The sequence below is a fragment of the Aquarana catesbeiana genome, linkage group LG07 (genome assembly GCF_042186555.1).
Source record: "Aquarana catesbeiana isolate 2022-GZ linkage group LG07, ASM4218655v1, whole genome shotgun sequence".
Taxonomy (NCBI): Eukaryota; Metazoa; Chordata; class Amphibia; order Anura; family Ranidae; genus Aquarana; species Aquarana catesbeiana.
The window spans coordinates 36,249,557-36,321,645 of record NC_133330.1 but is presented as its reverse complement, the minus strand read 5'-3'; the positions used below and the strand labels follow the sequence as shown (position 1 = coordinate 36,321,645).

Here is a 72,089-nt window from a genome sequence, read left to right as displayed (position 1 = left end):
GTATGTTCCCACCTTTACTAAAATCTATTGGTAGCCTTATAATAAAAGCAATGATTTCTAACCTATGCCTAAAAGGCAGCCAGTACACAGGTAAAGCCTGTCTATACTTACTCATTGGCCATTGTATCAGATGTCTGAGATTTTCACAGGAAACTTGTGTAATGTAATTTGCAAGTATATCAGGCTTTATATCCATTCTTATATACTATCTACTCATTGGATTACATCACAGAGTGTGCAAAGTCTCTGCCACCGAGTAACTTCTCCAGCTCCACCCAAAGTGGCCCAGTACACAGAGAGGACAAGGTCTGCTCTGGTGAGGGTTCATAGGTGAACGATGACGGTTTATGAGTCACTTGTCAGATTACACCCTCATGTGATATAATTCTTAAAAATATCACATGCTGTAATGTTCTAGGAAGACTCCAGCCAAAGAGGAAAACTTGGTGGGTAATATGCTTCCAGAAGAACATGGACACCATACGGACATTGATTTGGGGTCTGTCTCTTCTGCTGCATATAAAAAGGAGTGCATCTTAGGCCGGTCATGCATGGTTCATTTTTTTTCGTCCAAATGTCGGGTTGAACGAAAAAAAAAAAAAAAGGGTAGAAGAGCCGATTCCACACATTCAAGCTGGATGAGGAAACCACTCCCACTGCGGTATTGTATTCCGACAGTAGGGAGCCTTCCCTGCTGTCAGTATACAAATAATCAGTGTTGCCAGTTATAGCCGGCGGCACTGATTGTTCAGGAAAGACCTGGCAGGCTGGTTGTACGCAATTCGATTGATAGATTGACTTGTGTACAACCAGCTACCCCATAAGTGGATCGAAAATTTGCACCAAAGTGGACACACTTAAACACTATAGCGCTATGGGGTTACTGAGAACCCAAACCACTGGGAGAGATACGCTGTCAGCTCCTATGTCCAGGACTGGTAAGCTGTGCTAATGCTGCCCTTTTTCTGACAGGGGGATCTTGAACCAACACAAACAAAAGGACGTAGAGGCCTAGTGCATTACCAACAACATTTTATTGAAAATTTAAAACCATACGAGTGCATACTCACAATAGCCGAAAATAAAACAGCTATATACATGAACTCAAAAGGTAAGGTGGGGTCCTTGAGTAAAGATGAAAATCACACGACCCTGACATCAGACTTACCAGCTGATGCATTTCAAGGGAAAGTCCCTCTTCTTTAGAGCAGAGCCTCTGCTCTCATTTGGATGTAACTTCTCAATAAAATGTTGTTGGTAATGCACTAGGGCTCTTGGCTCTTTTGTTTTATCTATATTATTTTATGGATCGAAATATGGCCGGTCCCTGCCAAACCGCCTGAATTTCGGTCCACGTATGACCAACTTTACTTGAATCCCTTGTTTTTATCAAGCTCCAGGAATGAGGAGGGTGGGAATGTTGTCTGTGGGCTTCAAAAATCACACTTGTATGGAACACTTGTAAAAATATGCAATACTAATACACAAAACTGTTCTAGTGTTAATTTATGTAGCTACAGTGTAACAAGACAGGAATCTAGAAGTTGCCAAAGGAGAGAGTCAAGTGGCGTCAGGGTTTTTTTTTATTGCGGTCTGTGTCTATGCAGGAGAGATTCACCCTCTTGATTTGTCCTAAAGACCCTTGTCACCTGGACAGAAAGTGAGAGAAAATCCAAAATTTTGAGAAAAGCTGACCATAGTAGAATTTTCGAAAATTTTTGTTTCAAGAATTCATTGAACTCTATAATCTTTAGCGGGATCAAATCAAAATTTGTTTTCAAACCTAGGAGATGAGAAAAATTAAAAAGGAGCAGCAGGATGGAAAATATTTCTTAAAAAAACAGGAAAGTCCATGCATTCAAAAATGGAATATTAAAAGCAAATTAAATTTTGAAGCATTTTTTTAAACACCATTCATCAAGTCTTGGAATGTCCTGAGAATTGTCTTATGAACGTTCATGTAAAACATCTACTAGTGTATAACCAGCTTTACTAGAACATGGGATGGGGAGAAATCTTCTAATGTGGACACTTGTTCCAGTGACAAAAGTTTAAGGGCCAATCCATAATTCACAACCTCTTGTAGTAGTCTCTTATGCCCTGTACACACGATCGGACTTTCCGACAACAAAACGTGGATTTTTGTTCGAAGGATGTTGGCTCCAACTTGTCTTGCATACACATGGTCACACAAATGTTGGCCAACAATTACGAACGTACTAACGTACAAGACGTACGTGATAACTCCATTACGAACGCTGGTTAGATCTCCGGCTCGTACTTGATTCCAAGCATGCGTGGACTTTTGTCCGACGGACTTGTGTACACACGATCGTAAAGTCCGACACCAAACATTTGTTGGCGGAAAATTTGAGAACCTGCTAGCCAACATTTGTTGGCGGAAAGTCCGCCAACAAATGTGCGATGGAGCATAGACACGGTCGGACTTTCCGCCAACAAGCTCACATCCAACATTTGTGGGTACAGGGCATAAGGATGTGGCACCATGACAATTATCAGACGACTTTATATCCAAAAGTCTAAGGCTGGCCATACACTAGTAGATATTCAAATGAACATTTGTATGGAAAATTCTACATTTAATGACATGACGAATGTCGCTTGAAAGTCCTTCAAAATTTTGTTTGCTTTTAACCATTTGATTTTGGAACGAATGGACTTTCCCGAGGGAAAACCACATATACTATTAAGAATGCGTTCATCCAAGAAAAAAATAAAATAAATAAATCATCTAGCTCACTCGAATCTTCTCATCACCATGGTTGAAAACAAACATCTATTTGGCCGCACCAAAGCTGCCATACACTAGTAGATTTTTTTTAACGTAAGCATGAACATTCGGAAGAAAATTCATTTGTACAAAAATTCTCCAAACAAACATTGGATGACTTGATGAATGTCAATTCAAAAGTACTTCAAAAATGTTGTTTGCCTTTAACATTCCATTTTGAAAAAAATGTTAATTTCCCGATTTCCCCTAAAACCACATTCGCTTTTAGAATTTTTTTTGTTCAAGAAAAAATTTCCCATCTCCGTTGAATGTTCTCATCGCTATGTTCACAAACGAATGTCGATTTGACCCCACAGAGGGTTTGAAAACCAAACAAACTTTCCTAAAACAAAAAAAATTCAAATAGAATTCTGGTGATTGGCCAGCTTATGGATCGAAATTTGCAGAGACTGGACAAATTTCGATCCATGCATGGCCACTATGATCTATCGATCGACTTCTGTACAACTGCCCTATGGGATTATAGCCTGCAGCGCTGATCAGTGTATTCTGATGAAAGGGAAGTCTCCCCACTATCAGAACACAATAGCTCCGCAGGGAGGATCCCTCCCCCCATTTACCTCAAATTTGTAGATGGTGGAATCAGTTTTTTTCGTTCAACCCACTGGTTGAACGGAAAAAACTGAAACTGACCAGTGGCGGCTGGTGTTCAATATTTTGTGGGGGGGGGGCGGCAAACAAACCTGCCCCCCTCACTCTCAACGCTGCCGCAGCGGGGATTGGCCAGCAGGAGAATCAGGAAGACAATAGCGTATAATTATACGCTATTGTCACACAACTGGGTAGGCTCAGGGTGCAGTGCTCTCACCCTTTTTTGAAGCCAATTAGAGCCTCAGGCTCTAATCATGTGCTTAAAACTCAAAACAAACAACAAAAAAACAAACAAACACCCATTGAAATCCATGCGTCCGGCGCTCTGCATGTAGATTAGGGGTTGGGTGCATGGATTAGGGGAGCGGCGCCCATTATGGACGGGCCACCACTGAAACTGACTAATGTATGGGCTGCCTAAGAGGGGTTTTCCCCTCACTTGGGGAGACCTCCTCTCACTTTCCATTGTGGAAGAGCCAGTTTACCCAAAGACAGAACCCCCCACCCTATAAAACAGAGCAGGGGGTTTGGCCCAACTCTACTCAATCCAAAGCAAAAAAGAAATTGCTTTAGAGAATTCTGAAAGCTTTTTAAAGTTTAACAATGGATCAAAAACTAATACATTCACACCCTGAGCAGCTTTAGGAATTTAAGTCTAAGTCACCAAATTAGCTTTGGATAATGTTATGGTGACCTCAGGATGAGAGTTATTTCAAGGTGTAGAAGAAACATAATTGCACGCTTTTTCTAAAGCCTTCATTGATGGATTAGATAAACTTGTTCTCAACCAACCTTTCCCAGAGGCAAGTATTACCTTTATGGTACAATGTAAGATGGCTCCTCTATACTCTTACTTGGGGTGTCCTGAATTCAGTGTCCAAACCTTTGGATTCCCAAAACCCCTTTTACTGCTTCAAAAAGGTGACCAACTTCTTCACTCTTTTTTTTTGGAGTCATTTCTCAGAACAAAAATATATATATGGCACGTCTTTTACAATTCTTAGGGCCTTTGTTGATCGGATGTGGACTTGTGTCAATTACATCAGTTTGAGACACTTCTGAGGTCATTCAAAAGTTGATAAGTGCAATTGGCCAAGAAAATGTGGGAGTAAAAACCCCTCCCTTCTTGGTCCTTCGGGACTTGGGAAATAACACCCTGTTGCATCAGTTCTTTCAGAAGAGATGTCATCGCCAGGGCTTTTTCCTGATCCCTTGGAAGGTTTGTAATGTAAAACAAGCTTGGGGGTGTCTGTGAGAATTCTAGTCGATATCCTTGACTGATTAGATTCAGAATGGGCTTTTTGTTGCTTTTTCCCAACCTGGCAGGAAAGCCTATAACCTCCCGCCTACTGGTAGATGGTCGTCATTGCTTTTTTGAGGTTTGCTCGGGGGGGTCTAAAGAGCACCCTTCCTCTGCCTCTCCCCTTTTGAGGATTCTATCAAGGACAGTTTATAATTCTGGTTCAAACATCAGAACCCCTGTAAAGGGAATTCCGCACAACTTTACCTTTGAAGCGGAGTCCCCTGACCAGGTCTTAAGCCAAAGAGCCCTCCTAGCTGAATTAACTAGGGCTGAAGACCTGGCCAACATTCTAATGGATTCTGCCGAGGCGTCTGCCATGTATTTGACCGCTCTTAAAAGGGTAGGGAAGGACTGTAGCAAATCTTTCCTAGGAGGTGCCAGCTACCATATGGCCTTTAAGTTGTTCCAGCCAGCATTCCATGTTTCTGGCTACTACTGTAGCGGCCATCACCAGCTTTAAATTAGATAAGGACGAGTCCCAGACTTTCTTTAAAAGTGCTTCTGCTTTTTTGTCCATGGCGTCTTTAAGTACGCCCATGTCCTCAAAAGCTAGATCAGCCCTTTTTTTTTTTTGGCCTTTTATTCCATACCAACGCTTCATCCTCCTCAAAAGGAAACCTTCTTTTGAGGGCTCTAGAAAAAAAAAAAAAAACTGTCCTTTTTCTGGATCCTTGCATTTCTTCTTAATCGTATCTATCAGGACTTTATGGACAGGAAAAAACTCTATGTTTTGTCTCCTCTAGCCCCTGGTACATTTTGTCATGTAAGCTGGGCTGTCTCTTCTTGAATTTCTAAAAGTAGTATAGACTGCTTTTACATGTTCCCAAAGGTGAACTTATCCTTTAACCACTTGAAGACGGGCCTATTTCTAACACTTGTTGTTTGCAAGTTAAAATCAGTATTTTTTTGCTAGAAAATTACTTAGAACCCCCCCCCAACATTATATTTAATTTTTTAGCAGAGACCCTAGAGAATAAAATGGTGGTCGTTGCAATATTTTATGTCAAACTGTATTTGCGCATCGATCTTTCAAACGCAATTTTTTGGGAAAAAATACACTTCAATGAATTAAGAAAAAAACTTAACAGTAAAGTTAGCCCAGTTTTTTTGCATAATGTGAAAGATGATGTTACGCCGAGTAAATAGATACCTAATATGGCACACTTTAAAATTGCACACACTTGTAGAATGGCGACAAACTATGGTACTTAAAAATCTCCATAGGCGACGCTTTAAAAAAAAAAAATTTAATAGTTACCTGTTTAGAGTTACAGAGGAGGCCTTGTGCTAGAATTATTGGTCTTGCTCTAACAATCGTGGCGATACCACACAGGCATGATTTGAACACTGTTTACATTTGCCGGCGCAACTTAGGTATACGTTTTCTTTGCAATGCGAGCATGGAGGGATTGGCCCTTTAAAAAAAAATATTTTCTTCTTATTTTATTTTTTTATCACTGTCCCTTAAAAAAAATAAAAAAAAAATTCTGCTCAGTTTAGCTTCTGTTTTCATTATTGTTCACTGATTGTATTTTTATAAGACATTGTCTTGTTGCTTTCATATTAAAAATATTGAAAGTTAAATCACTCCTGATCACTTTTATTGCTGTCAAAAGGAATATAAAATCCCTTGTGAACGGTAATAGCCAAGTGACAGGTACTCTTTTGCCCCGTACACACGGTCGGATTTTCCGATGGAAAATGTCCGATCGGAGCGTGTTGTCGGAAATTCCGACCGTGTGTGGGCTCCATCGGACATTTTCCATCGGATTTTCCGACACACAAAGTTGGAGAGCAGGAGATAAAATTTTCCGACAACAAAATCCGTTGTCGGAAATTCCGATCGTGTGTACACAAATCCGACGGACAAAGTGCCACGCATGCTCAGAATAAATAAAGAGATGAAAGCTATTGGCCACTGCCCCTTTTATAGTCCCGACGTACGTGTTTTACGTCACCGCGTTCAGAACGATCGGATTTTCCGACAACTTTGTGCGACCGTGTGTAGACAAAACAAGTTTGAGCCAACATCCGTCAGAAAAAATCCTAGGATTTTGTTGTCGGAATGTCCGAACAAAGTCCGACTGTGTGTACGGGGCATTTATGGAGGGATCTCCACTCCACTGCACTCCAGAGTATTCAAAACAGCAAAATTGGCTTTTTTCAATACTGTGTATTTTTTTAATCTTGCACTATTGGCTGCCGAGTGAACCGGAAGTGACGTCGCCTCCGGGTTACTACATAGAAGACCCGATCAAAGCTGAATCTGGCTTTGTTCCAGACTCCGGCCAGCCGGCAGATGTGCCGGCTGGTGGCTCGGGTCTCCCGGTGGGACGGAATATGGTGGTGGTGGTGGTGGTGGGACGTCTCCTCCCGCTCCTTGTAATAACAGCCGAGTGGCTGCTTAGCCGGATCAGTTGATATCACAAGAAAGCCAACCGTCGGCTCTAAAAAACGGTACCTGCAGGCATCACTCCAGTACAACCACTTTGACAAAATGATCTACAGGTACGGGATTTTGCGTGAAGTGGTTAAAACAGGCCATAGATGGTACAATTTTTCATTCCTTCTACCACGGGTGGAAGGAAAGAAAAATCGCTTGATTCCCCCATCAACACGGTCAGGGTTAATAGAGGAATCCCTCCTGTGGAGCTATTGTGTTCTTCCAGAAGGGGGCCTTCCCTGCTGGCAGAACACCATTACTGCTAGCAGCTATAGATGTCAATAACTGCTTGCAAAAAATCCTACCGGCTAGTTGTACTGAAGTTTATTGTACTGAAGTCGACCCATCAATCAACTTCAGGACAACCAGCCTGCCCATAGATGGAACAAATCCAACTTTAGGATGCTAAAAGAATGGGCATTCAGGCAGAAATCTTCTAAACACGGCAGAGGGCTCTGTAAAGTAGCAAGGTCACCAGAGGGGGAATTAGCTGCAAAGTATAAATAACTCTCACCGTCCAACTTCTCTTCCACCTGTTGAGGACCCCCGTCTGATCCACTTCCGGATCCCAGCAGCCCGCGATACGACTTCTGTCTGAAAAAAAACTGTGAAATCAAATAATGAAATCAATAAAACTGTTGGAGGGTATATATCATTATATTCGCCTGGTTGTTCTCGTTTGAAGGGCAGACCACTATCAGATACGAAGTGTCCGATCTCTAGACAACATTACTAATCCCTGGGTAATGGGTGACAGCAGATATGAATGGGATGTTCTCCGCCTTGTACACAAAAAACCAGAGTGTCAGATAACACAACCACTGTATAGGGAGGAGACAACCACAATTACTAGTAGCTCATGTTTCAGGTAAAGCCTAATTTCAAGGTAAGCCTCACAATCATCATATGTATTCTTCTTGACTCTTGATGTGCTTTGTGTATTTCTCCCAGATCTGTGCAGTAATCCAGTATGAGACTTCCTGTAATAAAGACCACTCACTGCTGCTCTCTCTCATGTGCAGAGTGACTGGTCTTGTCTCCGCCCCCTCCTGTAGTTTCTTACAAGCAGACTGTAGTGGGTGGAGCCTGCTGGACTCCTCCCACAATTCTGCTCTCTGCACAGGCTATGTACAGCACAGTGATGATCACCGCAAATATCGGAGTTTACACACAAAGTGGACTTATATCTTCTGTGGCTATTCAGAAATATAGCTTAACCCCTTTGGAGCGGTGTCTCCTGGCCCCTCAAGGAGTTTAGAATGCTGGGAGGCGGGGGAGGATTTAGGATCATGTCCCGCTGTGATTGGCTGTCACATAATAGGAAAGCTTCCGATCGCAGGGAGCGACCAGGGGCTTTCCGTTAGCCACCGGTAACTGTGCTGGGAGAGCGTGCGCTCTTGGCACAGGTGTGTATTTGCACTAATACACGCAAATATGTGGCGTCTTGGTGCCAAGGCCCACCCGCCGAGAGGCCGCATATTTGCCCAGGTTAATGAAAGTTTTTGTGTCCGGAGTCTTTAAAAGAATCATGTCATGAAGTAGGGTGTAAGTCTGGGCAAAAAAAAAAAAAAAAAAAAACCTCAATACAAGCACATTTTCTAAATTTTTTGTCTCTTTAAAAACTCTGCAAGCTGTACAAAAGATGTCTTGTTGAGTTCTTAAATGCTAGACCACAGAACATCTCCCCTTATGCGATGGACATGAGGAGAAGGTGTAAGTGTTCTGTAGTTCAGAGGAGTGAATTGGGTAGGGCTGACAACACTGTTTGAGATTTTAGTGCAGCAGAAGCAAGTTGTCAGCAAAAAAATAAATAATTATATATATATATATATATATATATATATATATATATATATATATATATATATATATATATATATATATAATTTATTTTTTATTTATTAGGAGCCCCCTGGATTTCACAGGATGAGCAGGGATTTTTCACTGTTTGCATCATTTTTTAAAAACACGGGGAAATGCGTATGTATTGCAGCAATGTACTGCATATTTATTATTATTATTATTTAAAACAGATACATGCTTTATTTTATTAGGTCATACAGAGTCTGCAGCCATATAAATTCTAAGGCAACCATAAATAATTTCTCAACACCCTCCTCCACAATTATTCTGCACAGCTGACAGCTTCATTCTACTGTGTCTAATTAGTAGATTTTTTTTTCACATATTGGGAAGTCTCTTTTCACTATAATGAATCCTTCTTAAGATATATAGGATCCTTACAGCCCAAAGGTCACAAGCTATGCTCAAAATCACATGGTTTGCTGATAAAGGACTACCTTGAGATTCATTTTGTTTCTTTTTTACATATTACCAGAATGATGGATGAATGAATGAGATAGAATAACATATTTTAGGATTATTTTATTTCACTTATAGGGTTTTTGGGTGATCGGTTTTTTTCATGTGCTTTTTAAAGAGCAGCAGACATCAGTGCACAGGATATCGATAAGTTGGTCTCTGCTTCATCTGATGGGGCCCCTTACATCACAGCCCCCCCTAGAGTTGCCACCTAGTCCCTTTAAACCCGAACACACATGCATTACACAGCTTCTGAGTCTAATTAAATGCAGATAAGGCACCAAGTGAGTTTAATTACCACCTTAATCAGCCACAGAACCTGTGTAATTAATATGTGTTCCGGTTTAAAGGGATGAGGTGGCAACCCTACCCCCCCCCATACAGCGTCCCCATCACAGCCCCCCCCCCCATACATTAGCGTCCCCATCACAGCCCCCCCCCCCCCCCATACATTAGCTGCTCTTTAAAAAGCACATGAAAACAACTGATCACCCAAAAACCCTACATGTGATCTAAAATAATCCTAAAATATGTTATTCTATCTCATTCATTCATCCATCATTCTGGTAATATGTAAAAAAGAAACAAAATGAATCTCAAGGTAGTCCTTTATCAGCAAACCATGTGATTTTGAGCATAGCTTGTGACCTTTGGGCTGTAACGATCCTATATATCTTAAGAAGGATTCATTATAGTGAAAAGAGACTTCCCAATATGTGAAAAAAAAATCCATCACAGCCACCCCCCCCCCCCCCCCATACATACATACATTAGCGTCCCCATCACAGCCCCCCCCCCATACATTAGCATCCCCATCACAGCCCCCCCCCATACATTAGCATCCCCATCACAGCCTCCCCCATACATTAGCATCCCCATCACAGCCCCCCCCATACATTAGCGTCCCCATCACAGCCCCCCCCCATACATTAGCGTCCCCATCACAGCCCCCCCCCATACATTAGCGTCCCCATCACAGCCCCCCCCATACATTAGCATCCCCATCACAGCCCCCCCCCCATACATTAGCATCCCCATCACAGCCCCCCCCCCCATACATTAGCATCCCCATCACGGCCCCCCCCCATACATTAGCATCCCCATCACGGCCCCCCCCCATACATTAGCATCCCCATCACAGCCCCCCCCATACATACATGTCCCCATCAGAAGACACAGAGACCAACTTATCTAAATCCCGTGCACAGAGTGAGGCTCTCCTAGCAGGCCATAGCTTGGAGACCCCAATCTACAAGATACCTGCTATTGTTTCAAGAGCAAGTGAAACCGGCTGATCACCCAAACACCCTACGAGTGAGATAAAACAATCCTAAAATATGTCATTGTAATTCATTCATCCATCTACCATTCCAGTAACGTAAACATATCGAATGTTTGTAGCATTTTCCATATAAATGTTCTGTATATGGGCGAACCTTAGAGGGTACTGCTAATAGACTGACACATTTAAAGGGGTACCAACATAACCCACATCAAGGGTACCTGTCATGCCTCTTATTATAAGCACTAATATAGGATTCTCTTTACAAAATAATAATAATAATAGAAATACTCACTGAGGATGGATTGGGGTCAGTCTGTCCTCCTCCAGCTGGCTGTCAGCTGCTCCCTATTACCTGGCTGGTGAGTTTTGTGTGTATGATGTGTCCCCTCCCCTTCCCCAGCCTGCTCAACTGTAATGAGTGAGCTCAGGTCATGACAATACAGTGCCCCCCCCCATCAGTGTGGAAATAAACAGGAGGAGAGGTCAGTAGTCATTAGCCCATCCCTGCATTGCATTCCTAGATTATTGCCACAGGCTCCTTTCTATCCCCCCACCCCCCATCTCAGCCTGCTGTCACTGGGTTGTTGCAATGGCTGTACTCATAGCTGAATCACAATTGCATCATCAATGCTGTACAAGTGGCACCGGTTGCATGGATGCGATCAGCTGCTGCTAGGCTTCTAGGGGAAAGGTCACCGGGATCTAACAACTGCCATGCCCTTTGGTTACACACACAGAAAGATTTGGATTGGTCCGGCTTCTTTTAACCACTTCCATACCGGGCCTGTTCTGGCACTCCTCTCCTACATGTAAATATCATCATTTTTTTGCTAGAAAATTACTCAAAAAAAACCCCCAAAATTATTTTTTTCTTTAGCAAACACACCAGGGAATAAAATGACGGTCACTGCAACTTTTTATCTCGCACTGTATTTGTGCAACAATTTTTCAAACACGTTTAAAAAAAAACAAACAAAAAAAAAAAACTGTTTCATAAATTAAAAAAATAACAAAACAGTAAAGTTAGCCCAATTTTTTTGTATACTGTGAAAGATGATGTTACGCCGAGTAAATAGATGCCCAACATGTCACGCTTTAAAATTGCGAAATGGAATGGCGCCACACTTCAGTACTTAAAGATCTCCATAGGCGACGCTTTAAATTTTTTTACAGGTTACCAGTTTGGAGTTACAGAGGAGGTCTAGTGCTAGAATTGTTGCTCTCGCTCTAACGCACGCGGCGATACCTCACATGTGTGGTTTGAACAGTGTTTACATATATGGGCGGGACTTACGTGTGCGTTCGCTTCTGAGCGCAATCATTTTAGCCGCTTATGCCCATTGGAATGAATGGGCAGCGATTCGGAAGCGCCGCAACACTGTCGCTTTCAACCCCTTCTTCGGCCGCTAGCGGGGGTTAAAAGCGCCCCACTAGCGGCCGAAAAGCGCAGCTAAAATTATGGTAAAGCACCGCTAAAATGAGCGTCGCTTTACCGCCAACGCAGCTGCGGCCGCAGTGTGAAAGTGCTCTTAATCAAAGCACCTCCCCTACAGTTAGAAAGCACCCCCTAGGGACCTAGGGACACACTTAACCCTTTGATCGCCTCTGGTGTTAACCTTTTCCCAGCCAGTGTCATTAGTACAGTAACAGTGCATATTTTTAGCACTAATCACTGTATTGGTGTCACTGGTCCCCAAAAAGTGTAATTTAGACCCCTTTCACACTGGAGGCATTTTTCAGGTGCTATAGTGCTAAAAATAGCGCCTGCATAGCGCCTGAAAAAAAGCCTCATCTGCAATCCCAGTGTGAAAGCCCCAGTGCTCTCACACTGGGGCGCTGCGCTGGCAGGGCGTCACAAAAAGTCCTGCCAGCAGCTTCTTTGCAACGGCGGAGGAGCGGCGAATACATCGCTCCTCCACCGCTCCTGCCCATTGAAATCAATGGGCAGCGCTGCCGAACCGCCGCCAAAGCGCCGCTGTAGCGGCGTTTTGCCGGCAGATTTAACCCTTTTTCGGCCGAATAGCGCCGCTAAAACGTCAGTAAAGCGGTGCTAAAAATAGCCCAAGCGCTTTCAGTGTGAAAGGGCTCTTGGTGTCTGCCGCTATGTCGCTGTCCCGCTAAAAATCACTGATCGCCTCCATTACTGGTAAAAACAATAATAAAAAAAAAAAAAAACAATCAATATACACTTATTGTTTTTTTTTTTTTTTACCAGAAATATGTAGCAGAATACATATTGACCTAAATTGATGAAGAAATTAGATTTTTTGCATTTTTTTTTATTGGGTATGTTTTATAGCAGAAAGTAAAAAATATTTTTTTTTTTTCAAAATTGTCAGTCTTTTTTTTTGTTTATAGCGCAAAAAATTAAATCCGCAGAGGTGATCAAATACCACCAAAGGAAATCCCTATTTGTGGGGGAAAAAAAAGACATCAACTTTGTGTACAGCGTCGCACGACCGCGCAATTGTCAGTTAAAGTAACGCAGTGCTGTGTCGCAAAATAAGCACAGTCATGAAGGTGGGGGGGGGGTAAAACCTTCCGGGGCTGAAGCGGTTAAAGGAGTGTTTTACCGCGATTGCTGCACTATTCTGTCGCATGACAACTGCAGCAAAATCGCATCGCGTTTGGGCTGATATTAAAATGAATGGCATCCGAATACGCGCTGCGCGATTGTGAATCACAGGCGGGATCATGCCTTGGGTCCCATTGACACTTAGGTGTATTGAGAAAATCTCGCCACGTTTGTGCGAGAGGGCGTATGTGTGTAGGGCGCCCCCCTTCATTTTAATGGATTGCCCTACACACGGCAAAGAAGCCAATGTAGCTTATTGTCACATTGCGCCTTGCGTGTTTTGCCGCGTTTGTTGTGCATTCTTCTGCATGAAAAATCACGCCTCTCTCTGCCGCGTTTGGGGTTCCATGAACAGTGAATGGCACTGCAAATGCGTCATGTGTTTTTTTCGCTGAGGTGTGAATGGAGCCTGATTGTTAAAATACAGCCAGATAGAGTTGCACACATGCCACCTTCATTGCATTTTTGACTCGGGTTGCAGAGTTTGACAGGTGGCACTGCCCGTCAAACTCGCCAATTGATTTCAATGGGGCTGCACTGCAACTGGCACACAGTTGTGGCGCAGTCACGCAATGTAAAATTGTCGTTCGGTTAAAAAAAAAAAAACAGCATCCAGGCATCAGGAGGTGCCAGTAGTGCCTCCTGAACACCATTCAGCCACTGCTATACCACCCTCTGAAAAGTAATGCATTGCGGATCGCTTCCCATAGAGCTCAGTCACACTAGCGATCTGGGAATGGTAAAACCCTGCCATTGAGCCACACTTTTACTGCCGCCCCCCCCCCCCCCCCTTTAGCTGCAGAGACAATAACCGAGGGTGTACACGTGCCACACCCACGATGCTTTGTGGCACACTAGTGCAGGGATCAAAGCAGGTGTTGAGGAGGCAAAACTGCACCTCCTCACAGGCTGTCGAACATGGATCACTCTTCCCGAGACCGCTGCTAGTGTAAATGAGGCTTTATTCTCGGGTTAGATGCGTGGCTGAGCCACCCTTTTAGCGCCCCCCCCTCAGACTGCAAGGGCAGGGAATGGGGATGTTCATATGGATGCTCTGCAGCCACAGCAAAAGGTACCCAACATATTGCGATTGCAATTTGTAAAGCTCGCCAAACGCAACCCATTCAAGTGAATGGGGAAGCACCACAAACACCCCTCAATCGTGTGCAATGCATGTGGTTGTGGCACATTGATTCAGCAAAAATGGGGTTAAAACTGGCAGTGAGGAGGCATCAGTCACCTCTGAAAAGCGATCAGAGGAGCGATAAGTTTAGATGTACGGCTAGTCCCAGCATTATGGAGGATTTTTGTTCTCCCCCAGACTTGGGCTTTAACCCTTTCCTACTCTATCCAAATATATATATATAATTATTATACACGATTTATATAGCACAAACAGTTTACGCAGCGCTTTACAATGTAGAGGGGGGACAACACAATTACAATACAGAAGGGACAGGTGGGCCCGGCTCTCAGAGCTTACATTCTAAAGGGAGGGGGTGGTGGTACAAAAGGTATTAGATGTGGGGAATGATTTGATGGGTATGGGTGTGGCTATATATATATATATATATATATATATATATATATATATATAACTCATGTTTTATCTGTGTTAACAACCAGTCAGCTACAAACAGTGCAGAGCAGGAAATGACAGGAGTCTGCCAGGTTGCTATGGGCAACCACACATCCTCTCCTCATTTCTCCTTGCATACAGAAGACCCAAAATACGGAGTTGAAGCTGCCTGGGGGAACACAGGTCTCAGCATGTCCTAATGAGACGCTACAGCCATCCAGTACTCCTAGAACACACCTCCCCCTCACATTCATTCACTGAACCCCCTCCTGCCACCCACTTCCTGCCCAGCTGCTGACTACCACTTCCGGGAGTAGCAAGATGGCGCCGCCCAGAAACCGGAAGTGGTCATGGTGCAGCGCTGAGTGAGCCATTATTCGGCTGTGAAATTGGGAGGTGAGTCTGTGGTGGAAACAGTCACCTTATTGAGAGTGTGGGGGGCGTCCAGCGCCGGGATAGGGGGTGATAATGGTGATGCAGTGACAGGGAGGTGGGCAGTAAATACCGCATGGGACAAGATGTCTATGGGGAGCCTGGCAGATCACAGTGTATGGGGTGCAGATTGTATGGGGGAGGGGGCAGGTTGCAGAGTATATGGGGCACAGGGGAGCTGGGCAGAGCAACCTGTCACTCTGCAAATCAAGCCCTCCCTCACCATATTGCGTTGCATGCATTGGTGGCATTCAGTATATCGGGCACCCAAACGCACCTCGCCAATTGATTACAGCGCAGTGATGCGTTAATGTGCGCTGCTGAAAATACTTTGTGATTGACTGACCCACCCTAACACAACTCGCGTTATTGGGTGACACAATACGCATTTAATGCAACATTTCTAGCTTCTCTTTTTTTTTCAAACACGGCATTTTTTGAGGGTTCATTCACACCGCAGTGCAGGCATTAACGTGAGTTTTTTTTGTAACGTGTTGTAATGCGTTCACGTGCGGTTTACATTCGTTGCATTTCTCTTTATTTTGCCTTCATTTCCTTGCAGAGCAATGCATTTACCCCCTTGACTCACACTTTCATGACCAGGCCACTTTTTTTTTTTTTTTTTTTTTTGCGATACGGCTCTACGTTACTTTGACAATTGCACGATTGTGTGACGCTCTACCCAAATAAAATGTTTGCCCTTTTTTTCCCACAATTAGAGCTTTCTTTTGGTTGTGTTTGATCACCTCTGCGGTTTTAATTTCTCATTCGTTCATTGACAGACGCAGCCTTCTTTATTCAGAACGGTACGATACGGTAGGGTTATATCATCTCCGCAGGAGTAGGACTAGGCAGAACAAAAAAAAAAACCCCGACTACGCCTCATGGGCTGTCCTCCGTCAGTATATAACCCCCTCCCTGCTCCAGGTATTCTGTTTTTTTTCTGCCTAGTCAGGACCTTGTTCCCTGCTGGGATCTCTAGTCCTGGGAATTTTTTTTGTTATTTTCTCTTTTTCCTGGATTTTTTTCGGTGAGATCTACAATCAACTGCCGGGCTGGGCGCTTGATCCAATGGTCACCCCAGTCTGGCCAGCGAGTGCTTGCAGACCACAGCTACGCGCTAGGTCGGCCGCGACATAGCCACACTGGACAGGGGCTGGCCCTGCGAGTTAAATGTCTCACGAGGTCGCATACGACCAGGTCTTGGCCTGTGTCGCAGCGTTCCTCATGGCCAACAGCCCCCCCCCGCTTCGGTGGCGAGGAGGATCTGTCTGGGAGCGTTACCCGCACTTTTTGCTGGAGAGGTAAGTAAGGGGTCCCCTCCTCTCCTTCCCCGGAGTGGTGTGGGGCACGGGTACTCCCTGGTGTGGTTGGTTCCTCCGGGCTTCTCCTCCACCCCCCCCCCCTATCCCGGGTGAGGCCCAGGCTCCCGGCCTAGGGGCTTTGGGACAAGGTTCCCCTTTTCCACTTATTTGCCCCCTGTGAGGGGCCCCCGGTCTGCGCCCCCTGTGAGGGGCCCCCAGTCTGCGCCCCCTGTGAGGCGCCCCTGGTCTGCGCCCCCTGTTTGGGGCTCTGTTTGGTGCCCCCTGTAAAGGGGCCTTGGTCTGTGCCTCTGTGAGGGGCCTCGGTTGACATTGCATATGTGGACCTAGGGCGGGAGGGGGGGGTTCCAGTTGGTGGCCCCCTCCCTCTATGTTTTTTGGGGTAGCTCTTAGGCATATAGCCTAGTATAAGGCACTGTCGCCCTCCTCTCCCCCCTCTGTCTGTCTCTGAGGACATGGCCCACCTTGTGGGGTGGTGGCCACACTCCCTATCTTGTCAGGGAGTGAGGATGACCGCAGTAGGGCACGAAAAAGCGCTGGTTATCGCACTTATTACATCTGTGTAGGAACGTTTCAAGTTGGGGGATGCAGCGGTGACTGCGGCGGAGAGACGATACCTCATAAGCCGTCTTGCGCGGCGAAAGCGTTCCATTTTTACCTCTTATCTTGACGATATTGTCCTTAAAGACTGGGAGGGTCTAGAGTGCATTTGTGTTTCAAAAAAAAAAACGCTTGCTGTGAGGTACCCATTTGGGAATTTCCCTACCTTTGCTGCATTGCTGGACCTATGGTCTAGGCACTGCAGTATGTCAGCTACACCTCTTGGCCGTAGTTCCCCTGGTGCTGAGCTTCTCAGTGGTGCTTAGACAGGTATTTTGGGGGCTCCCCTGGATGTCAATACTTCCAATGGGCGTCTACTGCCGGACCGTGTTAAGGACCTGTCCTGCCTTGTGTGGGTACAGGAGGTCAGGATGGATGGAGTCCGTTAGCACGGCGGTAGCACCTCTCATCATGGGGACCTTCTGGTTTCTATCAATATCACGAATGCTTGTTTACGCATTCCGTCATGTGCCCGACTCCAGCACTTCCTCTCTTTTGCTGTGGGTGCGGCGCATGATCAGCGCATAGTCTGGCCACCACTCCTCGGGTATTCGCGAGGTGTTGGCCCCGGATCAGGCGTGGTTGCATCTGTGGGGGTTTGCAGTCCTGGCTGCCTTGACGATCTTCTTCTGCCATTCCTCGGCTCCCCCGAGGGACAATGTAGTTTCTATACAGACCTTGACTGATTTCAGTAGACATCTATACTATCTGAAGTCTGCTTGGGTCCTTCCAGAACGTCGGATTATCTAAGCCCGAGCTTCAGCTCTGGCCAGCGTGTTTTCTTCTCTTGGGCAAACTCCAGAAATTGCATGCTGCATTTTTTATTTTTCTGTCCTCAGCAGACATGCATGTGGGCGTTGGATCTGAGAGTTTCTACCTTTTTGAAACCATTCCATTTGCGCAGTTCCATACAAGCTCCCTTCGGGGAGATCCTGGCATATGAGACAAATGCCCGAGGTCTCGGGACAGTCGGATTCGGCTGAGTTAGGAAACCAGGGTTCCCTGGTCTGGTGGCTCGCTCTCCGGTTCTTCGGCGGGATAAATCCTTTCTCCCCTTGTATTAAACAGGATGACCACTAATGCTAGTCGATCTGGGTAGGATGTCCTGGGACTGAGCTCTGCTCAGGGTCATTGTACACTGGTGGAATCCGGACTACCAGGTAATATCCTGGAACTTCGAGCGATCAGGCTAAGTCTGGATCATGGATGGGTCGACTTCGGGGGCTCCCGGTACGGTTCTAGTCGGACAAGGCAACCACAATGGCTTATGCCCTTCGCCAGGGCGGGTCAAATAGGCTGTGGCGGCCCTGGCTGTTGCCAGTATTCCCCGGTGGGCAGAAGTTTCATCCGGCCCTTTTCCAGTGTATGCATTCCAGACGTGGAATGAGGGTAGGACCACGGATGGGCCCTTCACCGGGCCGTGTTTCTTCGGGTCCTGCCGGGACACTCATGAGGTAGTTCTCATTGTGTCCTGGTTCAACTGGACGGTACCAAAGTTTCTGGTAAGGTCACAGGTTGCTCTGCTGGCCCATGGGACCAGTGACGTTTCCCCATGCCTTTCCTCCTCTCCAGCTACTGTTGTGGCTTCTACGCAGGATCACGGCTGCGGGGGTTCCGGTCATTCTATTATCCCCGGAAGGGCCAGTCGTTCTGGGTACGCCGACCGGGTGCGCTTGGTTGCCGGCATTCCTTGTCGACTGCCTCTCAGGAAGGTTCTATGGTCCCAGGGCCGTTCTTCCATCCTGCCTTAGAGTCACTGGTTTTAACGGCCTGGCTGTATTGAGCTGCAGCGGCAGTTCCGACACTGTTGATGGCTAGGGAGTTCATCTTTTAGGAGGTTTTAACCTCCAGGTGTGGAAAGCGCATATATCCTGGTGTGAATCACTGGGCATTCATCCTTGTTCTTTCTAGGTGGCTCCAATTCCGACCCCCATTTACGGGGGGTTTAGCAGGAATGCGCCATGAGTAACATCGAGGGCCAGGTGTCAGCCTGGGTGGTCCTCTTCAGCATCCCCTGGTCTCGCGCTCCCTGGTGCGTACCTTTTATTCAAAGGGTAAGACGTCTGTTTCCACCGGTGCGTTTTTTTTTTTTTTTTTCTGCCGCCGTGGGATCTGAACTTGGTGTTTTTTGGTTCTCCAAGAGCCTCTCTCTCCCTCTCTCTCAATATCGGGAGATTCCACTGCTTACTCTGTCTCGGAAGATGGCCCCTTGGTGGCTTTCACCTCTGCTCACAGGGTGTCGAAAAGGGTGGCGTTATCTTCTCGCTCACCTTACCCAGGTTTAGCCGGTGCTTCGCCCTTTTCTATAGTTCTGTCCCTGGGTTTCCATTTGAACAAGGACGTTTTGTTTCTTTTCTTGTGTCCCTGGCAACACATCCCAAGGAATTTGCCTTATCTGCCCGGGATGTGGTTTGGAGGATTCGGTTGTATTTGTCAGCCACTGAGTCTTTTGGAGGTCAGGCTCTCTGTACTCACGGACAGGCCAAGAAAGGGGCTGTCTGCTTCTTCTGCGACCTTCTTCTGAATGGATCAGACAGATGATGACTCTGGGCTATTCTGTCAGGAATCGAGTTCCTGCTTTCCCTGTTAAGGCGCATTCTTCTCGGGCGCCTAGTGCGTCTTGGGCCTTCTGTCTTCAGGCGTTTGCCTCGCATTTTTCACAAGTTCTACGAAGTGGATGGGTTGGCATCTGCGGGTGCCTTTTTTGGCCGCAAGCTTTTTGCAGGCTGCTGTTAAGAGGATCTAATCCCTCTTGAAGGGGTATCGTTCAGGTTGGGTTCCAGCTTGTCCTGTGTGAAGCTCCTGTTACCTGGTTGGCTTTTGTGTTAGCCTTGGGATTTTTCGCTGTCCCACCCCTCATGTTCAGCACGGCTTTGGGGCATCCCTACCGTTCTAAATAAAGTAGGGTGTGTCTGTCAATGAACGAATGAGAAAATAGTATTTTTTACTTACCGTAAAATCCATTTTTCTGAATTCATTGACAGACACAGCACCCATCCCTCTATGGAGTTTTTTTTGATACTTCTATTACTGCTTGCTACTAAACTGAATACCTGGAGCAGGGAGGGGGTTATATACTGACGGAGGACAGCCCATGGGCGTAGCCAGGGTTTTTTTTTTTTTTGTTCTGCCTAGTCCTACTCCTGCGGAGATGATATAACCCTACCGTATCGTACCGTTCTGAATAAAGAAGGCTGCGTCTGTCAATGAACTCAGAGAAACGGATTTTACGGTAAGTAAAAAATTCTATTTTTTTGCTCTATAAACAAAAAAAGGCCGACAATTTAAAAAACAAAAAAACAAAAACAATATTTTTTACGTCCAATAAAAAAATAAAATTTCTTCATTAATTTAGGCCAATATATATATTCTGCTACATATTTTTGGGTGAAAAAGAAACCCCAATAAGGCCTGATTCACACCTATGCAGGTTGCAGTTTGCATATTGCAGGTGCATTTTGCGTTTTTCAATACACGCTTTTCATCCATTGAAGTCTATGGAACCAGGAAAAAGTCCCTGGACCTTTCCATAAAATGCACAGATGTGAACCTGACCCATAGGAAACCATGTTATATGGACTGTGGTGTGTTTCTGCAAAACTATAAATGTGCTAAAAAATGCATAAGTGTGAACCAGGCCTAAGCGTATGTTGAATGCGCAAAAGTTATCACGTCTGCAAACTATGGTATTTTTGTTTTTTTTTACTAGTTATGGCAGGGATCAGCAACTTATAGCAGGACTGCGATATTGCAGTGGAAAAAAATTGGACATTAACTGATGCTTTTGACACTTTTTGGGAACCAGTGACATTAATACAGTGATCAGTGCTACAAATATGCACTGTCACTGTACTAATGACACTGGCTGGGAAGGGGTTAACAGGGGCAATCAAAGGGTTAACTGTGTGCCTAGCCAGTGTTTGTCTACTGTGTGAAGTGCTTTCACTGAGGGAAGAGATGACATTTATTCCCTGCTATGCAGAGACACAAACTCCACCCCCCCCCTCAGAATGTTGATCTACCTTGTTTACATAGGCAGATTACAGTTCTGTGTCCCTGCCTGACAATCTGCGGGTGCTGAAGGACATTGAGCAATGGACACTCGCTGATCAGCTTCCGCTGTGTGTAATCACAGTGGTAGCGAGGTGCCGGCAGCGTGCATATGCCCTCCCTACCCGGAAGTGTAGGATCACGTGTGTGCATATTCAGTATCTCACAAAAGTGAGATACTGTATATTTTATCATATCTTTTCATGTGACGACACTGAAGAAATGACGTTTTGCTACAATGTAAAGTAATGAGTGTACAGCTTGTATAACAGTGTAAATTTGCTGTCACCTCAAAATAACTCAACACACAGCCATTAATGTCTAAACCGCTGGCAACAAAAGTAAGTACACCCCTAAGTGAAAATGTCCAAATTGGGCCCAAAGTGTCCATATTTTGTGTGGCCACCATTATTTTCCAGCACTGCCTTAACCCTCTTGAGTATGGAGTTCACCAGAGCTTCACAGGTTGCCACTGGAGTCCTCTTCCACTCCTCCATGACGACATCACGGAGCTGGTGGATGTTAGAGACCTTTCGCTCCTCCACCTTCCGTTTGAGGATGCCCCACAAATACTCAATAGGGTTTAGGTCTGGAGACATGCTTGGCCAGTGCATCACCTTTACCCTCAGCTTCTTTAGCAAGGCAGTGGTCGTCTTGGAGGTGTGTTTGGGGTCGTTATCCTGTTGGAATACTGCCCGGTGGCCCAGTCTCTGAAGGGAGGGGATCATGCTCTGCTTCAGTATATCACAATACATGTTGGCATTCATGGTTCCCTCAATGAACTGTAACTCCCCAGTGCCGGCAGCACTCATACAGCCCCAGACCATGACACTCCCACCACCATGCTTGACTGTAGGCAAGACACACTTGTCTTTGTACTTCTCACCTGGTTGCTGCCACACACACTTGACACCATCTGAACCAAATATGTTTATCTTGATCTCATCAGACCACAGGACATGGTTCCAGTAATCCATGTCCTTAGTCTGCTTGTCTTCAGCAAACTGCTTGTGGGCTTTCTTGTGCATCATCTTTAGAAGAGGCTTCCTTCTGAGATGACAGCTATGCAGACCAATTTGATGCAGTGTGCAGCGTATGGTCTGAGCACTGACAGGCTGACCACCCACCCCTTCAACCTCTGCAGCAATGCTGGTAGCACTCATATGTCTATTTCCCAAAGACAACCTCTGGATAAGACGCTGAGCACGTGACCTCAACTTAGTTCTGAGTGGAACCTGTCCTGTTAAACCGCTGTATGGTCTTGGCCACCATGCTGCAGCTCAGTTTCAGGGTCTTGGCAATCTTCTTATAGCCTAGGCCATCTTTATGTAGAGCAAAAATTCTTTTTTTCAGATCCTCAGGGAGTTCTTTGCCATGAGGTGCCATGTTGAACTTCCAGTGACCAGTATGAGAGAGTGAGAGCGATAACACCAAATTATACCTGCTCCCCTTTCACACCGGAGACCTTGTAACACTAACGAGTCACATGACACCGGGCACAATTTGGACATTTTTACTGAGGGTTGTACTCACTTTTGTTGCCAGTGGTTTAGACAGTAATGGCTGTGTGTTGAGTTATTTTGAGAGGACAGCAAATTTACACTGTAGAGAGAGAGAGAATGAATACATTTTTACAAAAATGTGAGGGGTGTACTCACTTTTGTGAGCTACTGTGTGTGTGTGTGTGTGTGTGTGTGTGTGTATATGTATGTATATATATATATATATATATATATATATATATATATATATATATATATATTCTACTGCTACAGGGTGGACCTAAAGTGGTTAAACATGTTGCGTTGCACTGAGCTGAAAAATAGTGCATGCTGTACATTTTTCTCAAATCCCCTTTCAGGACAACTTTGGAGAGAGCGCAGCTTCGCCCATTTTCCAGGAAACACATGCAGCTTTAAAATCCCTCCTCTTCCACCATGGATTCAGTTATTGTGTTCCCTCCGCCATGGTGGAAGCGCATGCTGCAACCAGGGAGCTGTGCTCTCTCCAAGGTGGAGGGAGAAGGCTTACCTTTGTTTTTGTTGTGCAGTGACCATCCCAGCACCCCCCCCCAGTACGAACGGGGGGGGGGGGGGTGGGGGTGGGGGTGGGGGGTGTTCCGGAGACTAGGGGGCGGGTCTGTCGACTGGCACTTGTCAGAAGTGACTCGTGCTGATGGCAGAGGAAGGAAGCAGCAGGCAGAAATGAAACACTAAAGTACACACTATAGAGGTATATGCTTTGTTCATATTTTATATCTAAGGTTTAACCACTTCCCACCCGGCCTATAGCAGAATGACGGCCGGGCGGTGGTTCAGTTATCCTGACTGGGTGTCATATGACGTCCTGCAGGATAACAGCCGCCACGCGCCCGTGGGGGCGTGCATCACGGTGATCGGTGGTGTGGTGTATCAGTCTGACACACCGCTACATCGATCTCGGTAAAGAGCCTCCGGCGGAGGCTCTTTACCACGTGATCAGCTGTGTCCAATCACGGCTGATCACGATGTAAATAGGAAGAGCCGCCGATAGGCTCTCCTGACAGGGGGGGTCTGCGCCGATTGTTTATCTGATGCCCACACTGGACCACCAGGGAAGCCGCCAGGACCACCAGGGAAGCACCTAAAATGTGGATGGCCAGGTACATCCCCCATGGCCATCCACATGTGAAAATTGATGCCCAACATATGCCAATCAGTGCCCACAAATGGGCACTGACTGGCACCTCTGTGACAAAAAACAGTGATGCCCAGAAATGCCACCCATCAGTGTCCATCCGCACCCATCAGTGCCCATCATCAGTGCCACCTCATCAGTGCCCGTCAGTGCAGCCATATCAGTGCCCATCATTGAAGAAGAAAACGTACTTATTTACAAAAATTTGTAACAAACAAAGAAAAACTTTTTTTTTTTTTTTTCAAAATTTTCGGTCTTTTTTTATTTGTTGCGCAAAAAATAAAAATCGCAGAGGTGATCAAATACCACCAAAAGAAAGCTCTATTTGTGGGAACAAAATGATAAAAAATTTGTTTGGGTACAGTATAACATGACCGCGCAATTGTCATTCAGTTTGCGACAGCTGGAAGCTGAAAATTGGCCTGGGCAGGAAGGTGTATAAGTGCCTGGTATTGAAGTGGTTAAAGCCACTTGCAAAATCTGAAGGCACCTCTGAAGGTCTGAAATCTAAAAGACAGACAAAAAAAAATGTGTGGTCCCCCAAAACACATGGCCTGGTATAGATTTTAAGAAAAAAGAAAATAAAGTCCATACCAGACTGATATTGGCGTACACAACCTGACAGGTCAGGAGAGGAAGGGTATGAGTGTGTGTTTCCCTCCTGGACCATACAAGACCACATGCCATCCACATGGGAGAGGGTAACTTGCTGGGGTGAGATGCCGCCTGACATAGGATCTTGTCCCCATAATGAAAAGGACAAGGGCCTCATCCTCACAACCCTGGCCCGGTGGTTGTAGGGGTCTGCGGCTAGTAAGCTAATTAAATCCGGAAGCCCTCCTCAAAGTGGAACTTCACTCCCTCAAACAATATTAACTATTTTTAATCCATATGCTGCTAGCCTTAGTAAAAAGATAGGAAAGTTTGTCACATTTACTTATTTTAAACTTTGTTTTTTTTTAATTTCTTCAGTTACTTCCTGGTTTCTGGCCTAGGCCAAAATAGTGTCATACGTCCTAAGAGGGGAGAAGGTTTTCCCAGCTAAGCACATCCTCCTGCCTGTGTTCCATAAAAATCGGCGACCCCTCAGATTCAGTAGCGGAAGTGACATTCCTTCACTGCACTGCGACGGCCATCTTGGTACACCCCGCACTCGGCCGCAGGAAGCCCACAGTCAGAAGGCAGCAGCAGACATCTTTTTACACCCAACCAAGTCTTGCATTTCACACTTATTTTTACTAGTAAACTGAGCTTATATAGTGAAATATTTTGAAATCAGTCATATTTTGATGAATTTTAAAATCGGTGGTGTTCTGTCTGTGAGATCATCAGGCTTGCCGCTGCTTTTAGAATTCAACATCAAAACAGTCAGACGGATTTCTAAATCGTGTATTTCACAATATAAGCTCAGTTTACTGGTAAAAATAAGGGTCCTTTCACACTGTGGCGGTTTGCAGGCGCTATTGCGCTAATAATAGCGCCTGCAAACCGACCCGAAACAGCCGCTGCTTTAATTCCAGTGTGAAAGCCCCGAGGGCTTTCACACTGGAGCGATGCGCTGGCAGGACGGTAAAAAAAAGTCCTGCCAGCAGCATCTTCGGAGCAGTGAAGGAGCGGAGTGTATACCGCTCCTTTACCGCTCCTGCCCATTGAAATCAATGGGACGGCGCGGCTATACCGCCGGCAAAGCGCCTCTGCAGAGTCGCTTTGCGGTGGTTTTAACCCTTTCTCGGCCGCTCGCAGGGGGGTAAAATCCCCCCGCTAGCGGCCGCATACTTACGGTAAAGCGCCACTTACAATAGCGGCGCTTTACCGCCGACAATGCCCCCGCCCCAGTGTGAAAGGACCCTAAGTGTGAAATACCAGACTTGGCTGGGTGTAAAAAGATGTCCGCTGTTGCCTTCTAACTGCAGGTGTTCCGTCAAAATCGGCGACCCATCAGATCTGGTAACAGAAATAATGTTCCATCACGTCCATCTTGGTACACCCTTCACTTGTCCGCAGTAAGCCTACAGCCAGAAGGCGACAAGTGGACATCTTTTTACACCCACCAGAGTCTTGCATTTCACACTTATTTTTACCAGTAAACTGAGCTTATCTACTTCCCGCCCAAGGTACGTAATAGGATGTCCTTGACTTTGAGCGGAGATATCTGAATGATGGGTGCTGCTACAGGCATCATTCAGATATCGACTTTTTCAGCCGGCAATTCCCTACACCATAAGAACGATTATAGCGGCAGTTCCGCCGCTTGATTGTTCTTATGGGCGGCGAGAGGGCACATCCCCCTCCACCCTCCGGTGCTTCTACTAACTCACTGCTTCCATCGGTGAGTCAGAGATCGGATCCGCCGGTCCCGGATGTTTACCATAGAGATTTCCAGTAGATCAGATGATCGCCGGAGTCTCTATGATCGTTTGGAGGCCCGGCGCGATGTTATCACATCACACCCGACCTCTGCATTCAAACAAATGGCGCCGCCTCGGCTGGGAAGCCGAGATCGTTTATTGTTTTTTTTTGTTTTTTTTTTTTGTATTTCCAGCTTCCCAGCCTAGAGGTGAGATGTGGGGTCTTATTGACCCCATATCTCACCGTAAAGAGGTCCTGTCATGCCATATTCCTATTACAAGAGATGTTTACATTCCTTGTAATAGGAATAAAAGTGATCAAAAATTATTTATTTTTTTTAAGTGTCAAACTTAAAAAGAAAAGATAAATTAAAAAAAATGTAAAGTGCCCCTGTCCCCGTGTGCTCGCACGCAGAAGCGATCGCATACGTAAGTCCCGCCCACATATGAAAACGGTGTTCAAACCATACATGTGAGGTATCGCCGCGAACGTTGGAGTAAGAGCAATAACTCTAGCCCTAGACCTCCTCTTTAACTCAAAACATATAACCAGTAAAAATTTTTAAAGCGTCACCTATACCTATAGGGATTTTTAAATACCGAAGTTTGGCGCCATTCCTTGCAATTCCTTGCCTGTGCAATTTTGAAGCGTTGACATATTGGGTATCTATTTACTCGGCGTAACTTCATCTTTCACAATGCAAAAAATTTGGGCTAACTTTTAATGTTTTTTTTTTTTTTCAAAGCATGAAACTGTTTCTTTTCCAAAAAAATTGCTGCGAAAATACCATGCAAGATAAAAAGTTGCAACAACCGCCATTGTATTCTCTAGGGTCTTTGCTAAAAAAACATACATAATTTTTGGAGTTTCTATGTAATTTTCTAGCAAAAAAATTATGAATTTTACATGTAGGAGAGAAATGTCAGAATTGGCCTGGATGGCAAGTGGTAGTGAAATACAATACGATTTAGAAACCTGTCTGACTGTTTTGATGTTAAATTTTAAAAGCAGCGGTGTTCTGTCAGATTAGCAAACCTGTGAGATCAGAAGGCTTGCCGCTGCTTTTAAAATTCTAAATAGTGTATTTCACTATATAAGCTCAGTTTACTGGTAAAAATAAGTGTGACATGCAAGACCCTGGTGGGTGTAAAAAGATGTCCGCTTGCCGCCTACTGACTGTAGGCTTACTGCGGACGAGTGTGGGGTGTACCAAGATGGCCGTGATGGAACGTTACCAGATCTGACGGGTAGCCTAATCTGACAGAACACAAGCTTACTGCGGCCGAGTGCGGGGTGTAGCAAGATGGCCATCGCGGTTGTGATGGAACGTCACTTCCATTACATATTCTGATGGGTCACCGATTCTGACAGACATCCGGCATGCCCGAGCTAAGGGCAGATGGATTCCAGGAAGTAAATGCTACATGAATCATCTTCCCTTACTTAAGATGGCCACCGCCAGAAATGCTGGGGGGGTGTGTTTGTCAAAGTGATTTCTCAGCAAATATAAAACATAGAAACATGGATGGATGGGGGCTTTTGTTTTGAATATTAAAAGTGAGTTTAATAAAGTTTTCAGTTTGTCGTGCTCAGATGCAGTGTAGGTCCGCTTTAAAATAAGGAGCCCCCAGATACTGCCTCCTCCTACATGAATGAGTAATAGCTGGTTCAGATACAGCCTTGCTTTCAATAGGTGTAGGTCAAACCGCACGGCATTTCTCCAGCAACCAGCTGAATGTGCATTAGAAGCTACAGCAAGCCTCATTTCCTGGTTGGAGGACTTCCAATATCATCTTGCTTATTCCTCCCCAGCTTCTTTGGCGTGTCCCTTTCCTTCACTGGATTTCAGTTTTTTCAATAATGGGGACTCAGTGCCACATGTAGGTGTTACCTATGTCATCACTAAGGTCTCTGTGCTTCTCTATGGAACAAAAGCAGCTCATGGCTGGTGGGAGAGGCTGGCAAGGTGCTGTACGTGGCTTTCTGAAAACAGCACAGCACCCGGCCTCAGCACTCCTCTCACGAGACCTCAGTCCTGATGTAAGCAGTGGGCTGGCTCTTGGGAGGAGTTATGCAAATATCAAAATGTCTTGATGGGTGGATGTCAGTCTGGAGGAGTGTGCATTGGTAGGCTGAATTTGGATGCAGATCACTCAAGGTAACGGCTACATGTGGCACTGAGTCCCCATGATTGAAAAAACTGAAATCCAGTGAAGGAAAGGGACATGCCAAAGAGGCTGGGGAGGAATAAGCAAGATGATGTTGGAAGTCCTCCAACCAGGAAATGAGGCTTGCTGTAGCTTCTAATGCACTTTCAGCTGGTTGCTGGAGAAATGTCGTGCGGTGCAGTATGACCTACACCTACTGAAAGCAAGGCTGTATCTGAACCAGCTATTACTCATTCATGTAGGAGGAGGCAGTAGCTTTATAATAAGGTATGTAATAAAAATGGGAAGGTTGTATTTAAAAATGTAATTAGAATGGTGATGAGGGGAGGGGGACCAGGAAGGCAAAATATATTTCAGATTTAACCTCTTGCTGATGAATGATGGCTACAGCGCATTTCCGGGCGTCTATTGACATCCTCCCAGAACCCTCCCACCAGGAACGCACATGGGGAGCATTCTGTGATCGCTGTGTCCTCTGGACACAGCTGGTCACAGATCGGGGTGGCCCTTTACCATGTGATCAGCTGTGTCCACTCACAGCTGATCAAAGTGTAAACAGGATTTGCCGGTAATTTGCCGTTCTCTTCTCGCGCTGACAGTGCGTGAGAAGAGGAGAGCCGGTAAGCACCAATCCACAAGGGACATCTATACTGATCATCAGTGCAGCCCCATCAGTACCACCTATCAGCGCCCATCACTTTTGCCTGTCAGCGCTCATTAGTGCTGCCTGTCAGTGCCCATCAGTACTTACTGTCAGCCCCCATCACTGTTGCCTGTCAGCCCCCATCACTGCTGCCTATCAGTGCTGCCTATCATCGCCCATCAGTAATCAGTGCTGCATGTCATTGCTCATCGGTGGCACCTATCAGACCTAATCAGTGTTGTCTGTCAGCGCTTCCTGTCAGTGCCACTTATCAGAGCTCATCAGTGCTTCCTGTCAGTGCCCATTAGTGCCACCCATCAGTGCAGTCCATCAGTGCAGCCTGATCAGCACACACCAGTGTAGGAGAAAAATTACTTTTCTTTCTCGAACATCACGGGACACAGAGCCACAGTAATTACTGATGGGTTATATAGGTATCACTGGTGATTGGACACTGGCACACCCTATCAGGAAGTTCAACCCCCTATATAATCCCTCCCCCTTGCAGGGATACCTCAGTTTTTACGCCAGTGTCTTAGGTGATGGACGTGTAAAGATGTCCTGTGCTGAGCTCCAAAGGGAATATCCTAAGATCCTATACTGGGGCAAGCCAGGCGAACCGGATCCATTCAAAGTGTCTTTTCATGGCCGAATTGAATGGTACCCGGGCCTCGTGTCCGAAGAAACGAGGTTTTACCCGTAATGCTTCTCTTTTTAGAGAGCTGGACCCCGCAGATCAGAAAATGGCTTTAAACTTCCTAATTTCTGGCGAGGTGCTTTACGGTCCCAGAACTGTTGGATCCCCCTACTGATGGGGGCCCCAGTCTCTGACGGTTTTTTCAAACGGAGCCCACCGTGAGAGGTGAAGATTGGGTCTGTGTAAACGGCACCCTGCGGCTGGATAAGGTAAGAGGAGATTCCACAGAATTTTTGAGTTCTAGTGGCTTTTCTCCTTTAAGGTAAATGCATGCTATGCCTATTGTGACCACCGGGGGCTGCCAAGAGCACAAACCTACACATGCTGACTGATTGTCTCAGGTGTTGTAATCGCTGTGTATGTCCCAGCGTATCAAGCAGGCTGCAAGCAGGTAAGGTGGATGGGGGGATTTCTCATGTTTGAATGTTCCCCCCCCAGGCTAGAGAGGGGCCACAGGGGTCTAGAAAGTGGTTATACCACCCGGGCTCTGTGGCCTAATGGCCACCATCTCTGAAGATAGCCGTTCAGGCAAATCTTGTTACCAGTCTCCCTCCTTCCCCCCCCCCCCCATCCCCAGCCTTTTCTCCAGAGCATGACAGGAGAGTCGGCAGTGCGGGAAGCGCTCGTTTTTTTCAAAACTCGAGGGGGGGGGGGGGGGCGGTAGAGGAGGGGGCGGGATGTCAGCACAGAGTGTTTAGACTCCCACTCAGGCCAGCTGCAGGCTATTAAAGGCACTCTGTACAGGTGCACTCAGCCTTCTGAGAGACACAGAGCTGACGGTCGCATGTAAGGTGGGACACAGGCATTCTCCTAGGCAGCATTTACTGAAGTAACACCAGACTGAGCATTGGGTAGCAAGGCTTTTAGCCAGACTACATCGCTCAGCGGACAGTGTTCATTTGTATACCTCACACCTTGTTGCTTTGCACTATGGGTAGAAGAGGTTCAAGCACCCCAGGAACCAGAGACACTAGGGGATCTCGTTCAGGTTCTGAGGGCCCCCTGTCGGCAGCATCCTTCCCCCCTAAAGATGGGCCAGGGACGGCTAGCCAGGGAGAGCCATCGGGGTCAGGGGCTACACCTGCTTCTGGCACTTCAGCCCCTGTATATATTACACAAGAGTTTTTTTTCCTCAACCATTAATGGTCTAGAGGAAAGATTAATGGCCGTGATTACGTCTTCACTCAGTGGAAGAAAACGCACTAGGCTTTCCTCTGTTCCCCAAGACCCTCAGACAGAGGAGCTCTGGGATAAAGGAGATGAATCCCTTTCAGAGGATCGGGATGGGATGGATGATTCCTCTTCGGAGGATTCAGGTGGAGAGGGACCCTCTGCGACTTCCCAAGAGGAGAAAGTCTTAGTGCAGATCCTCACTGGATTGGTCCGCTCCACATTTAAGTTGCCCATACCTGAAACTGCTAAAGAATCCTCTTCTGCTTTGGGGTCACTGAAACCTTTCCAAGCAGCACATGCTTTTCCTGTTCATACTTTACTTGAAAAGCTTATTTATTCTGAGTGGGATCACCCAGACAAACGTTTTTTTCCGCCGAGAAAGTTTTCAACACTTTATCCGATGGAAGAAAAGTTTATTAAAATGTGGGGAATACCAGCTATTGATGCCGCCATTTCCTCCATAAATAATAGCCTGACTTGTCCTGTAGACAATGCTCAGATGCTCAGGGATCCTGTAGATAAAAGGATGGAATCCCTATTGAAGGATGTTTTCTCCTTAGCAGGATCAGTGGCCCAACCTGCAATAGCAGCGATTGGAGTCTGTCAATACTTAAGAGACCATGTTAAGCAGGTCATCAAAGTATTACCTGAACAGCAGGCCCAGGGGTTTGCTAACCTTCCAGCGGCCTTATGCTTTGTGGTTGACGCCATTAGAGATTCTATCGTGCAAACCTCCCGTCTTTCACTGGGGTTGGTGCATATACGTAGAATCCTATGGTTGAAAAATTGGTCAGCCGAAGCACCATGTAAGAAGCTACTGGCTGGGTTTCCATTTCGTGGTGCAAGGTTGTTTGGAGAGGACTTGGATAACTATATCAAGAGAATCTCTTGTGGGAAAAGCACTCTCTTACCTGTCAAGAAGAAGAGTAAGCGTCCCTCTTTCAAACGGACTCTTTCCCCAGCGCCGGGGGCTTCAGCCTCCAGGCAGTCTCGACGGCCGCCTCCATCGGGGTCCAGAGACAAGAGTCAACCCCAGGGACAAAAGAAGTCCTGGGGAAAGAAGCCTACTAGGCAAAACACTAAGACCTCTGCATGAGGGGGCGCCCCCGCTCACTCGAGTGGGGGGAAGACTGCGACAATTCTCAGAGCTCTGGCAGGAGGACTTCCAGGACAGATGGGTAGTCTCCACGGTAACCTTAGGGTACAAGCTGGAGTTTCAGGAATTCCCTTCTCCTCGGTTCCTCAGATCAAATGTTCCCAGAGACCCAGAGAAGAAGCAGTCGCTCCTTCTAGCGTTAGAGCGACTTTTGTCGCAGGAGGTCATTATGATAGTTCCCGCAAAGGACCAGGGATTGGGCTTCTATTCCAACCTTTTTACGGTCCAAAAGCCAAATGGGGATGTCAGGCCCATTTTGGACTTAAGGGATCTGAACCGATTCCTAAGGATTCAATCCTTCCGCATGGAATCAATTCGAACAGTAGTTCCCACCCTGCAGGGAGGAGAATTTCTGGCATCAATAGACATCAGAGATGCATATCTGCATGTGCCCATTTTTCCTGCTCATCAGAAGTTTCTGCGCTTCGAGGTAGGAGGGCGCCATTTCCAGTTTATGGCTCTGCCCTTTGGGATAGCCACTGCACCTCGAGTGTTCACAAAGATCTTGGCTCCTCCTCTGGCCAGATTAAGGGCTCAGGGTATAGCTGTCATAGCATACCTAGACGACCTGCTCTTGATAGACCGGTCGGTAGCCTCTTTGAATGGAAACTTGAGGACCACGGTCAGGTATCTAGAACACCTGGGTTGGATCCTCAACTTAGAAAAGTCTTTCCTAAAACCAGTAAGAAGACTGGAATATTTAGGTCTGATTATACATACAAGCCAGGAGAAAATATTTCTACCCCAGGCAAAGATCACTGCTTTGAGAGAGCTGATTCTGACAGTAAGGACCAAGAAGGGTCCCTCAGTCCGCCTTTGTATGAGGCTACTAGGGAAGATGGTGTCTTCATTCGAAGCAGTTCCCTATGCTCAGTTTCACTCAAGAATGCTGCAACACAGTATTCTGTCGACCTGGAACAAGAAGGTTCAGGCATTAGACTTTCCGATGCATCTGTCGCATGCGGTGCGTCAGAGCCTCAATTGGTGGCTCATACCCGAAAACCTGCAGAAGGGGAAATCCTTTCTACCGGTTACCTGGACGGTGGCAACAACAGATGCCAGTCTGTCAGGTTGGGGAGCAGTTCTGGAACAGGCTGCGGTCCAAGGAGTATGGTCCAAGACAGAGAGGACCTTACCCATCAACATTCTGGAGATCCGGGCGATACATCTAGCTCTAAAAGCCTGGACTATCAGGCTACAGGGTTGTCCGGTCAGGATCCAGTCCGACAATGCCACAGCAGTGGCTTATGTCAATCATCAGGGAGGCACCCGGAGCCGAGCTGCTCAAAAAGAGGTGAACCAGATCTTAGTCTGGGCAGAGATGCATGTGCCATGCATATCAGCAGTTTTCATCCCGGGAATAGAGAATTGGCAGGCGGACTATCTAAGTCGCCAGCAGTTACTTCCAGGGGAATGGTCTCTGCATCCCGACGTCTTTTGGGCCATATGCCAAAGATGGGGGGTTCCAGATGTAGATCTCTTTGCATCCCGATTCAACAAAAAGATAGACAGATTTGTGGCAAGGACAAAAGATCCTCTTGCATGTGGGACGGATGCGTTGGTGATTCCGTGGCATCGGTTCTCACTGATTTACGCATTCCCGCCTATTCTGCTACTACCACGACTCCTTCGCAGGATCAGGCAGGAAAGGAAGTCGGTACTTCTGGTGGCCCCCGCTTGGCCCAGAGGGACTTGGTATGCAGAAATAGTAAGGATGACGGTAGGTTCCCCGTGGACACTACCGGAACGCCCAGACCTGTTATCTCAAGGTCCAGTGTTCCATCCTGCCTTACAAACGCTAAATTTGACGGTTTGGCTATTGAGACCCACGTTCTGAAGAGTCGTGGGCTCTCAGGTCCTGTCATATCTACCTTGATTAATGCAAGGAAGCCAGCTTCCAGGATGATTTATCATAGAGTCTGGAAAGCTTATATAACCTGGTGTGAATCCAGAGGTTGGCATCCCAGGAAATATGTCATAGGTAGAATCCTTGATTTTCTACAGATGGGATTAGAGATGAAGCTGGCCTTGAGTACCATCAAGGGCCAGGTCTCTGCTTTATCAGTATTATTTCAGCGGCCACTTGCTTCGCATTCTTTGGTCCGAAACTTTATGCAGGGGGTGATGCGTCTTAATCCTCCGGTTAAAGCGCCCCTAAACCCCTGGGACTTGAATTTGGTCCTGGCTGTGTTACAGAAACGGCCTTTTGAACCAATAAGTCAGATTCCTTTGGTCTTGTTGACAAGGAAATTAATTTTTCTGGTGGCCATCTCTTCTGCTAGAAGAGTATCAGAATTAGCAGCTCTTTCCTGTAAGGAGCCTTATTTGATTATACACAAGGATAGAGTGGTACTACGCCCTCATCCTAGTTTTTTACCGAAGATGGTTTCTGATTTTCATTTAAACCAAGACATTGTTCTACCTTCCTTTTTTCCAGATCCCTGTTCTCCGGAAGAGAGATCTCTACATTCGTTGGATGTAGTAAGAGCAGTTAAGGCCTATCTAGGGGCAACTACTCAGATCCGCAAGACGGATGTTTTGTTTGTGCTGCCAGAGGGTCCCAATAGAGGACAGGCAGCGTCAAAAGCTACCATTTCTAGATGGATTCGACAGTTGATCATTCAAGCTTACGGTTTGAAACAGAAGATTCCTCCGTTTCAGATCAGGGCACATTCCACAAGGGCTATTGGTGCTTCTTGGGCAGTGCATCACCGGGCCTCTATGGCTCAAATCTGTAAGGCCGCAACCTGGTCTTCAGTTCATACATTCACCAGATTCTATCAGGTGGATGTGAGAAGGCATGAGGATATCGCCTTTGGGCGTAGTGTGCTGCAGGCAGCGGTACAGGGTCCTCAGGTCTGATTGCACCCTACTTGGTCGTGGTTCCCCCCCCTCAGGTAGCATTGCTCTGGGACATCCCATCAGTAATTACTGTGGCTCTGTGTCCCGTGATGTTCGAGAAAGAAAATAGGATTTTTTTAAAACAGCTTACCTGTAAAATCCTTTTCTTTCGAAGGACATCACGGGACACAGAGGTCCCACCCCTCTTCTAATACACTATATTGCTTGGCTACAAAACTGAGGTATCCCTGCAAGGGGGAGGGATTATATAGGGGGTTGAACTTCCTGATAGGGTGTGCCAGTGTCCAATCACCAGTGATACCTATATAACCCATCAGTAATTACTGTGGCTCTGTGTCCCGTGATGTCCTTCGAAAGAAAAGGATTTTACAGGTAAGCTGTTTTAAAAAATCCTATTATTTGCAAAATTTTACAACAGAAACTAAGAAAAACTTTTTTTTTTTTTTTTTTTTTCAAAAGTTTCGTTCTTTTTTTGTTTAGCAAATAAATAAAAAAACAGTGGTGATTAAATACCAACAAAAATAAAGCTCTATCTGTCTAAAAAAAAAAAATGATAAAAATGTAGTTTGGGTACAGTGTTGCATGTGCTACAGCTCTGAAAACTGACCTGGTTAAAGAAGGATACATATGCAATCATTTAGACATATATTTGAATTTCTAACACATTCCTGTGTGTCCATTAATACAACCACAGCAATTAAATACATAACCCATTGCTCTTCTCTTTATTTCCGTCTGTCTTGTAGGAGTTGGACTGAATAATGGCTTCCCGAGCGGGTCCTCGAGCCAGCGGCACAGATGGAAGTGACTTTCAGCATCGAGAGAGGGTGGCTAATCATTACCAGATGAGGTATGAGGATATCCGCCATGTACAGGTCACATAGTGAGAGTATTAACTGCTCCCTGATTGTATCACTGACATCTTCAGTCATTTTATAAACCCTAACAATGATCTCTGCTCAATCACTGCAAAACAAAATACCTTTCGATCCTGCCAGAAATCCAGTGAAAACTGCCTGTACTTCCAGATTTCTTTTGGAACTAAAGGTTTAGGTTACATGAATAAAAAATGACTATTGCAAGCACCCCTGCCAATGTTATATGGTTTCTAGAGCTGCACGATTAAACGGTAAAGAATCAAAAATCGCGAGTCTACCCCCCTCCCTATCTTAAAACAGCATTTCCCCAATTCTCTGTAACAATTCAGAGAGTTCTCTGCTTACTTCTGACAGCTGACAAAAAAAAAAAAAAAATCCAGGTGTTTCGTCAGATTAGACGACCCGTCAGATTTTGTGACATTCCGTCACGGCCATCTTGCTACATCCCCACACTCATCCACAGTGATAAGGCAGCAAGCGGACATCTTGTTACACCCACCGGAGTCATGCATTTCACACTTATTTTTCTCCCTTATCCTCCAATAAAGCATTTTGCAGGCAGCATCTGGCTCATTAGCAGGGAGGAGAGATCAGCCGTGGGCCGATGCGCACACGTGGATAAAGACCAACACATATGGGGGGGGGCATGTGTAAGCAATCCAATGGCTGCACAGCTGCCGAATTGCTTTCATGTGACAGCTGGCTTGTCAGATTTACAGTACGCACCATTCCAAAATAATGGTTGTTTTGGCCCCAATTATAGGATAGTGAGCTGAGTCTATGCTATAGACCACTGCTGGGACAAGGTTATTTAGCACCTAAGGCTAAAAGCCCAAGTAGCCCCCCCCCCCCCCATCCATCGATCCTTAGCAGTCCTGCTGTTTTTGTCCTCCTCTACCTACCTCGCTGCCTGTCCTGACCATGTTATGAACTACTGCTCTGGCTTACAAGTTCAATACAATGTATTGTATGTACACGGGCCACTGAAGTCTTCAAATCACGTGAGACAGCTTCCAGCTATGTTTCGATTAAAATACTAACATTTCAGAAGAATGCATTCTTTGTCATACCTGTGGAAATTTTACTAGCAGGTACAGTTAATAATTACGAGTCATGGAAACAGGTGACATTTCTACCTGTCTAAGGATTGGGTAATCGGTATTTGAGTTCTTTAGAAGAACTGCACTGTGTCAGGAGCAAAGATTTGTGTCACAGTTTGTGTCGGAAAGTACATCATTGAAGAAGAACCCGAATCTAATTAAAGGTCAGTATGTTGTTTTATAGACACTTTAGCTTTTAGTAGGTGGCAGAGAGTTACACCACCAATTGTCATCCTTAAAGCGATATTAAAGGGGTTGTAAAGGCAGAAGGTTTTTTTATCTTAATGCATTCTATGTGCAGCAGCCCCCCTAATACTTACCTGAGCCCCATCTCTATCCAGCGATGTCCACGAATGCCTTGACCATCCGGGACTCTCCCTCCCGATTGGCTGAGACACAGCAGCGGCACCATTGGTCCTTAATCAAACTCAGCCAATAAGGAGAGGGGGGGGCGAAGCCAAAACCCGCTGCTCCATGTCTGAGTAGATACACAGAGCTGCAGATCGGCTTGGGTGCCCCCATAGCAAGCTGCTTTCTGTGGGGGCACTCGATAGGAGGGAGGGGCCAGGAGCTCCAGCCAGGGACCGAGACAAGGAGGATCCGGCTGCTCTGTGCAAAACCAACTGCACAGGGAAGGTAAGCATGACATGTTTGTTATTTTAATAGAAAATAAAAAGGAGACATTACAATCACTTTACAGTCCTGTCTTTTTTTTACATAACAAGCATGTTATACTTACCTGCTTTGTGCAGCGGTCCCACACCAGCGCTCCTGGCTCCTCCCTCCTGCCGAGTTCCCCCAAAGCAAGCAGCTTGCTCTGTTGGCACACAAGCAGGCATTCTCCTGACCCGCAGCTTTGAGTGGCCATTCACACATGGAGCCGTGTCTCGTCCCCGCCCCCACCGTCTCCTGATTGGCTCACTGGCTGTGATTGACAGCAGCGGGAGCTAATAGCCGCCAAAAGCCAATCAGGAGTGCAAGTCCCCAGAGAGGCAAGGCTCTGGTGGACATCGCTGAATTGAGAAGGGGATCAGGTAAGTATTAGGGGGGCTGGGGGGGGGCTGTTGAACACAGAAGGTTTTTTACCTTCATGTATAGAATGCATAAAGGTAACAAAACCTTGAGCCTTTACAACCACTTTAACCTCATGAACCCTGGTAATGAGATTTCTACACCCAGGTTTCCTCACTCTCCTGCTGGGACTATTATGGGAAGGCCCCACTTCATGTATAATTTTTTTTTTTACTATTTTTATTGAAGGTTTTTTTTTTTTTTTGTTTGTTTTAAAGGCAACAAAGTACTTCCAAGTACTATAGCTGCTTGCTAATCACCTCACTTAGCTGTACGTACGGCGGCAAAGAGGCCTCTCTGTGTTGGATCACGTATCTGATGTGATCCAGCTTTTCCGGGTAGGTGGCACGCACCACCCTGGTTTTGCTGTAATTGGTTACAGCACAAGCCGATCAGTGGGTCCCGGCCAATGATTGATGGCCAGGACCCACGGATCAGTGAAGTGGATCACAAGACAGAGCTCTGTGATTGTAAACAACACAGAGCTCTGTCCTGGCAGCGGGGATGTGCCGCTTTTTGTTTCCCTACAAAACAGGGAATAAAAAAAAGTCACTTCCCTTAGTAGAATCAGCACACAGCCAACACACCAAGCATTGTTAGTTACACAGTCAACCATTTGATTACCCTTTGAGGTCAACCCCTTCCCAGTGTCATTTGTACAGCATCAGTGTATATTATTAGCACTGATCACTGTCTTAGTGTCACTGGTGATGTCAGTTCCCACAAAGTGTCACTGTCAGATTGCCCACTGTACTATCACAGTCCCATTATAAGTCACTGATCACTGGCATTAGTATAAAAAAATAAAAATAAAATTCCAGTATATATACCATAGTTTGTAGACGCTATAAATTTCACGCCAACCAATTTATGCTTATTGGGATTTTTTTTTACCAAAAATATGTAGCAGAATACATTCTGGCCTAAACCTATGAAGAAATCAGATTTTTTACATTTTTTTTTTATTGGATATGTTTTATAGCAGAAAGTAGAAAATATTGTTTGTTTTTTTCAAAATTTGTGTTTTTTTTTGTTTAATATATCGCAAAAAAAAGAAAAGAATCCAGTGGTGATCAAGTACCACCCAAAAAAAAGCTCTGTGTGTGGGTACAGTGTTGCATGACCGCGCAATTCCCAGTTAAAGTAGAGCAGTGTCGATTAGCAAAAAAATGCAATGAATGATTTGTAAAAAAAAAAATGCAAGGTATAACCTTCCTGAAGGCAAGTGGATAGTGTAGGTCAAATCTAATGGGACTAGTAAAAACTACTTCAAGACAGGGGTAGTTAGGGCTATGGGGGGGGGGGGGGGGGGGATAAAAACAGATCGTTGAGTGCCAGTGTTGGCTGCATATCATTGCTCTTAACCAGATTCCAGATCACAACAGCGGTGGACAATGCCTGTGTAATAGGTGTTGGCACAGCTGGGACATTCAACAGGGCAGCAACACGAGAGCACCATTGTCACGCTATAACAGGAAGTGCCCGAACGAGGACCTTCATGGTGGGATCTTCAGGTATTATTTATGTAATCTGCAGGTTAAAAAGACTAAAAACTGATTTTGAAATTACTTTACAAATCATATACATTTTTGTGATTTGGCTTTATATCTACTTTTAATGACTTCCCTATTATTTAATCCTTTTGAGTAATTTTCTTTTTTCTTTTAGCGAGCTACACCAGTCTGGCTGTAAACATATTTACCACCACTTGGTGGCACTGCTGTCTTCTTGTCAGTTGTCCCCACACACCTTCTTATCACATGGAAAGCTTTATTTGTCATGAATACTTTGCATAACTCTGTTTTTGTATTAACACCGCCTGGGGTAACACGAAGCAGCTCCCTGTTTTATGCAAACACAGCTTTGTATACGCTCATAAAATTTTTGTGTGTTTTTATTTTTGCGGAGAAAGGTGATAGCCATGAACAGTTGTTGACAAGAGAAGCCTTTAACCAGGAAGCTTTATGGGGAAATTGGACCAGGCCTATTATTTTTACTCTGTCAAACCTTTAAAGGAAAATTTCCCCTCCTAATCCTTTTTTCTACAGTCTCCTCCCACAGTTTCCAGAATCGTTTTATCTACCAGTGCTTATTGGTGGCTATCTTGCTGTCATTTTCTCATATGTTGTGTAAGAGTCCATGCCTTGAAAAGTATATGAAAAAAAAAAAAGAATTAGGACTCATGCACATGGATGGTTGGGCCCATGCAATATAAATTCCAGCATATTTCCCTACCTGGAAAGTCCATATGGTGGGTGCAGTCTCCCATAGACTTGAATGGCTGTGCTTTATCCATATTCGGTTATATACTGGTGTTCACGTAAATATTAGTTCGGCGTAGAGGCGTGTGCAAAAAAATAGAAAATGTTTTTTTTTTGTTTTTTTTTTGGGCTGTGGAAATTAAAGATTAATTCCTCGATTAATCGTTAATTTTTTTTGATCGATCAAAATTCTTTTGATTAGTACTCACCCCTCCGCGGGCTTCCGGGTCTTCAGGGAGTTCCGTCGGAGATACGGTGACGTCACGGACATCGACGTCACCGGACTCCTCCCCCCTTCCCCAAGTGCCTCTGTCTGCTAACGAAGGGAAGGGGGGAGGAGTCCGGTGACGTCGATGTCCATGACGTCACCGGACAGCCTGGACAGTGATGGTAAATATGGATGTGGTTAACTGGGATCATTCAGTGAGCTGAGTGTAGGCAATTTTGATAACCTCCATTTTTAACATTGATGTCCTTAGAGGCTGATAAGCTGTGATATTTTTGCCGTGTGGATCGGCTTCTGCTGTTGCCATGACGGCGGCGCTTGCTTTTGATTGACGTGTGACGTCCTAGCCATGCCCCTGCTATGTCCGGCTTTGGCCGTTGCCATAACAAAAGCTAAAAGTAGTTGATCTGTATGTGCGTTTATAATTAATCGAAATTAATCGATTAAAAAAAAAAATTCGATTAATCGAACATGAAAATTTTAATCCGTAACAGCCCTAGTTTTTTTGCTTACGCCCATTTGCAAACATAGCCAAATACCTGAGTACAGCCATTCATGTCTATGGGCGACTGTACACAGCACCGGGGCTTCCCAGACAGGGAAAAATATGCCAGAGTTTGGCTTGCACAGGCTCCATGTGCACTGGACCTTTATTAACCACTTCTGCTCATGACCGGGCCATTTTTTGCGATACGGCACTGCAATATTTTAACTCACAATTGCGTGGTCGTGCGACACTGTACGTAATGTTTGTCTTTTTTTTTTCCCCACAAATAGAGCATTCTTTTGGTAGTATTTGATCACCTCTGCAGTTTTTATCTTTTGCGCTATAAACAAAAATAAACCGATCATTTTGAAAAAAAAAAAAAAAACAATATTTTTTGCTATAAAACATATCCAATAAAAAAAAAATGTAAAAAATCTATTTTCTTCATCAGTTTAGGCCAAAATATATTCTGCTACATATTTTTGGTAAAAAAAATCCCAAAAAGCGTATATTGATTGGTTTGCACAAAAGTTATAGTTATGGCCTACAAAGTACATGATATTTTTCTTTCTTCTTTTTTTTTTTTTTTTATACTAGTAATCAGCGACTTCTAGCGGGACTGCAATATTGCGGGGGACAAATCTAACACTGAGACTTTTGACACTTTTTGGGAAACGGTGACATGAATACAGTGATCAGCGTTAAAAAAAAAAAAAAAAAAAAAGCACTGTCACTGTATTAATGACACTGGCAGAGAAGGGGTTAACATCAGGGGTGATCAAAGGGTTAAATGTATCCCTAGGGAGTGCTTTCTAAGGCCCCATTCACACTTGAGCGTAGCATTTTCAGGCAGAAAAGCACGCGATTTTACTGCGATTTTGACGTGATTTTGTACAGATCAAAAGGTCACCAATCTAAAAAGCAGAAAAAGGCCCAAATCTGCCTAAAAAAAAAAGTTCAAGGACTTGTTTGAGCTCCAGGCGTTTTGGAGCGGAGATGTGAACATCTTCATAGACGATTGATTTTTTTTTTCCCCTCCAGCATTTTGTAGCTTCAGGCTTCAAGCTACAAAACTTTCAGGTGTGAATGGGGCCTAACTGTGGGGGAGGAGCTTTAACTGTGGGAAGGCAGAGATCTGTGTTCCTGATTAGCAGAAGCACAAGATCTCTGTCTTCCCCCTTGTTTACATAGGCAGACCGCTGTTCTGCCTGTCTCACGAATGATCGGCGGGTCCTGGTGGACCCACTGATTGGCTCCCGTCGTGTCCAATCACAGCAGGAGCGGGTCGCCGGTGGCATGCGCCCCAGACCTGGAAGTGTCAGATAACGTACTAGGTATGAGATCTGGCACAGAGCGGACGCCTTGCTGCAGTATATTTGCGTGGGGTGGTTTCTAAGCAGTTAAAGGAGAAATATAGCTCGGGCTCTTTTTGCCTTCCTTCGCCTGTTGGTCACAGGAGTGCACTTCATTCTGAACTCCTGTGACCTGCCTTTTTTTGCCCGCTGTCGGCTGATGCCACTCAGTCAGTCCAGGCTCTAGATCGATCCTGACCTTAATGTCGGGATCCACCCAGATGCATGTACCGGCAGCTGGCTCAGCCTCTCGGCATGCTGCTGGGAGACTGAGCCAGCCGCTCCCACTCCCTCCACAGCACAGCGCTCCAGTGAGTGTCGGAGGGGCAGAGCAGAAAGTCTGTGACTGACAGCCCCTGGCTCCCTGAAGACTGAGAACTGAGTGATCCACTGCACTTGATCGCTCAGTTCTTGGTCTTAGGGGCAGCATGGAACAGATGCAGCAGGTAGGTATAAATGTTTTTAACAGTTCCCAACAGCTTTTTGGTTTGGATAGAGTAGAGGAGAGTTAAAGCCTCTGCCAGGTTTTTAGTACTCACTGAGAACTCCCCACTTCCTGTCCCAGTGGTAGCATTGTCATCCAGACTGGAAGTGATAAAAAATCTCTAAGGGGGACACTAGAAAATAAAAAGCTGTCTAGAGTTCTATAGCTTGGTATACACGTACCGAAATTTGACTGCTTCAGCAGTACGTGTTTACCGATGTCTGTTCAACAGAAGCCGATCTAACGATCGGCTTCTGTCGAATGATCCTGCTGGAAAACCAGTATTTGATCAGCACTTGAAGCCAATGGCTGCAGTGCTGATCTGTGTATTTTGACAGAGGAAGGGGGTCCGGTCCCCGCTGTCAGAATACCATAGCCCAGCAGGGGTGATCTCTGCATCTACGTCGCTTGTGTTGATGCACGGATCTGTGAGTTTTGTTTTTTTGTTCAACCTCAAAGAAAACTGTGTGTTAAACTGGCTTATCCTTTCTCCACCCTTGGAGATTTTGCTTCACATTTTGTCACAGTGTTTGTCACCCCCCCAGTAGGCCCCAAAGAACAAAAAAAACAGGTTTTATCCCCTCCTTCAGGAAGGTTTTTGTGCCTTTTTGGAAAAATGCAGACATGCTGCATTTTTCTGCAGCTCACCTAAGCCACCATCCATTTTTGTTCCCGTGCAGTATGTAGGAATATATGAAATGTCACTTTGACATTTCAATAAAGGTAAAAGGAAAAAAGGGTTAGAAGAGCAGTGCTGGCTTTAAAAAAACAAAACAAACATCCATACTCACCTAGGTAGATGCTGCATCTGTCCCCTACTGCCTATAAAAATGAGGACTTAGCGATCAAACACTGTTAATCGCCCAGTTCTCGGTCTTCAGTGAGCAGAGAGCCAGTGACTGTCCCCTCCAGAGCTTACTAGAGCACTGGGCTGTGGATGGGGTGGGAGCGGCTGGCTCGGCCTTTCAATGGAACACTGAGAGGCTGAGCCAACTGCCAGTCCAGGCATCTGGGTGGATCCTGACATTAAAGTCGGGATCTCTCCAGAGCCTGGTCCGGCTGAGTGACGTCAGTTGACTTTAGCCCGCTGTCGGCTGAATAGGGGTCACAGGAGTGCAGAACGACGTGCATTCATGTGACCCACAGGAGAAGTAGGGCTAAAAGAGCTTTGGCCATACTTCTCCTTTTAACAGTATTTTGCATTGTAACAAAGCAAGGCACCGCCAGCACACAACGGACACTATTCTGCACGCTAAAACGGATCTTTCTCTAGTCATCTTCCAGGACGGCACACCTGAGAGATGAGAGGCTCCTCCCTACAGGAAACAATCAATCGACAGCTGTTTTAAGTCCCCACCCTTCCCCTTGATCCTCAGTTTTTGATTGTGTTTCTCCCTACACAGCGAAACCGTTTGTTTTTTTTTCCAAATGACCCGAAGCCTGTGGCTGGTGGTCCCCCCCTGGGAGCCGGACCAAATGCCTGGGGAAGGCCTACGGCCACATCACCCTGAAAGTGAAAGAGGGCGCCGCCTGCCCGATCTCGTATGATCTCGGAGGCAAAGCAGGGTCGGGCCTGGTTAGTACCTGATGGGCCTCTGGGTCTGGCCGGATATATTTATCCTTCCTGGGGGGTTCCCCTATCCTTTCCTCAGGGGGGGCAGCAGAAACTGGAAGAGCCCCCCTGAGAGCTGAAGGCCCCTGGGTACAGTGGTGTCCCCAGAACTTCAGGGGCCTTTTTCCTGTCTCCCCCCCTTACCTGTCCGGGCGTCCGTTCAGACAGGGGTGCTGGCTGTCAGTTCTTTCCAGGGCCCCCGACTCCTGGGCCCCTGGTAGCTCGCGTGGGCTGCTGGGGAGGGCGCCGCCTGAACAACCTGCGTTCTTACCCAGGTGGGAAGGCTGAGAGTCAGCAGGAGCAGGCGCCCACATCCTCCTTTCGAGGAGGCACCAGTTCACTACGGTGGATGTCTGCCTAAACCACCTCAGAAGGGAATGAGGAACGTACGGCATTGCCCCCCCCAGATGTATATACTGACTGGCAGGACACAGCCTAGCAGTTGGGGGGGGGCACTTTGGCGGCTATCCTCCTTGCGTGTGGACCATAAGGATGGAAAAGCAAGCCCTGTGGCTGTGGAAAAAGGGGAAGACTACAACGGTGAGTACTTTCCTTTACCTTGGGAATTTAGCTGCAAAATCCCCAATCCCAGCCAGATGGTTTCTGGGCATTTGAGATAATCTCCCCTGGGGTCTGGATTCAAATAGCCCAGAAGCTTCTGCTAAAAACACCAGCTACAGCTCCCTCTTACATCAGAGATGCTGTATGGTGGACAAGTAGTGCAGAGGAGTGAGTGTGCCTAAACCACCTCAGATGGGAAAGAGGTAGGTAAGGCATTTCTTCCCCTTCCCCCTGAATTTACTAAGTGGTGCAGTGCAGGACCTGGGGTCTGCATAACAAAATAGCCCAGAAGCTACTGCTAAAACCACCATCCACAGCTCTCTCTTACAGCAGAGACACTGTGGTGATCACAACAGTAGGTTTCCAACACTCTCCCTACATGTCCGGTTGTGGGACATTAGTAGGGATGAATAGAGCGGGGGGGGGGGGGGGACACCTGGTAGATACAAAGAGTTCCTTACAGGCCAGGTATACCACTGAACAATTTATGGATTGTGCAATGGTTGAAGGATTCAGGAGTAAGCTCTCCTGGTCAGCAGGTGCACTAGGTTATATGGCCCTATTAGCCCAGCTGCTAGGAATCTGAAGTCCTAAGCTCCAACCTCCCACTCCACCTTTACATTGTGGTTATATTGAAGTGCAGGAGGTAAGAAAAACCTTTTTGTTGGTTTGGGCTGCAGTCAACTCAGTGACAGATCTAAAGGCGATTTACCATAAATCGCTTCCTATATCCTTTAATTAAGGATTTTCTGTGCAAACATATGCAAGAGCTAGATACATGATTGCTTGTTTAAAGCCTGCAGGTGGCTATTTTCCTCCAGGCTAAATTGGTGACCACCTTTTCTAGAGGCTGTCCTAAATTGGCCTCTAGGGCTGGGCTCATTGAGACTTTAGTTTCTGATCAGCCCCACCTGTGTGTGAGCTGGCTAGCGTTTGCTCAGTCCACGGAGGTAAGGTAGGACAACAGCTACTATTGTAAGGTGTCTAACCATTTTTAGAATTTGTTCCTTCACTGGCGGGTGAAGTGTTAGTATCTACAGCCCAGGCTATGCCTAGGGATCAAATTGCTCTGTTTGGTTATTTCATAAAGGGATACACCATGACTCCTCCTTGGTTGCACACCAGTAGAGCTCAGTAGTGAAGGTTTGTCCTTGCTGGGATGTTTTGGGGCACAGCAGAAATACACATTGAGATTTGTGACATCTCTGCTCATAAGGGGTATAGTGCTGTACATCAGAAATGCACTGCACTGAAGCTTTGTTGTTGTCTGTTTATATCCTAAAGGTACTGCCTTATTTGGCTACAGATCAGAAAGATACAACAGGGAAGGTGATCTGTACTTTCTGGTTTTGTGATGCATGGCGGAAATGCACATCATTTAGTCTTATGACATCTCTGCTCATATTTGTTATATTGCTGCACATCAGACATACTCAAAATTGAGTTCTGTCTGGGGTTTTTTGTGTCCTGTATTACTGCCTTATTGGTTGCTTATTAGATAGGCAGTAGTGAAGATTGATGGTCCTGAATTATTGGGAAATACAAATTGAACCTGTGCCAGGGGTAGTACTAGTACTGCCTTTGGTAATCGGTGCAGCCCCGCAAAGTGGCGTCAGGCTGACAGTGCTATTAACGGCAAAGGTTGCCGATTTTAGGCATGCGATTTGACATGTTGAGTCGCATGCCAAATCCCTTCAATATGGATGTGCTATCTCTATTCAGATTGTTATGTTGTTGCACATCAGACATATACAAGATTGAAGGTTGTCTGTCCTTTTATGTCTTACATTTACTGCCTTATTGGCTGCATATCAGAAAGGACACAGCAGTGAAGGTTGCTTGTCCTTTTCTGATTTGTTTTTGCTGCCTCAGCAGGGAGACACATTGAGGATGGTGGCGTATCTGCTCAGTATTGGTATATTACTACACATCAGACATACACAAAGATTGAAGATCGTTTGTGTCCTGTATGTCCTATATTTACTGCCTTATCGGCTGCATATCAGAAAGGCACAGCAGTGAGCGATGTCTTTTCTGTTTCTCATTGTTCTACCTTGCTGCTTCTTAGGGATACACAGCAGGGTGTTGTTGGCTGCACGCCTCCAGGGAGATAGAGCATTGGGGACCCCTCGCTTGTTCAACCTGAAAATTGCAAGTTACCTGCGACCTGTGTAATCTTGAGGTCTGTGGATCCAGAAAGCAGGGTCTGCTTGGTGGCGCTGCGACCTGGAGTTGCACAGACACAAATGGTTCCCATTGGAAGCCATAGTGATTCTCTTGCGTTTTTGCGGTTGCAGGTTGGGTCGCACAGGTGTGGGAGCCCGAAGTTCCCTTCTGGTTGAGGTTTTGCTACACACAAGAATAGACATCATGGAGTTTATTGCCTTACTTTGCAATACACCAGAAAGATCGCAGCTAGGAAGGCTGTCTGTTTTTATGTTGCTGTACAGCAGAAATACTCAACATTGAAGCTTGTTGGTGCTTTCTGTTTCAGATTCCCTTGCCTTACTGCACTTCGGAAAAACACAATGCTGCAGGTTGCTTGGGTCCTTTCCGTGTTGGTTCTATGTGACTGCACTACAGAACTGCATAACAGAAAAGTTATTGTCTTATGTTGGTTTAGCTAGCCAGGGCCATATTGATCTTATAACTGTATTTGGTGGTTCATCAGAAATACGCAACATAGAAGTTTGGGTCTTTCTGTCTTATATTTATGGCCCTGTTTTGCTGTACATCAGTAAAACTCCACCGTAAACAGGACTCCCGTCCTTTATGTATATATATCAGTTATGACCTAGCTAGCTGCACTTCAGAAACACGCAGCATTTAGGGTCGGTTCACACTGAGGCAGCACGACTTACAGCGCGACTGCCTCAGGCGACCCAGGACACGACTCAGCGGCGACTTGCGAAACGACTTCTGTATAGAAGTCAATGCAAGTCGCCCCCAAAGTCGTACAGGAACCTTTTTCTAAGTCGGAGCGACTTGCATCGTGCCGATTTAGAATGGCTCCATTGCACAGAACAGGACGCTACTTGTCAGGTGACTAGGTCGCCTGACAAGTCGTCCCAGTGTGAACCAAGGCTGAGGGTTTGCGTGTATCTTAATGTTTTTACAGATTGGCTGTACATCAGAAAACCAGACTGTGAGGACTGTTTGTCTACATTGAAGTTCAGATTTGGGTCTCTCCCATATTTGATATATTGGTTTAGCTAGCCACACTCAGATACACATTATTGTCTATGCTTGTGTCCTTTCTGTCTAAATCTATTGTGCTGGGTCCACAATCTATGGTCTTTTTTAATTTGTGATATTAATAATGCATGTATCACCTTTTGTATTTCAGCCCTCTTTTCCGTGGAGGGGCCTGGAGTTCTGGCTGCAGACGTCACATGTCAGAAAGCCTCAGCCCCTTACATTCAGGGATGCTGGAACCATTTCCTAGGGTTGAAGCCCAGTAGGGTTATAGGACACTGGAGGAAGGCGATAAAGAATCACCCTGCTTAGTAAGAACTTGGGAAGTTCTGTTCAGAGGAATATTATGACCTGAAGATGAAGTATAAAGATGTATATCCGACCGAATAGGTTACGGCTCGGTGCATGGCCTTCATCTCACCCTTCTAGCAGAACTAGATGTAGCAGTATAAGTGTTATACTCCTGCTATGGACTTTATTCTCCTGAAGTAGGCACTCAGGCGTAAGTAAAGCCACAGAGTGGGCATGCCTTAAACCCAGGGATTAAGCCTCGGTTAATCTATTACCCTTAAGTAGGCTTCCCTTTAGTCTTTGCTGATGTAAAGATAAAAATGAACAAAAAAGGTTGTCTGTTAGGGGCCCACCTTTTTTTGCAGTTTTCTTTCCCTGAACAGGATAGTGTTAAGACCATAGGCGTGCGCACAGGGTGTGCCCAGGCACACCCTAATCACCCCATGCGCATTAGTATTATCGCTCTGTGTAGCAGCAGGAACATGTGAAAGATCTACATCTTGCTGGCTCTGCCATAAGAGAAGTGTCTATGCTCTTCTCTTTAACTGTGGCAGCAGAGAGATCAATTTGCCGGGGTCATATATATGTAGACACACACACATGCATGGGTGTTTGAGCTTTAGGGTGCACACCCTAATGAAATTGGCTGCGCACACCTATGGTTAAGACAGGCCCTCTTGGTGATCAATTAGTGTCCTTGTCTTACAACACAGGTCTCTGATTAATCTTTAAGGGTTCTAAGTAGCACCTACAGGCACAATAGGCCATGGTTGTTAGATGTGTGAGATAGGCAACATTGATAACCTACAAGTTTAACATGTTTTCTGATTCCATCTTTAAGAGCCCACTCCACCTAGGTCCTGCATCCGAAGCAGAGAAGGCAGGGACATCGGTGGAGTAGACCTGCAGATCAGCCGCATGATCCAGCTAAGATACCTTCATCAAGCATATGGAGTGGAGGTAAAACTCACTGCAGAACCAAGGTCCGCCAAGAGGGTCTTGCAGTGGTCCCACCCTAAGGTAGGCCTGAGGTACTTGATTATCCTCTCAGGTGTGCCGTCCTGGAAGATGACTAGAGAAAATTGACAGTTACTTACCGATAACTGTTTTTCTAGGATATCTTCCAGGACGGCAGGCCTACTTCCCACCCGTTGGAGGAGGGAAAATGGTAGAACACTAGAAGGTGAGTACCTATGAGGAATGATTTCCCTTGTGAACCAGGTTCAGGAGTTACTTCTCTACAAACTGAGGATCAAGGGGAAGGGTGGGGACTTAAAACAGCTGTCGATTGATTGTGTTTCCTGTAGGGAGGAGCCTCTCATCTCTCAGGTGTGCCATCCTGGAAGATATCCTAGAAAAACAGTTATCGGTAAGTAACTGTCAATTTTTTAGCATGCAGCTAGTGTGAATTGGCCCTAAGGGTTCCTCCGTGTTATAAAGATTGAGAATGACAGTTTTAGAAATCTTTTCAGTTTTAGTTTGCAGGACTTTACTAGCTACTATATGTATATATTTTAATTATCCTTCCTCAGGTGTTCACAAATTACTCGTAAAACAGTCTTCTTGGAAAAGGTTCTTTAGAAATCCATGGGGCTTTGTCTAGTCCTGTTAGTCTTGTTAGCTGTCTCTTCCATGTGGTCAGGTGACCTCACCAACTACTACTAAGAAATAAGAAAACGCCCATTGAAGTAAAAAGTTCCTTCGGCTCTTTTTATTCCAGCTTTTTAGCATGTCTGCAAAGAACAAAATGTGAAACATGCAAAGTAAGTTTGTAAAAAGAAAACTTAAATAGAGCCAGTTACCTTTTGGGTTCATGCGTCTTACGTATTCAGCCCTAATTTGAACTTCAGGTATTTACTGGTACTTTTTATTGCATATTTATATTGGCTCAGCTTGAACCAATGTAAGTGTACATGTTTCATAAGGGACTGCTGTTGAAGTGGAAAGCACTGTAGTAGTTTTCGCTACTACAGTGATCACCATGGTCTTCCAAGTCTTCAGCAGCTTCTTTTCTGCATAGTGAACACAGGTGGTCACTTGATCAGCAGTTTGGCCATTTACAGAATTCCTTTTGTTTTTAATAATGAACACAAGGCAACAAGGCATTCTCAGATTGGATGAGGTGGAGATGCACGGCTCAGTGACACCACAATCTCCACCTTGTCCAATCAGAGAACTCTCTCTTTTTTTGCAGGAAAAAAAAACAAGGTATTTTGAGAATGGTGGTCATCCTGAGCGGCACAGGACCGGGAGGTCTGTGGAAATCACTGTAGTAGCACCGACTACTACAATGATTGTCCACTTCCACAGCGGCCCCTTGGCTATAGAATATGCATACTTGCATTGGTCCAGCTCGGACCAATGTAACTATGCAATGAAAATCATATCTCGAGTCCCCCACAGCTTAGCTCCACATATACATCATGCAGAAGGCCCGCCAATAACCTGGAGCATCAAGGTGAGGAGAGTGCTGGAGCCTACCAGAATAAGGAGCTCAGAGAGTAATACAGCTTCTTTCTTTGCTCTTCTACTAAAAACAATGACAATTGTAACATATAGCATCTATGATTATTGTGCAGTGAGCCCTTGTATGTCTACACGTTTCGCCATTAGGCTTCCTCAGGACACGGTCAAGATTCACAGAAGAGACCGAGAAGGGAATATGCCTCTCTATCCTAAATTGAAATGCAAAATCATGCAAGTCACGGTAGAATGAGAAAGTTCAATCAGCAGTAAGAAAGTATATTAGATATAGCTAAATATCTCAGCAGGGGCATATAAACAATATTCCTAATTATGGGAGCAGCCATTAGAGGGAGGAGGGCCAACACCGGATGCACCAATTAGATCCAGGATTTAGTATCAGCAATGCTGAAGGCTCAATATAATCCCATCGCTGCATATTCAGGATACAAATAATCGAGCGTGCCCCTGGGAGACAGCAATACACTGCACTGGCTGCTCCCATAATTAGGAATATTGTTTACATGCCCCTGCTGAGATATTTAGCTATATCTAATATACTTTCTTACTGCTGATTGAACTTTCTCATTCTACCGTGACTTGCATGATTTTGCATTTCAATATAAGATAGAGAGACATATTCCCTTCTCTGTCTCATCTGTGAACCTTGGCTGTGTCCTGAGAAAGCCTAACGGCACAATAATCATGTTACAATTGTCATTGTTTTTTAGATATTTGTATTTTTCAATAAATTTATATTTTTTATACTGCTATATCTTCTCCACTGTTTCTTAGCCTAAAAAGTCCGCCTCCCTAGCAATACTCAGTACAACCTTATTTTGTGTCCTCAATGATTTATGGACGTGGCTCATTTTTGGTGCACTTTCCTCTCTTTTTTTTTTTTTTTTTTTTACGTTGCGACAAAAGTTTTATTGGCAAGATCATACATAATATGTATAAAGTAATTATACACATAGTTTCCATCATACATGAGGTATTGCATGCAATAAGGTTACATTACATATAAAGGAATGTCGTATATTCGGTAGGTACTCGTATGAAAGTATAGTTTAGTTTATATACGATTGTTATCCGCACATTTTCCATATACATAAATATAATATAGCAGATTGAACATTGGTTATGTGCAAGTTGTGGATTCTTGTAGCCATCGATCCCATATTCTACTGTATTTGGTTGGGCACCCTCTATTAATATAGAGGAATTTTTTGTATGGAAGGGTCGTGTTTATGTCCCTTTTCCAGTCTACTATATTAGGGGGTTCAGGTCTCATCCATTTTCTAGCAATGATTTTTCTGGCAGAGAATACATTTTCTTGTAGGAATATTAGAGTGAGTTTATCTAGAACGTTTGGGAAAATCCCTAAAAGGCATTGCTTCGGGTCGAGAGGGGAGACCCCATGACATCATGCAGGAAGGTGACTATTTGTTTCCAGTAATCTTGTAGTTTGTGACAGGACCATATAAGGTGAAAGAATGTGCCTGTTTCAGTACCGCACATTGGGCATGTGGTGGGCTGATTTCCTCTGTATCTGGCGACCCTGATAGGGGTGAGGTATGCTTGGTGGAGTATGTAAATTTGGGACTTCTTTTTTTGGATTTAAAGCATAACTCCAGTCAAAAAAAAAAAACAATCCCATTAAAAGATAAAATAGCAGCTTACTGGTGACATCACAGAAGAAGATGGTGACGTGGGACTGAGGGGGGCGGCAGAAAAGAAGTGGATCTCAGCAGGACAACACTGGACCCTGTGGGTGGGATGTGAGTACCTTAAGGCAGGGCTCAAAATTTCAAGTTCTGAGCCACTAACCAGGCCTTAAGAGTTACTCGCCACCAGTTGCCCCACCCAACCCCTCCCCTGCCCCACCCATAAGTCCACCCCTAAACACGCCCTTGTAAATTATCTCATGAAATGACACTGTTAAATGTTTTAAGCAGAATTAAGTTCCAAAAATAAATATTAACAACAACTTTAACAATATTAACATAAATCATATCAGTACCCATCAGTGCAGCCTCACTGTGCCCATGAATGCAGCCTCACTGTGCCCGTCAATGCAGCCTCACTGTGCCCGTCAATGCGGCCTCACTGTGCGCGTCAATGCGGCCTCACTGTGCCCGTCAATGCGGCCTCACTGTGCCCGTCAATGCAGTCTCACTGTGCCCATCGTTGCAGCCTCACTGTGCCCATCGTTGCAGCCTCACTGTGCCCATCGTTGCAGCCTCACTGTGCCCATCGTTGCAGCCTCACTGTGCCCATCGTTGCAGCCTCACTGTGCCCATCGTTGCAGCCTCACTGTGCCCATCGTTGCAGCCTCACTGTGCCCATCAAATGCAGCTTTCCGGTGCCCATGAATGCAGCCTCACTATGCCCGTCAATGCACTTTCACTGTGCCCGTGAATGCACTTTCACTGTGCCCGTGAATGCACTTTCACTGTGCCCGTGAATGCAGCTTCACTGTGCCCGTGAATGCAGCTTCACTGTGCCCGTGAATGCAGCCTCACTGCCCGTGAATGCAGCCTCACTGCCCGTGAATGCAGCCTCACTATGCCCGTGAACCCAGCCTCACTATGCCCGTGAACCCAGCCTCACTGTGCCCCATCAAATGCAGCTTTACTGTGCCCCATCAAATGCAGCTTTACTGTGCCCCATCAAATGCAGCTTTACTGTGCCCCATCAAATGCAGCTTTACTGTGCCCCATCAAAAAAAAGGGGGGGGGGGGTAGGGAGCATGAAAGTCCTATTTATTCAGACAGTGGCTGGACAGGGAAGGAGAAGCAGCGCAGCGATGAGCTTGCCTGTGCGCCATTTTTTTCTTTTCCTATCAGCATGCTCCTTGTCAGTATGTGAACTGATTGTTTTTTTTGTGCTGCTTCGTCCTCTCCCAGCCTGAGTTCTGCTGTATATGGACTGCAACTGGCTTATTACCAGGTCAGATTCATGTACTTAAGCTGCGTATGTATAGTGGTGTATAAATGAGTACCGAACTGCATTTATTCGTGTCTTTTATCTCTGCCCAGAATTCGGCTATAAAATGCTTATGTGTATGAGATTTGACCACAGATTGTCCCACTCCTTTCATAGTCTCTAATAAATTGTGTCTTTTCCTCTTAGTGTGTCTCTGAAGAATGAAATCAAGAAGCTGACCTACGCCCACATCCTCCTCTGGGTCCTGATAGCCGCTCAGATCGGTGTGGCCCATCTGAAGCTTGTGTCGCACAGTTTGGTGGCCATGCCGTACCAGTGGGAGTACCCGTACATGCTCAGCATCATCCCATCTCTATTGGGCTTGTTCTCCTTTCCACGTAACAACATCAGCTACCTGGTCATCTCCATGATCAGCGCCGGGCTCTTCTCCATCGCACCCCTCATCTACGGCAGCATGGAGATGTTCCCCATGGCCCAGCAGCTCTACCGACACGGCAAGGCCTACCGATTCATCTTTGGCTTCTCTGCCGTGTCTGTCTTATACTTGGTGATGGTGGTGGCTGTGCAGGTTCACGGCTGGCAGATTTATTACAGCAAGAAGTTGCTGGACTCTTGGTTCACCAGCACCCAGGAGAAGAAGAAGAAGAAGTAGCCAATGAGGGTGCAGGATGGAACAGTAGGGAGAGACCTGACTCTGCTGAGATGCATGATGTCACTAGCACATGACTGATCCAAGCTAGGGGGGACATGCTACAAGGAGGCCTAGTAAAAATTACATTCACTTCTGCCAAGCCTGCACATAGCGGACTCTGACATCCATAAAGGGAATCATTTGTGTTCGTGCCACCATCTGTCTGTGAGCTTTCTGTGTCCTTTTAAAAGAATGTACATGATGGAATAAATGATCTTGTATGAAACATCAGTGAATACACTTGTACACAAATGTTCTATGTTGACGCAGTAATGTTCCATGTTTGTGTTACAGCTCTCAGATCATGAGGTTTCCTGGAGAAGATGAGGGCTGCGTGATGCTGTATAATGAGATGGTTGTGAGATGAGGGCAGAGAAGGTGCTGCACAAGATAACTACCTTATGTGCAAACAATGGGTGAGGTTTACTAAAACTGGAGCATTTGGTGTGGCTGAGCATGGTAGCCAATCAGCTTTTAACTTCAGCTTGTTAACTACTTCCCACCCGGCCACTGCTCATGAACGGCCGAGTGGTCCTTTCCTCGTTCTGTGTGGACGTTCAGGAACGTCCCTCAGAACGAGTACTCGCAGCGCAGCCACGAGGCACGCTGCGGCTCGATCCTGTGATCATTCTGATCACAGGATCCAGCTGAGCAGAGATCGGGATATGAGCGCTGTGATTGGCCCTCCCGATCACCTGACGCCTGTGTCCAATCACAGCCGTCACAATGTAAACAGAGACGCGTGTCTCCGTGACAGGTCTCCCTGCCGAGCTCAGTGCGGGGGGGGGGGGGGGAGAAAGAGAGAGGGGGAATCCACAGATCTGTGACAGCTCTCTGTGTGGGAATGATTTTACACAGAGAGCTGTTACAGATCACCCCACAAAGTACACCAAGCACCACTGATATACCCCTGTCCCCTGTGGCAAAATCTGTCTGTCCCCCATCACTGCCAACACCAAATAAACACTGATTTTTTGGTCAAAATGTATCAAGAGAAATTACTTATTTGCAAAATTTTATTACAGAAACTAAGAAAAATGCATTTTTTTGGAAAATTTACGGTTTTTATTTATTTGTACGTAAAAAATAAAAACCCCAGCGGTGATTAAATACCACCAAAAAAAAGCAATGTGTGAAAAAGATGATAAAAATTTCATTTGGGTATAGTGTTACATGACCGCGCAAATGTCATTCAAAGTGTGACAGCGTTGAAAGCTGAAACTTGGTCTGGGAAGGAAGGGGGTGAAAGTGCCCGGTATTGAAGTGGTTAAATTAAGCTTTGACAACAAAACCTGGAATTTGATTGGTTTCTATGCAGAGCTGAACCAGATTTTGCACTCTTCAGTTTTAGTAAATGTCCCCCAAGGTGTCACTTCAGTTCAGTCCATGCTTGCCCACTGCAAATGGGTGCTTGTCCAGCTCATTACTGACAACTTGTTCAAAACAGATTAGTCAATGCAAATCCTTCAATGGTGAAATGGATAAATACCAGCGCAATACCGGATATTCATACATATGCTAAAAATGTTGTAGTGAATACGATAAACATTACTATATTAGTGATATCAAACAATATTCCAATCTGTTCATCAATAATAAAAAAACGATATAGTGCTTTTGGTAACGTTGCCCATTGATGACGAAACGCGCCAAGCTGCCGCTCCTGTGCGTCACTTTCCGGCCCAGAGAGTGGAACGCATACCAGAAAGTAGGTAGCGTCCATTTCTCCATTACACAGAGCGCTGCATTGTAACTGTATAGTGGCGCTTTTAGATTGCTTTATATGGCAATTGATGTAATTTTTACATGAATAAACTCAAAGGATTTTATACTATAAGAGGCTGTCTCTGCATGTACTTTTCACTTGCATAACAACGCTCCAGGAAGAGCCCCGGGGGTTACAACATGAAGGAGTTTTGGACCTATGGGAGTTACCAGGGAGAGTGGGGCAGGTCCCCTTAAATAAGACCTACATGCCCAGTTGATTTTCCTTGCTATAAAGCAAGGGAGTCACCAACATCTGGTGAGTGCGGAGTGAATATACTGTTTGCGCGTGGTGGAAACACAGGGGGCGCCCTGGGAACAAGGAAAGCACAACACTTTATATTGCACAAAAGGACTTTTTGTTTGCACAAAATCACTTTTTAATTTATTTATGATCAGATTGGAAAATTGTTTGCTATCACTAATATAGTAATGTTTAGGCCTCATGTACACGGCTGCTGGTAAACGGACGTTCAGAGGCAGTTGGCTGTTTTTTTCAGCTGCCCCCGAACTCATCCAATGTTATCTTATGTGCACATGTACACAGGTTCGTTTAATGTCGTTTTTAGGCAGCTGAGTTTAGAGGACTTTTTTGGAAAGCAAAAAAATGAGTTCAGACGCTGAGTTTAGAGGCATTTCAAGCGCCAAATGCTTCTAAACGCGTTAACTCGTTTTTTTTTTTTTCAAACGCTTCTAAACGCAAACGCGGCATGTAAACGCGGCAAAGCGGACATTTTAAACGGGTTACTATATGTCAAGTTAAATTGTTCAGCAGAGGTTGTAAAAACGTCCCGTGTACATTAAGCCTTATAGTATTCACTACAACATCTTTACCATAATTAATTAGTTTATGCATAAGCACGCATTGCCTGATATTTATTTATATCTTGTTAATCCGGTTGGATAGCATAAGACAGCGACTCGCATTACAATTATCTTTACACAACTTCACATTATTGGTTGTTCATCTGTCTATTATTTTTATTACAATACCAGATATTGCCCACTAAAAATGCCCTAGCTTAACCACTTGGCTTCCGGAAGATTTACCCTCCTTCATGACCAGGCCGTCTTTTGCAGCATTACTTTTAAAAGGTTTTTATTGCCAAATGCACACAAAAAAAAAAATAGGGTACAGACATTTGTGTATAGTAAACCAGTCCTATTCATTATTAAGACAGTTATTCATATCATGTATAGCAGTATTTCTTCATGTACACACAGCATTTTTGTTAGTCTAGATAGAACGTAAACATGTAAATGAAAATAAAAAGTAAAAATAAATAAAAATGAAAAACAACATGAAAGGCTAAATACCTCTAAACCTTTGTGAAGTGGGCAGCACAGTGGTGTAGTGGGTAGCACTTTCGCCTAGCAGTAAGAAGGGTCGCTGGTTCAAATCCCAACCACGACACCACCTGCCTGGAGTTTGCATGTTCTCCCTGTGCCTGCGTGGGTTTCCTCCGGGTACTCCGGTTTCCTCCCACACCCCAAAGACATGCTGGTAGGTTAATTGGATCCTGTATAAAAAATTGTCCCTAGTATATATGAATGTGAGTTAGGGACCTTAGATTGTAAGCTCCTTGAGGGTAGGGACTGATGTGAATGTACAATGTATATGTAAAGCGCTGCGTAAATTGACGGCGCTATATAAGTACCTGAAATAAATAAGTGTGCTATTAACTATCTGTAATTATTAGATCACATTGGACATACCGGGTAATTTGTTCAGACTAATAGATAACAAATAGATCTTCTGTCACTATGTCATCAAAGTCAACCCATTTAGCCCAAATTTTATTGAATTTTTTTTAGGGCATCCCCTTGCTTCGTAGGTCATTTTGTACAAGGTGACATTTGCATTCACTGGGGCCTTCCAGGATGACGGTGTTAGGTATTCTCTCCTAATCCTACTGAGTGCAATCAGTTTGCGAACATGAACAACAATCGTAGCAGAGTTCTCATATTATTACTCCTAACTTTGTCTTCATTCACACCCAGTAGCCTCACCAGCAGACTACAGATATTTGGAAGGTCAAAAATGTCTGCAATAAACTGAGTGACCTGTGAGCGGAGGGGGCGGATCCTATTGCACTCCCATACCATATGAATAAAAGTTCCCTCATCCATGACATTTATGGCATGTAGGTGTTTCTCTCCTCCCCATTTTATACAACCGAAGGGGCGTATAGTACATTTGATGTAGGTATCTTAGTTGTATCATCTTATCTCTAGTTAAGATGACTGTGGGCATGTACGAGACCAACACCTCCTCCCAATGTTCTTCCGGTAGTTCAGGTATGATAGCGCGCCATCTATGCCTAATTTTCTTAGTGTTGCTACTTTCAACTCCTATCAAAATGTTATAGTAGCTAGAAATCAATTTAGAATGTTCCGGGTTTAATAATAATTTTTCCAAAATCGTATTATCTAAGGTGACTGGTCCACCCCCCAAACTGGGCTAGTGCTGCAAGTTTTAACCCTAGCATAATGGAATTGCCAAAAGCTGGGTACACCCATTTCCACCTGTAACTGTGCAAACGTTTTAAAATTACCCGTATCATATAATTGATGGCGATACTTAATCCCAAACTTGGACCATTGATAGACATCTTCCAAATGAAATAATTCACTTGGAATTCTATGCTATCCAACCGGATTAACAAGATATAAATAAATATCAGTCGGCGCTTGCTTATGTAAAAAAATAATTAATTATGCTAAAAATGTTGTAGTGAATACTATAAACATTACTATATTAGTGATATCAAGTAATTTTCCAATCTGATCATAAATTAAAAAAAAGTGATTTGGTGCAAACAAAAAGTCCTTTTGTGCAATATAAAGTGTTTTGTGCTTTCCTCACTTAAGGAGGTTGTAAAGGTTCATGTTTTTCCACCTTAAAGTGGATGTAAACCCAATTTTTTTTTTTTTTTATGTCATAATGTAGAGCAGGGATATGCAATTAGCGGACCTCCAGCTGTTGCAAAACTACAAGTCCCATCATGCCTCTGCCTCTGGGTGTCATGCTTGTGGCTGTCAGAGTCTTGCTATGCCTCATGGGACTTGTAGTTCTGCAACAGCTGGAGGTCCGCTAATTGCACATCCCTGATGTAGAGTATAAGATTTCCTATCATTTGAGCCCAGTCTTGCCACAAAGAGTTAATCCGTCCCTGAGAAATCCTCTTTTGTGGTTCAGTGAGATAAAAATTGACAAACAGAGAAAAACTTTGTCAAATCCCCCCCCTTGCTGTGAGTGACAGGTGATTTACATCTCGTGCACTAGCCTAAGACATGCATTATTTTTTAATTCCCACCCCCACTCCTTTCTTCAGCAGCTCTGCAAGGACTGGCATGTCCACACCACCAGAAAATGCATATTGACAAGCGGAGTGTAGAGGTGGGCGGGGAGTCTACTGACATCACGACTCCACCCACCGAGCTCCAGACAACAGACCCACCCACAGAATATGCAGTTTTTCGGCTCTCATAACAGACAGAGGGGAGACATTTCACAGGTAAAGATACATGCAGGAGGCATGTATATCCTTATAGAAAACCCCTATGGCAGTAGTTTAGAAAGGATGGCATTGGATTTACATCCACTTTAATGCATCCTATATCTCTCTGCTAGGGGGTTCTTGGCTGTTGATTGGATAGATTGATAGCAGCGCAGCCATTGGCTCCCACTGCTGTCAATCAAACCCAGTGATGCAGGGGCGGGGCCGAGTCCTGCATTTGGCATCTATGGACGCCGAATGCTGGAGTCAGCCCGCAAGGTAACCCCCCGGGAGAGCGCTTCTCCCAGGGGGTTATCTGATGCGGGGAGGAGCTGAGAGAGCCGCTGAGGGACCCCAGAAGAGCAGGTCTGGGGCCACTCTGTGCAAAACGAGCTGCACAGTAGAGGTAAGTATGACATGTTTGTTATATCAAAAAAAAGAACATTTAATGTCACTTTAAACATGGGTTAAACCAGAGTGGAGCATTGGGAGATCAGTGGAGAGAACGGTCAGATATGTGCTTTAGGCAAAGCCCCAAAACATGTTTAGCTGATTTAGGTGACGTCCCCCCCCCTCCCCCCCCATCATAGGAACCTCCCCTCTATAGAAAAAATTCAACAGGGCTTCATAAGATGTGGCAACCGCTGCCTCCACTGCTACTGCTGCATTATTCAAGTGTGGGAACATCCACCGATGAATATACACCAGTTGAGACGAAGATCTGGCTGTGCCAGTCCTCCCTTGTCAATAGGCAGCTGCAAGACAGCCAATAACACTCTAGTCACCTTGGAACCCCACAAAAAAAGAGTTTAATAAGGAGTTAATGTAATGGAATGTTTTCTTTGGGATATACACAGGGGTATTAGAGAGGGCATACAAACATTTTTGGCAGGGAAATCATCTTAAATAAGTTTACTCTACCCAATAGTGTAAGTGGTAAATCCTTCCATTTTTGTCTCTAAACTATGGGCCATAAATTCATCTCTTCAAAAGATTCCATGTGCAATTGAATATTAATTCCTAAATACTTAAACTGTGATGAAATTCCCATGGGACATTGGGCAGGGGGTATTAAGTTAGGTTGCGGGTCCAGTGGGAATAGCGTCGATTTAGACCAATTAATACGGAAGCCCGAAAAGTTTCCAAATTCCTCTATTACCGAAAAAGCAGCAGACAATCACATACCTGTATCCCCTGGGTATAGGAGCATATCGTCTGTGTACAAAGAAACGCGTTCTTCGAGATCCCCACCCAGCAGACCTGGCACTACATTACTTTGACTGACAGTCGTGCAACGCTGTACCCAAATAAAATGTATATCCCCCCCCCACAAATACAGTTTTCTTTTGGTGGTATTTGATCCCCTCTGCAGTTTTTTTTTTTTGCACTATAGACAAAAAAAAAAAAAGGCAGACTATATTTTTTACTTTATGCTATAAAACATCCAATAACAACATTTGAAAAAAAATCTAATTTCTTCATAAATTTATGCCAATATGTATTCTCCTAAGTATTTTTTGTAAAAGAAAAATCACAACAAGTGTATACTGATTCGTTTGCTGAAAAATTCTAGCGTTTACAAGCTATACAATATTTTTTTTTTTTCACATGGCGGCAACATTTGGACACTGACTCTTTTGACACTTTGTGGGAATCAGTGACACCAATACAGTGATCAGTGCTCTGACACTGTACTAATGACACTATCTGGTAAGGGGTTAAACATCTAGGTCGATCAAAGGGTTAACTTCGTGCCTAGCTAGCGTTTATGTGCACTAGGTGTGGTGTTTTTACTAAAGGAAATAATAATTTAATTCCCTGCTTTGCGGAAAAGTAAATCTATTACTTCCCTTCTGACAGGACAGAGCTCTGCCTTGCTTACATAGGCAGAGCCCTGTCCTGTGTGTGTTCTGGACGATTGGCGGGTGCCAGTGGTTATCTATTGGCCGGCACCCGCTGATCGGCATCTGCTGTGTAGGATCCCCTGATGACATCACATTTGACGAAACGTGTTGAGAGGAGCCAGGGCATACGTCTCCACACATGCACGCTGATTGTCGCCCATCTTGGATGTGGGCATCACAGAGATTGTTTGTATACAGCGCTGTTTTATGCTTTGCATTTTCTTAAGTGCAATTTTAATTAGTAAATCTATTTATTGGTACTGCACTATGGGAAGCGCGCTTATTTTTTACATGTACACCCTGGATGTTTAAATGGCCATATATCACAGCTTACGGAGGAGGATAGCGGTAGTTGGTAAAGTGGAAGATCTGGGTGCCATTTGCTTGCTTTAGCTGTAATAAATTACCATTATAAAGAATCTTCATATAAAGCTGTTATGACCGCTCTATAATCTGAGGGTCATAATCCTCTGATAAGCCTCCCGTCCCACAAGGGTGGTGTGTACTAGTGTGGCTTTAGGGGTCATTTTCTGGGTAATATCCGGAATTGCATTTGGTATTTATACATTTCACAATTGATTATCACTTTGTATGCACTGCACTTTGTTATAGGCATGTGCAATTTGTTTCGTTCCGAATTCTTTTTTTAACCAATTTCGACAAATTCGTTAATTCGGAAATATCCGAATTAACAAAAACACGTTTAACGAATTTTTCCGAATATTCGTTAATTCAAAAAATTAGTAAATTTGTAAATTCATACATTCGTGCATTCGTAAATTTGTAAATTCGGAAATCTGATATAATAATTAACTAATAATATTACTTAAAGAGGAGTTCCACCCAGGGGGTCCATTAAAAATAAAAAAATAAAAATTAAAAGTCAGCAGCTACAAATACTGCAGCTGCTGACTTTTAATTGGACACTTACCTGTCCCTGGGTCCAGCGATGCGGGGGATCGAAGCCCCGCTCGCCCCCCCCCTCCGCTCGTCGGCGCCGGCATTTCAACTGTGGGCGCCGGGCTGTGGCTTCACAACCTGGCACCCACTGCGCATGCGCGAGCGGCGCCGCGCGCCGTGATTGGCCGCTCAATCACCTGGGACCTGTAATTGGTCCCAGATGATTGACAGGAGGGAGGGAGCAGAGCGGAGCCCTTCCTGTGTCGGGGGGAAGTGATGTCACCAGCCCAGGCAAAGGAAGAGGCAGACTACGAGGGACCCCTTAGCAACAGGCATTTAGAGGTAAGTAAAAAAAAAAAAAAACCAAATTTTTTTTGTTTTTTATTTTTAGAATTTTTCTGGTATTTTTGTTTTTTTTGCGTGGAACCCCACTTTTAACTACTATTACTAGTAACTATTAAATTATAGGTATTGTAGTTTCCTTTCAAGTTTGGCTGTTAGTGAACGTAACAAATACAAATTTATCCGAAGGTTATGAATGATCCGAAATAACGAATGCCGTATCCAAACGAATGGAACGTAATGAATTAACAATAATAAATAACAATAATAATAATAAAAACGTCATATTATTATTATTTGTTATTAATTTGTTCCGTTCCATTTGTTTAGATGTAGCATTTGTTATTTCGGATAATGCGTAACTTCGGATAAATTCGTATTTGTTACGTTTACTGACAGCCAAATTTGAAAGGAAATTACAATACCTATAATTTAATAGTTAGTTACTATTTCAGATTTTCGAATTTTGGGGTTTTTGGATTTTCAAATTTCGAATTTACAAATGTACTAATGTGCCATATTACGCAAGAACGAATTTACGATTGTACGAATTTACAAATTGCGATCATAACGAATGACCTGAAAAACATAAAAAAAAAAATTAACTAATGAAACGAAAATGAACGAATTATTTGGCTGTGCACATGTCTACTTTGTTATACATTATTTGGGGTCCCTAGTGTCAAGGTATTGTGTCAGCTGCAGGTTTTTATATAGCGGTGTAGCACAGAATTATTTCTCTTTCCTTTTTAATACAAATTCAGGAAATTAAAAAGTGAACTTACACCCTCCATCCCCCCCCCCCCCCGTACTTACCTTGGTGGGTGATTAGCAGTCACTAGCTGTGCAGCAGTTGGGGGTTTGAATTCCCCGTTTTTCCGTGGGGCTTCTGGGACAGATCAGAGCAATTCCAATTGATCAAAGTTGTCATGTGTTTGGACATGATCAATTGGAATCACTAAGATCTGTACCGGAAGCCCTAAGGAAAAACCATGGAAGAAAAGCAGGGCTTTTAGCCCCCTGGACCGCTGCACTGGCTGTATGGGCATTGACAATTAATCGCACTCGTGATAAGTACAGACCCAGTAGGCGTGGAGGTTGTACGGTGTTCACCTTCTTAATTTTTGGTGAAAAGGTGAACTTACACTTTAAAACATAACAGGATACACAGGAGCTGAGATCTCCTACGCACTTCATTGTTGTGCTGTCACCGCTGGCTTTGTGCACAGGGGCAGGGTCGTGCTAAAGGAGAAAAGGGCCTTCACCAAACTGTTGTCTCAGGGTGGGGAGCGGACAACTGTCTAAAATGACTTTGTATGTTGTAGTATTAACTGCACCTTTCCCTGGAAATATCTGAGCTCAATCATTTGGAGGAGTGTCCACCATTATACGTTTGGCCATATATAGGGTATTAGTTAGCCTGGAACCTCATGTAAACAGACTAATAAAAGTGCCAAACAAATATCAAAAAATTCCAGTATCTTTTAACCACTGCGGCAGGTCAGCGCGATCCCGCGAGCCGTCGTAGCTATACGTCTGCTCGTGGGACTGGGATAGCAGGCGCGCGCCGCCGCACTGCGGGGGTGCCGATGCTCGTGGCCGAGGGTCGCAATGACCGCCGGCCACGAGCGATCGCGGGCACGAGAGGCAGAACACGGAAGTGTGTGTGTAAACACACAAATCCCTGTTCTGCTCTGTGAGGAGAGACAGATCGTGTGTTCCTAATAGCACAGGGGTCTCAAACTGGTGGCCCCCCAGCTGTTGCGCAACTACAAGTCCCATCATGCGTCTGCCTGAGGGAGTCATGCTTGTGACTGTCAGCCTTGCAATGCCTCATGGGACTTGTAGTTTAACAACAACTGGAGGGCCGCCAGTTTGAGACCCCTGAGCTAGGAACCACGATCTGTCATTTCCTCTAGTCAGCAGTGTTAATTTTAGTCTTAGGACTAAAATGGCATTTTAGTTTTAGTTTCATTTTAGTCTTTTGACTAAAGTGGCTTTTAGTTTTAGTCGTATTTTAGTCATCTCAATTGTTTTAGTTTTAATCGTATTTTAGTAGACTAAAATAGTATTCATTTAGTCGACTAAAATGTTTTAGTCATTTTAGTCGACTAAATTAACACTGCTAGTCAGTCCCCTTCCCCTTCAGTTAGAAACAAGTAACAGGGAACACAGTTAACCCGTTGATCGCCCCCTAGTGTTAACTCCTTCCCTGCCAGTGACATTTTTTACAGTACTCAGTGCATTTTTATAGCACTGATCGCTGTATAAATGCCAATGGTCCCAAAAATGTGTCAAAAGTGTCCGATGTGTCCGCCATAATGTCGCAGTACCGATAAAAATCGCAGGTCGCCGCCATTACTAGTAAAAAAAAAAAAAAGATAACAAAAATGCTATAAATCTATCCCCTATTTTCTAGACGCTATAACTTTTGTGCAAACCAATCAATATACGCTTATTGCGATTTTTTGTTTTACCAAAAATATGTAGAAGAATACATATTGGCCTAAACTGAGAAAAAATTTTGTTTATAGAGCAAAAAATAAAAGCCGCAGAAGCAATCAAATACCACTAAAAGAAAGCTCTATTTGTGGGGAAAAAAAAGGACGTCAATTTTGTTTGAGTGCAACGTCGCACGACCGCGCAATTGTCAGTTAAACCGACGCAGTGCCGAATCGCAAAAAAATGGCCTGGTCATTTAGCAGCCAAATTTTCCGGGGCTGAAGTGGTTAATAATAAAACTCGGCATTAGGGCACCACTCCTGCCAACGTCAGTGGCAGTGTAATCTTCACACCTTTACACTGACACATGAAATAACTGGCTGCCCTGGTTTCTTTTAAATACAGACTAGTCTGCCCAAAGGGCATTTTGAGTCCAATAAATCCCCTGTCCTTTTTTTTGAGTCTTGATAAATGGGGATTTTTATGTTCCCAAAATGCGTTGGCTGTTTTAAAGCTGAACTCCGGGAAAGTAAAAATCATCCCTTGCAGTGGGTTGCAAATGCTCATTTCAGTCTAGTCGACTGGAAAAAGTAGTTTTACTTACCCAATCCATCACTCTCACGCGCTCCTTCCATGCTGCTCGATTCGGTCTTCGCAGACTCTTCTCCCCTATGCTCCAGTGGTTCCTCTGATGTCATCAAGCACAATACAGAGCCCATAGTCCTGCATTGAACGTAAGGATGCCGAGGTATCAGGTAATTAACCACTTCAATACCGGGCACTTTCGCACCTTCCTGCCCAAGCCAATTTTCAGCTTTCAGTGCTGTCACTTTTTAAATGACAATTACTACACTGTACCCAAAGTAAATTTTTATCATTTTGTTCACACAAATAGAGCTTTCTTTTGGTGGTATTTGATCACCTCTGTGGTTTTTATTTTTTGCTAAACGAATAAAAAAAGACCGACAAGTTTTCTCCTTCACTGATGGGCACTGATAAACTACACTGATGGGCACTGATAAGGCGACACCGATGAGGTGGCACCAATGAGATGGCACTGATTGGCAATGATAGGCAGCACTGGTGGGCACTGATAGGTGGCACTGATATGCGGCACTGATGGGCATTGATAGGCAGCACTGATGGGCACTCATAGGTGCCACTGGTGGACACTGATGGGCACTTATAGGCGACACTGATGGGCACTGAAAGGCTGCACTGATGGGTACTTATGGGTGGCACTGATAGACGGCACTGCAGGTGATGGGCACTGAAAGGTGGCACTGATGGGCATTGATGGGCACTGATGGCTGGCACTGGATTTCACTGATAGGCATCACTTGTTGGCACTGGTAGACATTTTTCATTGGCACTGATTGGCAGCTGCCTGAGCACTGAGTGGCACCATTCCCTGGTGGTCTAGGGTGGCATACCTGGTGGTCCAGTGTGGTGGCCATCCCTGGTGGCATTCTGGTAGTCCTGGGCGGGCATCCGAGGGGGGGCTGCACTGATAAACAATCAGCATAGGCCCCCCCCCCGTCAGGAGAGCAACTGATCGGCTCTCCTCTACTCGCATCTATCAGACGTGAGTGAGGAAAAGCCGATCAACGGCTCTTCCTGTTTACATTGTGATTGGACACGGCTGATCACGTGGTAAAGAGTCTTTGTCAGAGACTCTTTACCTAGATCGGAGTTGCGGCGTGTCACTGTGAAGCGTGCCCCCCGAGGGTGCCAGCTGCTTGGTATCCTGAGAACGTCATATGACGTCCGGTCAGGAAATCGCAAACCACTTTGCCGACATCGTTTTGCCATATGGCGGGCGGCAAGTGGTTAAAAGTGCTTTTCCTATTCCCCTGGACCTAAACCAGCATTTACAGGATAAATAATAAATGCACATTTTTTTGCAGGTAAAAAAAAATGTGCATTTATTATTTTTTTGTTTTAAAGCATTGCACCAGCAATGAGCAGATCGCGGGTGCCATGCAAGACTCCTGCAGATCTGTCAGTGTATCTGTGTGCCCGTACATCGTAAGAATCATTGGACTGCCTCAGCGTTTTACAGCATCATGGTAGTTCATTGAGAACTACAAGCCAACAGCTGCTAAGGCTGTCGGAACTTGTAGTTTTCCATTCACAGCTCTGTGAGTGAGTGTCGCACCGGGTGAGCAGAGCCACGCATGGCTGCATTTTTTTACAATTGTGACAGCTGGGGGGGCGGAGAAGTTCCTCGCTAGCTGTCAGAGGCTTCTTTCTTTCTCAACAAGAATGGAATTTCACTTTTAATGGCTTCATCATTGAGCAGCTAGGCAGGTAAGATTTAATGTTGAGTGGAGACACCCTGACATTAGACGATAACTCACTGAGCAGTCCTGGCCCTGATCCAGAGAATAAAACCACACTCTGCAAGTTTTGCAAGCTGCAAACAAGTTGGAAGCTGAACACATAAATACAATAGAATGTTGCATAAATATTATTAAGTAAAAAGTAATAAGTATTACATTTTTTTTTTTTCATTTTTACACTGTTGCTTTATTATTTTATTTTTTTTATCACTTTTATTGCTGTCATAAGGAATGTAAACATCCGTGTGACAGCAATAAGCATGTGACAGATACTTTTTATGGGGGAATCTGGGGTCAATAATACACCAAACCCCTCCTCTGCGCTTAAAAGCATTCAACACACCAAGACTTGTGTTTTTTTAATTTCCTTTGGATTTTTGAAAATGGTGCAGATGACATCTGGGTAAACCGGCAGTGATGTCAGGTCATTGCTTCCGAGTTACCATAGCGGAGACCTGATCAAAGCCAATCCCGGCATTGTTTGGATGTCTGACTGGCCAGTGGGATATGAGAGCCTGGAAAAGCCGTGGAAGGACGTCCCCTCCCGCTTCTTGTAATAGCAATCTAGCAGCTAGTTAGCCGCTCCGATTGCTATTACAAGAGAGCCAACTGCCGGCTCTAAAGAACGGTACTGTGATGATGCCTGCAGCTACAGACATCATCCCGGTACAACCACTTGAATACCAATGATGTACCAGGTACATGACTGGTTGGCAAGTGGCTATGGACTTTTACTATACGGCGGGCGTGAAGTGGTTAAAGAATATGTAAATACAACATTTCATATTCCTGATTTGTGCCTGCTGTACCATGTACTTGTATGAGAAAGCATCCAGTTCTCTTTGTATTGCATCCTTTGTGTGGAATCCCTGGTGTTCCTGCCAGTCCCTCTGCTTTCCTATTAAAAACTGACCACACTAAGCAAGAGAACACATCGTGGTCAGTTCTCTAGCTATGCTGGGAAGTTAGCCTGCTCTCCTCTAATGATCAGACTGGTCCTGACATTCTCCCCCCCCCGGCACAGCCATTTACTGGGAAGATCAGTGAACTGCAGTTTCTCCTCCCCCAGCTCTTATGCAGTTGAGAACGGAAGAAATGTGATAGCTTATAAAAAAGGGGAAAAATGTGGTTTTTTTAATATCTGTACATAATTGTTTTGCCCTTCATTTTTTATTTTAAAACTGAACGGGCTGTTTTACAAGGCGATCGTTTACACACACTTTAATTTTGCCCGGAGTTCCTGCCAGTAACACAAGTCCTGCCCTAGGGTGACAACGCTCACTCACTGTACCTTATCTATGGAGTAGCAGCGTTGTCACCCTAGGACAGGACTATAGAATACCTTTCCCTCTCCTCCTTTCCACAACATAAGGAGGTGTTCTGTAGTTCTCAGAGGTGAGAACTGGGCAGTGCTGATAATACTGCGGAGAGGAACTGGATTTTCGGTAGGATCAACATTTTTATTAAAATCGATATAACACATATTTTCAATGATATATTGAACAGACTACAAGGGAGCAAACAAGAGAAGTAAATTATTAGGGCTTACATACATCTTAAATATAGAACACTAAAGCACATGTAAAGAGAAAGTAGGTCAGTACGACAATTTATTTCCCCTTTATTGGGGCTGACCCAGTTCTGTGAGCGCTGATTTTTATATGAGGCTTAAACCGGCAAACTGCTCCCCACGCAGGTTTTTTTTTAATTAGAAATAATGCTTGTAGACTTTTATGGTTTTTTTACTCATTTATATAACCAGGGCTTTTTTTCTCGGAGAATAGGTGCAAGAACTCCCCCCATCTGAGTCACCCCTTGTCTCTGCCCCCTACCCACCTCTGACCACCGTCCCTTGATTCCACCCCCTACCCACCTACCAGTACTGCCCCTTTTAGAGAATACAGAACCAAGTATCATTTTGTGGTGCTAAATCATTTGTATGGAACATGTTAATGATAAAAAGAAAAGCAGTAAAATAGATCCCCTGCAGCCAGCAACAATAGAATCCCAGCAATAGATCCCCACACAACAATAGACTCCCCCAGCAACAATGGACTCCACCCCAACAACAATAGATTCCCTGCAGCAACAGTGAACCACCCACAACAAAATATCACACCCAGTAACAAAATATCCACCCAAGCAACATTAGACCCCCCCCCAGCAGCAACAACAGATCTCCCAGCAGCCAGCATCAATAGATCCTCCAGCAGCCAGTAAAAATAGACCTCTCCCTCAACGGTAGAGCCCTTCCAGCAACATAAGACCCCCCCAGCAACAATAGATTCCCCATCAGCAACAATAGACCCTCACACAAAATCAAATCCCCACCAGTGACAATAGATCCCCCAGTAGCCAACATCAATAGACCCTCCAGCACACCCCGCACCCCATGCTATTACATGCATTCAGTGCTGGATGTGCCAGAACTGCGTCCCCCTGCGTTTCCGCTGAAAAAAAGCCCTGTATATAACACAACCCACCATCCAAATCTGTCCCTGACTCGCAAAGGAGCTCAGAGCCTCATGTCCCCACATGTAGGTACAACCTTCGGGGGAAAGTCAAATAACACACCGTTAGGATTTCGTAATGTAGCATGAAAGTGGAGCACCTTGGGGTGCATGACGTGGGGGAGATATGCAAATCCACACTGATGCCAAATTTGGTGGGAATTAAAGCCGGGACTCCAGAGCAACCACTAAAGTGCCTACAGACAATGGTCGGCGCGGGTCCGAAGGACTGGATCCCAAACTGGTGGAATCTCACAGTAAGGGCTCATTGACACGGGCCTTGATCTCTGAGAAGCAATCCACGTTCAAATCACTCTTTAGGCCTGGTTCACACCTATGCAGGTTACAGTTTGCAAATTCCTGGCGCATTTTGCGTTTTCCAATACGTTTTTGATCCATTGAAGTCTATGGAACCAAAAACCAGAAAATAGACCCTGGTCCTTTCCATAAAAAGAACAGATGTGAACTACATACACAGAGCTCCCAACTGTCCCTGATTTAGAGGGACTGTCCCTGATTTGGAGCAATGTCCCTCTGTCCCTCTTTCCTCCTCATTTGTCCCTCATTTTCGTCTGATCCATATAGTTGTACATAAAATGCACTTTTTATCTTTCAGAAAATGTTTCCCAGTGATAAACCTTTCATCCAAAATCTAAATTGCTGCATTTGTAAATTTCAAAAGCAAATATAAAGGAATAGTAGTGGTAAAAAAAAATCTTTTTTTAGGTTAATTCACCTTTAAGGGGGCGTGGCAGGGGGCGTGTCCTATGCCTGCATGCTTTTGCTAGTCCCTCATTCCCATCTCAAAAAGTTGGGAGGTATGCATCCATAGGAACTGTAATGTGTTTCTGCAGAACTTAAAATGCACTTAAAAATGCATAGGTGTGAACCAGGCCTCAGAGAGCATTTGACAGGCATTGAGGAGGTGTATCGCCTCCTCACCACCTGCCCTTGAATCCTGCACCAGTGTGCCACAACCACATGCATTGCACTTGGTTGCAGGCACTTGCAGAGCGGACACATTCACTTGAATAGGTTGCGTTCGGCAGACACAACGCCTGCTGAAAGCAACAGGGGGCACACCTCCCAACATTTTGAGATGGGAATGAGGGACACCTACTAGCAAATGCATGTAGTCATAGGACACACCCCCTGCCACACCCCCTTAAAGGAGAATTAACCAAAAAAATTATAATTAAATCCACAAGGGCTTTTTTTTTTTACCACTACTATTCCTTTATATTGGCTTTTAAAATTTACAAATGCAGCAATTTAGAATTTGGTTGAAAAGTTTAGCTCTGGGAAACACTTTTTGAAAGATAAAAAGTGCATTTTATATACAACTATATAGATCAGACCAAAATTTGGGACAAATGAGGAGGACAGAGGGACATTGCTCCAAATTTAGGGACAGTCCCTCGAAATCAGGAACAGTTGGGAGCTATGACAGGGGGAATAATTCCTGTTTACATCCCCATCCGCTGCTTCTGTAGCTAAAAGAGGTAGCTGCTAGGGGGGGGGGGGGGAAGCATGGCTCAACAGGGGGGTGTTACCACCCCCCACCCGACAACTTCACATGTTGATGAGCCTTTGTGGCCAGAAGTTGGCAAAAACAGATGGCTAAGATGTGGCTTTACCATCCCCCGGCAATTGTGATATTACAACCTGGCAGGAGAGGGTGACTATGTTCCTACACACTTACGTACTTGTATGTCAGCCCACATCG

At 45.0% G+C, this 72,089-nt stretch overlaps 2 protein-coding genes across 8 annotated transcripts in view; one reads left to right on the top strand and one right to left on the bottom strand.

Moving 5' to 3' along the window:
- The window catches only part of CIDEC (cell death inducing DFFA like effector c), a 22,043-nt gene extending 10,622 nt beyond the window's left edge, over positions 1-11,421 (bottom strand). The window contains exons 1-2 of one of the 4 annotated variants that reach the window (XM_073591975.1): positions 11,049-11,421; positions 7,664-7,754 (exon numbers count right to left, since the gene is read on the bottom strand). The gene's annotated coding sequence lies outside the window, so the exon portion shown is untranslated. The remainder of the gene's footprint in view (positions 1-7,663; positions 7,755-11,048) is intronic. The other 3 variants (XM_073591976.1, XM_073591973.1, XM_073591974.1) reach the window with 3 other exon arrangements.
- A 3,762-nt stretch (positions 11,422-15,183) lies between these two features.
- JAGN1 (jagunal homolog 1) lies at positions 15,184-54,895 on the top strand. Of its 4 annotated transcripts, none has more exons than XM_073591969.1 (3): positions 15,184-15,306; positions 35,785-35,888; positions 54,155-54,895. In XM_073591969.1, the coding sequence occupies exons 2-3, from the start codon at positions 35,800-35,802 to the stop codon at positions 54,618-54,620; spliced, it is 555 nt and encodes a 184-aa protein (XP_073448070.1). In that variant the 5' UTR covers positions 15,184-15,306; positions 35,785-35,799; the 3' UTR covers positions 54,621-54,895. The 4 variants fall into 4 exon arrangements, with proteins under 4 accessions (XP_073448070.1, XP_073448073.1, XP_073448071.1 ...); XM_073591972.1 differs by lacking the exon at positions 15,184-15,306 and adding an exon at positions 28,474-28,497; XM_073591970.1 differs by lacking the exon at positions 15,184-15,306 and adding an exon at positions 28,520-28,774.
- Positions 54,896-72,089: the final 17,194 nt, after the last annotated feature.

What these genes read in the sequence shown, in the direction of transcription:
- JAGN1 (XM_073591969.1), top strand. Translation starts at nt 35,800, where the DNA reads ATGGCTTCCCGAGCGGGTCCTCGAGCCAGCGGCACAGATGGAAGTGAC. An exon ending in GCTAATCATTACCAGATGAG is followed by an intron (nt 35,889 to 54,154) that starts GTATGAGGATAT and finishes TTTTCCTCTTAG; the next exon opens with TGTGTCTCTGAAGAATGAAA.